We start from the raw sequence: 52,842 nt of genomic DNA, 5'->3' as shown, positions 1-52,842 counted from the left end.
CAACTCTTCATTGGGGCATTTCAAACATTTATCAAATATAAATTTTTAGTTTAAATTATTGATTTTACATTTAAAACCCAATCAATTGTTGTCTCTACCCAAAATGATTAAAACGCCAATTGTTTCATTAAAAAGTTATAATACGGGGAGATTTTGGTGGGGAAAGCCAAAAGGGTGACGAATTTGTTCTCGCTCTACTATCGCATTTCTTAGCAAGAGAGGTGCGTAAGATTTTAGAATTTTTTCATCTACTTTGTTACTGCCATGTGTGTCAATTTATGTGATTCAGAGCTTCAATTATATTCTTTGGCAATTGGTCTAATTTTATATGTTTTCGATAATTGCAAGTTTCCGATGGAAGGAGATTGGAATGTTTTGATGACTATGCCATTTTCTACATCAATACTCGGTAAGGATGAGGCGTACTTGCTTTATTGTCTATAATTGTGTTGTACTCATTGTGTGTACCTGAGAGATATTACATGTTGTTTATTATCAAAGATTAGATAAGCCCATGGCCTAATCATTTTCAGCGGGAGATTCGGCTCTCACAAAACCGAGAAAGGGTAAAGACAACCAATTGTTTGAACTTATGGGAATTAAATGATTTGTGCTTCAAAAATTGGTATGTTGGATTACAAACTTTTATTGGTTTGTGCTTAATTTTACATGACTTTTTCAATTACTTGCTATGAAATGGAGTATCTTGATATTGCAATTGTTTTTTTATAGAGCTAAATTGGTGATGGAGGTTAGCTCAAATTTTAAAAACTATGCGCTTTTGGAGATCACAAACAAAGAGGCAAAGATAATTCACATATAATAGATGTAATTTTGTATGGTATTGGTATTATGCATGCATATAAGAGAGGATGATATGGCTTTCAATTGTATTCTTTTTCTCTGTTTACTCTTTTTTTTGTCATGATATTTAATTTCAATAGTTCTTCATTGGTTTAGTCGTGTTTATTAAATGTTCAAACTCTTAACAACTTTTTTTTGTCATGAGTCTATTTAGTAAAAGAATAGGATGATCCCGTCACTCTGCCGTCTTGGAGTGCGGAATTCAATCTTCTGCCACAACCCCATATATAGAAGAGGCTAATCCATCGCCGGGAAGCTTGATTCATCTGTCAGCGCCTCAATGGTGCCCATAATCCATAATCCATTGTATGAATCCCAAGGCTCAGTTATGAGCTAAAGAGCTACCTCAAACAATGACAACAAATACATACGACAACAATACCGATTTTTTAGCTACAACTACAATAGGATAAAAGACCGATCCTAACTCAGTTGCTATGCTAATGGTGCCAACAATAAGACTCGAAGGTTTAGACAAAGGGCGGTAGGGATTTTGTTGTGATCTACATTCGATGGGGGACACGTGTGTGGTTGGGATCGTGTTAACACACCTATAGAGACATTTGAAGGGTCTCCTAAATAACATTTAAAGTATTTTAGCACACTAAATATATCTTTGAAAAGTTTTTCAAATATATTAAATTTGATTTTGAAATATATTAAATCCCAAGATGTAAGCATGTGGAAATAGCTTGGAATACGCTGGAATGTTAAACCTAATTTAGCAATTTTGGAACCGTGGTGTGCAATGTTTACTTTAAGACTCTTGGGCTTAAAAATAGTTAATGATTATTGGACTTTATGGCATCTTCCAAGTCTATATAACAATTTTTGGTGAGCTTTATTGTGATTTAGTACGCTTGACCAAGTAGTTAATGATAGACAAAACAATTGGAAGCAGTGGCTTGGTACATATCTTCACATGGAGATTATGTCAATTATGATGGCAAGATGTCCGGATCAAGTTGTTCTTGTTATTACAAGGTTTTTTCCTATCAATTTTCTGAAATTTTCATTGTTGTTAGATTTATTTTTCCTCAGTTTCATTTTGTAGAAAGCTTCTCGAAGATTATCCTTAATTAGAAATTCTATGCATTCAATCTCCAGTTCACGCAATTGCCAGCGTAGACAAGAACTTGAAGTGTGAGTTATCAGTTATCATAGAAGAAGGGCCTCACAACAAGTTACAGTGTGTGGTTTGAAACAAGTCAATGCATCACAAACCAGTATCAAGGCAAGTGAGTCTTGTATACCCTGCTTTATTAAAGGGTTTCTTTGCTTTTTTATTTCTAACTGTTTCACAAGTTCTACCATTGAAATTCGATACCATGTTCGCTCTGACATCTTAGAAGTTCATAAGAAAGAGCACCTCATAAATTGTACCAATGAAAATTAAGTTTAAGGTTCATGACCTATCATTTTTAATCGTGTTTCCCTACATTCACTTTTCATTAATGTAAGATGTGTATCTTTTAAGTTTTTTAATCTCTTTCTCTAATCCCTTTTCCATCTTTGTCTTACATTGTCTATTGAGTTTAAATTTTTTCTTTTGCGGGCAAATTGAGATCAATCATAGTTCAAGAATTTCAGTTACACACTCTTTCTCCTTTTTCATTCTAAACACCTTATCTATTTGGCAATGATCTCTGACAAGGTGATAGATTGATGTTTCCGTTGCACATTACTTAAAATACGTGATTTCATTTAAAATAGGGTTAGTTAGACTTACCCCCCATTAATAGTTGCAATTAGTGTTACCCCTCCATTTTCAAAAATATTAGTGATACCCCCCCCAATTGCAAGATCCAACGGCTACGAGATGATTTTTTTTTCAGATGAAGAAATATGACCGTTGGATCTTACAAATGGATCTTATTTTTGAAAATGGGGGTAAGTCTATCTAACCCTTTAAAATATATTTCATGGTAACAAGTGGATTGAACAATAGAGATGGGAAAAACTAGGGACATCTTTAAAGTTGGGTGCAATTGAAGTAGTTTTGGAAATACAAATTAGTTTATGTGTATGATATTCTTTGTTTGCATCTTGATTTGAACAACATCAGATTTCAACTTTCACCACACAAATTATGAATTGATCTAAACAAAACTTTCAAAACTATATTTAATATGATTTTATAAATACATGGTTATCTCTGCAGGTTGCATTGCACTTTTTAATAAATGGAGTGCTCTTCGTGTCCTCTACAATGGTCAAGGTCAGTTGGAGCAGGTATATAAGGAAACAATACATACACTTGGAGTTGTATGGCTCTACTAATTATATGGCATAGTGCTCACATGTATTGGATGGTGTTAGATATGCAATTGAGAAGGACTGTTTAAGTTATGGTTGGAATCTGATTGAAGAGCGGTTGTGATGGCTTCTGACACGACTCTAATAACTTTGCTTGGGGTATACAAGACAGACTTAATCTTCTAACCTAGAGAATAGCTATCAATTTGCTCAAGTTGCAAGAGATAGTTACTCTGGATATGAAAAAGAAACTTTTGTACAAGGACCTCATTTTATAAGCAAATGAAAAGTTCTTGAGTTTTGTTGTAACAGATTGATCTAGCTTGACTGCCTAGGAGGCTTTGCCAATGTAATGTGTTGAATCTTTTCTATTTATTTACTTTTATAATCTCTTAATTTAGTTTCATTATTTAAATTGGATTGGCTCTTTATCGATTTTCTAAAGTTGGCCTCAAATGGTTCGCTCATGATTGTGTTCATAAGTTGTTTTGTTTGTCATTTCCAAATAATATATGCCATACCAATGTTTGCAAATCATGCAATTTCTTTCATGAATGTAAATTCCCACATAGGCCACACATTTGAAAATACCAGGGTGTACCAAGATTAATGCGACAAATAACATAATAAACACTTCATAACAAACCGTGCTGTAGGCACGAGTAATACCTAGTCTATTATAATAAAACAAAATGGGAGGACAAAGGTTGCGATTTCGTAGGGATCTGAGTTAGGTGTGCGTGGAAACACTTCATAACAAACCGTGCTGTAGGCAAGAGTAATACCTAGTCTATTATAATAAAACAAAATGGGAGGACAAAGAGTGGTTGCGATTTCATGGGGATCTGAATTAGGTGTGCGTGGGGATTTGTGTGGATCTCTTTAGAGCTTTAATCATTGATTTAATCCACATTTATGCCTATTCCATACTAAATATACCAAATTAATAAATATTTATGGACCTGGGCTTAGGCTGCGAAACGCCCAAACTTTCTAAATGAAATTGCACCGTCTCTGCTCGCCTCTCTCCTCCTTGATTTCCATACTAAATATACCAATTTAATAAATATTTATTGATATGGGTTGGGCTGCGAAACGCCCCAAATTTGGTATGCGAAATTGCACCGTCTCTGCTCGCCTCTCTCCTCCTTCATTCCCACCTTCCAAGTTCTCAAAGAAATGGAAGGAATTAATTTCACAACGACTAATTTCACTATCTCAAAAAAATGATTATCCTCAACGACTAAATTCACAAATACCGTAACTCCTCTCTTCATTTGGCCTTCCCAAATAACCAACTTTGACTGCCATTAGAGCAACCATTAAAACAACAATGATTTTTCCCTCACGTTGCTCATCTAATAGTCTTCTACAACACTCAACTCTCAGTATAAAACTTGGATCGCTCTCTCTCTCACAACTCGCTAAACTCTCGCTCCAAATTCAGAATTGTTCAAAGAGGTGCTTTTACATGATTAAATTACTTTTAATCTCTATTACTAATCTCTATTTCTTTACATCACGATCCATCTTTTCTAACTATTTATTTAACAATTCATGTTCTCTGTTTGTTTCTCGCTCCAGATTTCCAGCCTCGGCTTACCGAAATCTTACTGTCAGGATTCCAAAAGGTGCTTTTACATGATTAAATCTGTTTTCCCTTCAATTAGTTTTCCATTGCAAAACCTTACGTAATTTACGATTGCATGCTATATTTCTTTACTTCAGTTCATAACATGCTCAGTCAGGATTTCTCACGCCACTCAGAAGCTTTATATGCATTCAGCGTTTAGTTTAGCCGTTTAGTGATATTGGAATATTGGTGTTGCACCTGCTGCCCTGATCTTTCTGTGCGTCTCAGCCATTAAGGTATTTTAAGTATTTCTTTGAATTTGCACAAGAGTTAATTAGGAAATAGTCCTAGAGCATGGTCTTCAAACTAAATGGGTCGAAGTTGATCCAATACGTACTGAGCATGTTTTAAGACATAGCTGCTTATAAAGCAAATGCCATTTTTGTTGCTAAAGAAACACGTAAAAAGCTATTAGTTTATATTTAACCGAGTATTAAATTGGTTTCTCTAATTTATGTTAAAAAAAATCTCTATAATTGATGACCCTCCTACTATTCATGATTCTACCACTAGCAAGTAAAGTAGCATCTTTCTTGAAAGTGGAGTAGTGTATACTTCGACAACAACATGTTAAAATACCTTATCGAAGTAGCTAAGTTTTCCATCTTTTCTAACTGTTCATTTCCCAATTCATGTTCTCTGTTTGTTTGTTCTACTTTAGATTGGTTCCTTATAGGACGAGCTTTGTTTCACGAGCTCTTACATAAAAGTTGTGAATAGGCCACAAAACATGCTATGCTACGCCTTCCAACCGTTATGTTATTAGAAGTAGCGCAACAAATTTAGTACAAGCGCCTCCAAATCTTTATAATGATGCAGGTTACTATACTTAAAGACCTTTCAAAGTGACTGTGTTCATGTACTTCCTCATCATATAATTTTTTGTACTTATACTTTTTTACTAATATACTTTTTCTTGAAATTACATCCTCCTCTATCTTTTTAGTTCATGTTCGTCCTATTAGAGTAAAAGTCAAGTCAACAAAAGTGCAAGTTTATTCGTTGTAGTTGGGTGTCTTATGCTTACTCAGTTTCCCGAATTGTTGTGAGGTTTTATTGCACCTTGGTTCATTACAGTGTTTTGGTCCTGGATGTAGGTTAGAGACCACGTCTTTTTCTTATTTTTCCCATGAATATAGGATTGTGAATATCACAAAAGACAATGCTTACTAACTGTTCATCGTGTAATATTTAAATTATATATACATTTCCTATGCTTTCAAATGATATTGAGTTGTAAATTGCAATTTGTTTAGAAATCAAGTTGTTAAGGCAAGGTCAGATTAGGTTGAGATTTTGTTAGAGGGTAGACAAGTGTTTGGTGGGTATTGAAACACCATTGGGGAGTCGAGCACATTAAAACCAACATTATCGTGGTTTTCCATTTTTTCACTTTGTGACTCTTGGGCTTAATTAATGTTTTAAATTTATGTTGTGACTCTTGTAAGTGCACGCCATGTTTAGTTAGTTTCTTTGTAATGTTTATGGTGTATGTATTTCATTTATGCTTGATCAGTTTGCCGAATAGTTACGAGTTTTTATTGTGCCTTATGCTAATCATTTATGAAACCGAGATGGGTCTTTTTCCTGTTGATTTTAAGGCATTTTGACATGTTTCCCATTTTACCGGTTTAACATACTTAATTTTCCAAATAATAGCTTCGGAGAAAATGTTGAATCAGCAATGCACTGATCTCGACAAACTTCACACTCGAACGGACCGGTGGAAGATTAGGGTTCAAGTCACATGGATGTGAAAACCCATTAATTCGAAGAAGAATTGTGCCATTAGCTTTGAATTTGTAATGCTCGAGTCTAAGGTAATGATTACCCGTTAGATTTGGGTGAAAAAAAAAAAGAATTTTTCAGGACACATTATGCTTTTTCAAATGTTAAATGATATTTCTTTTAATAAGCATGTTGTATATACATTTTCCTAAGTTTGTTTTTCTCTTCTCATTATAACTATTTGAATGCTACCTATTGTTACAGCTGATTGTTCTTATTCTGTACCGGCCTTTGGTGTTTATTTTTCCATATCAATCCTACCCCGTTGAATCGCTATAATTTTTTTAATTTTATGCGTGTCCATTAGAATCATTCGTTCCATTTTTTTTTTCTCTCTCTCTCTCTCTATCTTTTTTTTTTTTTATCTGATTCCTTTCTATGTCATCATCGATTGAACTAACATGGGAGGTTGTCGCCCTTGGTTTAGGAGTGTTGGACATATATATGATTTGTGCAGAATTGGGTTGTTGTCGAATATAGTATTCATTGTGTTGTTCAATATATCAGTATTGTTTTGTTATGAACTGACCTTTGAAATTTATCATATTACAAAGAGATTAATAAAGGTTTAAACGAAAAAAATATAATCACCATTCTATATGTTAATGCACTACAAAAAAACAGTCAATAAGCGATGACCCTTATATGTCGTTTTAGGACAAAAACGTATGCTTTAATCCATTGTTAGGGCCGTCGTTTTGTTGTCATTTTTGAAAAACGATGGCCCGAGGCACTTGTTTATCCAATAATACAACGACGGCTTTTAACACTTGTACAATAATATATTATGGCTTCATAACTCTTAACAATGAAATAAAGGGAACCAAGTGCCTACACTAAGGACTTTCATTAACAAATAAGCATATGCCATGATCCACATCATTAATTCATACGTCTCATATACTGTGAAAGGGTCCTAACTAATCTATGAATAAAAAGAAATTATAATCAAAACCTTATATATCACATACTCATTATCATGGTGAAATTAACACAAAATCATACCAAACCACTACAATACACAAGTGCTAATAGATGCATTCCATTCACAAATAATATTTAGAAATCAACATATATTAAATCAATCACTACAGTAAAGAGTGAAATTCTATGTCTAGAAGAGAAGGGTAGTGCAAGTAGAGCACTTGCCTCAAAAGCAAAAACAAAAGACAACGATTGAAGAAGGTAATATTAATGTTAGAATCAAACTATAATCCCCTCCATAACTTGCTTAACACGAACCCTTGCCGATCAATCTAATCCTTTGTTCCTACTTTTTATTTTTATTTTTATTCTTTTAATGAGAAAAGATTGATGAGAAGCCGCTCCCATATTGAGAGAGAAGAGAAAAGGGTTTCTCTCGGTTTCTAAAAGAGTTGTGTACGGACTCAAATCCTTATTTGATATAAAACAAAATTACTAAGGGGACTATCCTATAGTCCTAACTCCTAACCCCATATAACAAACAAACACTAGTTTTGAAATATAAAAAATCAGGGTTGTTACATTCTTCCCCCTTAAAAAGGAATTTCGTCCCCGAAATTCAAAGTAACTCAGTACTGGAAAAGATAGTAGTGTCTAATAAAATTTCAACAAACAAAAGTTACTAACATCAATGCAATCTTAAGGGAAACATTGACTTGACAAATAAACATGTTACATGTACAAATCCCAAGGCTATTAGTTTGCCTTTCCAAGAAATACATCAATAACAATATATATCCAACTTCTAACCACACAAAAAAAATCTAAAGTTTTGAGAAAAGGATTTGTTTGGCAAATTTCATTTATACACGCTCATAATGAGTCCAAACACGCTCCGAAGAGTCAAAGTACACACAAAAGGGTGAATTACACTCCAAAGGAGTCAAAATATGCTCAACAAAGCTCAACACACTCCTTAGAGTCAAAATACAAGCTCATGAAGAGTCACAAATGGCTTTATAAAGCCTCGAATTTCCGAACGGTACCCAGGACAAAAACATTTTTTTTTTTTAAAATAACTACTAGATAGTTTAATGTTCTCCATAGCTTTATTATATATCACTCCTTAGTGCCCAACAACAAATGAAGGATTTAATCAACAAAGTCTAACACGCATTCCCTATTTCTCATGGTCTATGATTGACAACTTATCAAGTGTTAATGAACAATATGCATGGAAAACAAATAGTTTCATACACACTACAAGAATCATTTATTCACATTCATTAATTTAGAGGGTCCATACATTAACTATACTCAAACGATGCAAGATATATGACAAGTTTATGACTGAATGTTTAAAAGACCACATTAAACTCCCACTGGCAACACCCAATTCATATACAAACTTCATATATATATAAAGGATAACCTACATAGGTGCATAAGTGTTTTGATGGCAATCTTGCACACAACGATTAATAAGTTGATGATTTGATTATCACATATCAATGTACTATATACACATAGGATAACAGGAAGATTGCATAATAAAATGTACTACAAAATCTTTACCAATTAGCTAGAAAACTCTCATCATTCTGTCAAACGTGCAACTATTATATTAACAAATAATGCTTAAAATTCATGCATGATTTCTCTACCTTAATTATTCAAACAACACAGTCCATAAAACAATTTTAAAGTTTATAAATTATATACCATAATATTTTATGGACATGAGTAGGGTTTGATCTCAACCAAGTGTAGGAACCGTTATTTCAGAATGCAAATTTCTACAAACAGCGAAAACCCACGCGCAGCGGAATTAATGGGTTCTCACGATTTTGGATAGAAAACATACCTTTGAATCGGCTGTGATAATCTCTGAGAATCCAATATCTATGAATCCGAATCAACAATCAACCCCTTGATCTTCTGTTGTATTCCTTTAGAATAGATTGGACGTTGTATGGGCAACGATCTACCAACCCCCTTCTTTCTCATAAAGATAGATCCAATTGTATTCCTTTAGAATAAATTGGATCTATCTTTCCTTGCCTCTCTTTTCAATCCAGTGAATAGTAATTTCGGCCAAGAGAAAAAAGATTCTATTTATAGGCTACAACAGGGACCATGAGGAGAAATTAGGGTTGGGCCTCCTAACGGGCTTGGGCTTTCCATGTTTGCCCAGAACACACGGCCCAAGTCCGTCAACAAATGGCTTATTCTACTAAAGGCCATTGTTACACTACCGCCCTAATCCCAAATTACGTGTCAGTGTTTATGGGCTCCATATTATATGCTCGTTGATCTCCCCGTGTTTAAGATATCGAATGTCCGTTGATTAAGTCAAGTTACTGACAACTACATTAATCAACTTCTTATATCCTTGAGTAGTACCACTCAACCTCATTGTCATGTCGGAATAAATCCACCTGCAGGGTTTACATGACAATCTTTTTGAGCTCCTCAAGGGGACATCATCAACCCAACTTTCTGCGGGTCACAGATTCCTTCTATAATCAACAACACACCTTACATACAATGTTATTACCCAATCTATCGAGTTTGTTGATTCACAAATGAATCTCACTCATTGATGATTTAAAGCAATGTACAATGCACGTAAGTGCCCGTTATTATATCAGGATTAAGAGGACAAACATCCATAATAACAGAGGCGTTTGTTCTCTTATATAATCAGTATAAAGAGAAACAACCTCACTTGGTCCTGTTCAATACACACAAAGTGTACTAGTGTAATCCTATAATCAAGATAGACTAATACCAGATTATACTACAACCGTACCAATGGTTTTTCCAAATCCATCTAGGTTGTGAACAATTACTTATATTTTATAAGGTACTGATGATATGATCTTCTGTGTGTTCACACCATATCATCTACAACATAAAGTATTAGACACATACATATAACTAATAACATATATAATATGCATAACATTTGCCCATATGATTCTCATTCAAAATATAAAGAATTAGAGTTAATACAAAAGTAATGTTTTTAGTATATAACCCTATCACCAAGCACATTTTGCATACCCGAGTAATTTATCAATTAGACCATGATAATGTCAATTCCTTCTCAATTAGACCATAAATTGCTACTCGGCGTATTTTGTTAGCAACTAGTGGGGTAATGTCAACAACCTTTTGCACTGAGTTGCTGACAATGTTTGAATTGGGAACACATTGACATTATCATGGTTGAATAAGGAATTTACCCTTTTGCATTAAACTTTACAAAATATTGTAGCAAACGTTAACATTATAGTCGTGGCCTATGCCAAAACTACGATGCTAGTAGTAGTATCATGCATGTCAAAACAATAACAAGTTACCAAGATCATTTTTCCAACCACATTTCATGAGGAATTTGACATGAAAAAACGACTAAAAAAGGTATCAAACTTTACACCTTTTGACAGTTTGGGGACCAAACTGTTTGCTTTTTGCAATTTAGGAACTTCTGTCAAATTTCTCTAACATTGTTTCTAATTTGTATATATATATATATTGAAAAATAAAAAACATGCTAACGTGTACAACTATAACTCACACAAGGTGAATGCAATAGCAGCAACCTAAAAAAATTTTCAATTAACTTCAATTCACAAATCTGGGTAATGCACACAACTCATCCAACTGCTACATTACAACTCTGCCATAATGCTTCACTACCTCCCTTCAGTCCCTCATTCTTTGGTCCCCTACAACCGTGTTTTGTCCAAGAACCGCCTTCAGGCAAGTTGATAAAATGTTAATCATTCACCTCCATCTTTCTCCATTCTTACTCTTTGTGTCTCTGTAAATCTCATAGCAGTCACCTTCAATGCAGGTAATTAACACCAACAACTACAACAATTTTCTCTTCCTTGCCTTTCATAAACCTTGCTCGGAAACAATCTCTTCAGTATAACAACATTGAAATTACTGCCAGTTTTTCTAACCAAAAAGTTGTATAGCTTGACAAGAGGTTTGAGGTAAATATCAATATATCATAAGATTTGGGTGCAGTTCGTTTTGTTTTCTTGCTCTTTCTTCCAGCCTATCAAATCAATATCCATGGTGTGGAGCTTTTGATATTCTTTTGGAAGTTAAATACCTTGCACTGCTACATTAAAGTGGATTCATTCACAAAGGTATAACAACAGAGACGGAGAGAGAAATTTCCAGCAAAAAAAAAAGAGGGAGATAGACAAGTCTCGCAAACCCGCTGCTCCATTCAACAAGATGAAGGTTCCAACTTCTATCTTGTACACTTCAGCATTTTTTTTTTTTTTCAAAAAAAAAAAAAAAAAAAAATACAAATTAGAAACAGTGTTAGAGAAATTTGACAGAAGTTCCTAAATTGCAAAAAGCAAACAATTTGGTCCCCAAACTGTCAAGAAAAAAAGTTTGGTCCCCAAACTGTCAAAAGGTTTAAAGTTTGATACCCTTTTTAGTCGTTTTTCGAATTTGCGACATATATGAAAAGAAAACTAAAATTATTCATGATATCTACATACTCCAGGGACTTCACTATCATCATACCACACCTATAAATTTACCTCATAGACAAGGATTAACTTTTTTTTTGCATGCAAGTAGGGATATTTTATTACTTATAAAAAAGAATGTTACATAGAGTGAGAAGGAGTATAGCTATAGAGAGACTAAGTTAATGCATCCAGCCTAGCTAAATCGGTAATAAGGCCTATATGGGATTTCGATGGCCTTGATGTAACTCGGTATGGTCGAGCTCCAAAGAGTCTCGCCCTGGATCAGAGAAGATCCTCTCTTTGCAACAGCATCGACGCCAAAGTTGGCCTCACGGAAGGTATGGGACAGGCGCCAGTGCACAAGCTTTTGTGTTACTCTAACCCAACGAGCTTTAAGAAACCAGGGCATGTTGCCTCCACTGAACGCCTTAATCGCTATGGTTGAATCGCTCTCAATCCATAAGTGTAACCATCCCTTGCTAGCTAATTGCTACTTCCGCTGCTAAGACAATTGCAAAACACTCCGCGTCAAAATTGGTGGTGACCCCAAACCGTAGGCTTGAACGCCTAGTACTTGGGCCTCATAGTTCTGAAAGACAATGCCCGCCACCAATCCCTGGATTCCTGATGGAGGAGCCATCGGTGTTCACTTTCATAGTACCCGATTCTGGAGGAATCCAACTTACCTCTTGTATGCGGCTTGGACGCGGTCTCCCCTTAATTTTGAAGGCATGCAGCACGGCTAAGTCATCTGGAGTGTTGAACATGTAGTCTGAAGCTACCTTACCCGAGGCCGAAACTCCCTTTATGACTTCATTTTTGATGTGCGACTTGCTTAGCTTCCTGTCCTCGAAGTATATGCGATTCCTCGTCTTCCAAATCTGAGACATTAGGTGGGCAGCTGCAGTATTCCATAACTCTTTCCTGATTGGGCTAAGAGTTCAGGGGGCAGCAAAGATACCTTGAATACTATGGCTGGCTTAGACAAGGATTAACTTGCGATTATAAGAAATAGTGACAAAAACGTGTTATACACTTCTAGTAATTACCAAAGATGACAATATTTGTATTCATCCAAGGTACTACTACTTTACGCCATGACTGACTCGGCTTACTTGTGTTTCTAACAACATAATAACACGAAAGGGAGATCTTAAAATGGAGTAGTTCTTGGGACCAATATAATACAAACTCTTGAGTAGGAGTTTGATCAGCTCCCAAATGTACATTTTATTATCCTTATATTACTGCATTACAGCCCGTCTTACGCTTAACGAAAAGATAACTCATAGCTTTTATTGCCTTTTTCAGGTTATGGAGTATTTGAAACCACTTATCATAAAAGCTACGTCTTATCACCAAAAGGAGCCTTAATCACGCTTATTATGAAGACCAGAAGCTGCTATGGAAAAGTGCTGAAAAAATCAAAATCAACGGTCAAAGTCAAAGTCAAAGTCAAAGTCAAGGTTAAAAGTCAAACTCAACTTAGAAGACCAGAGATGGAGGCCCTTATCTCAAAATATGATATTCTCCTACAACCTACCTTGGTCAAGAAGAAATCAAAAAGCAAAAGTGGAGTGTGAGGTGTCTCATTTGTAATGGAGAAGGGCAAATCTGTAAAAGGCAAAAGTAGGGGTATTTAATCCAAAAGTTAGGGAGAGAGAAAACATCCATTGTCTTAGGATCCAAACCATTTGGTTTATTTAATTTTTTGTCTAGTTTTTCAATTCAAGTATTTACTTTTTTTGTTCTTCATTTCCTTTTAATTAAAACTTGTTATTTTACTTGTTCTTATTTCAATCTTCAATCAATCTTTCTTTCAATATTTTCATGTCATTTCAATACCAATAATTAAAGCTTTAATATTTTCATTAGCTTAAAAGCAATCTAATATATACCAAGAGTCTACCTTTCTTCTTTACAACTCCCACACTCAAACTCTAAACAATTTAGGATGAACCTCACTTCTAAACAAACTCTTTTGAAGTAACTACCACTGATTACAAACTTCAAATGGCACTGCCGTCATGGATTGAAGGAGCAAGAGTGCTTGGTTGAGAATCTAAGAAGGAAGCATCATTCTCATCTTTCCATTTTTATTTTTATTTTTCAATTTTTCCTCATTTTATTTTGTTGCTTTTTAGTACTGATCTACTTTCTTGTAAATCAGGGTGCGGGACCAACAAGTTGGAGAGGAGCTGAAGATACAGCCGAAAGACGATCCAACTTCACCAGAGCCGGTGGGTAACCGCCCAGTCACCTCCACACACATGGGTCCAGTTTTTTGGTAGCTCAGTTGGTTTTTTATGAATAGTTGCACTCCAAACCCAGATTTTGTAATAGAGTAGGAGAAGTCAGTGGAACTTGTTTGTAATAGTTAGAGATAAAAAGAAAACCAAAAAAATTAGGAAAAATTGGTTTTTGATTGATTCCTTATGATAAACATGAGTTAAACTTGATTTAAGTTATATACTTACCAAGGGATTATAGTTTTAATTGCCTTGGGAAGTTCAAGTGTGTGAGGCAAGTTGTGGATCATAGCTCACACACTATAAATCAACTTGGTAATCAATACTCTAAGTCCATTTGACTCTAATTAATCTAGCTTATCAATCTAAAACTAGTTAATCTAATAGATTAGTATAATATTAGTTTAGTTTTAAGTTTGGGCCCTTGAAGGCATAGTTGTATAAATTATCAAAAACCCAATTTGTGGGCTTTTTAAGTGGGCTTTTATTGTAACTTAAAACAGTATAAAGCTCGAAAGGTTAGGCCTGATTCTCAGATCACGCGCCAACTGATGTCGCCTTCTCCTCATAAGCAACGTGTAAGCATGGCTTAAGAGGTAAATTCAAAATCTCCTCAAAGCCCAAGTAAGAGGATACCTTGTGTGTTCAAGCATGCTTACGTAATTGTTTGAAATTTACTTTTCGCACTGTAATTTACATTTGCGCATAAGGCTGAACCCGAGCCACATAACAACTATTGGGAAGTCATTCCCCAATGTAGGTAAATTGGACGTTGCTTGATTCTTGAATGCCCTAGACTAAAAAAAATTAATTAAAATCAATCAGCTAGGCCCAAAGTAGTCACACTCCTCCAGAAAAAGACAAAAATATAGCCACGAGGATTTAGAGTAATCAGTTACCAGATTCCGGTGGACCAACTACCTTCCTCACTCCCCTCCCCCAGATTCATCGCAAGTGAGATTCTTGGTAGTACACCACTTGGTGAAGTGACTGCCTACTCTTCTGAGACGTGTAGTAGAGCCATCCTAGTCTCATGCCTAATTGTTCCTCTGAATAGAGCATAATAAATTATAGACCAAAGCAAATATTTTCAAAAAAAAAAAAAAAAAAAGAATTTCTACTGTTTGTGCATCATCATTGATTGAGCATTCATGTCTTATCAATATGCATTGCAACCATCATGGAATTACAATGCAAACCCAGAACCTTGTTCTTTTTGCGGTAGTCCTTATCACTGGTTATCCCATTGTCCATCATATACTGAATTGGAGTCTACTATGAGAAATCCTTACGATTACGAACTTTAATTTTCAAACTTCCCTAGTACCCCATACACTCAAGAGTTTTCTAATCATGCCGACAATTCATGGAGTTCCATCACAAATAGTCAACCACCATTCCAATATCCATATGGTCAGTCAGAGTGCGGTTTCACCCAAAACCCATTACCATTTACATCACCATCCATATCAAATTCATATTCCACTACACCATCCATCACATACCAACTCTACCAAGAAATGGCAAAGCAAACAATACTAACTTATCAAATAGCAACTACCTTATGTTTTCTCCAATCCGATTCAAATGATGCCACATCTGAGACTAATATTCTTCCCACTAGTCCAGAACCCAACCAACAAGAGAAACAAGGTGTTATTATAACAAAGCCCATTGCTAAAGCCCATCTTGATATTAATGACCAATTAAAACTCCATCACCATCCACCTGACTATCGTGTGAATTTCAGATCTTAAGATGATGACTATTTACTTGAAATCATAGTTTCTCTCACATACCTTAATGCATCACCCATAAATGAGAAAACTCCGGCAGAAGAAACTCGAGAGCATGTATTGGACTCGATACACTTGGAAAATAGCATTGAGAAAATTTATGAATATTTAGATAGAGAGGACAAAGAAAATGATGTACTTGGAAAAGAGGGAATACAATCTATGGTGGAAAGTGGATTTCAATTTAGTTTGGCCGTTAAAGACTTATTGATAGAACAAATTTGTGACATTCTTACTATTGCAGATATGAACCATAATCTTGTGGAAACACCAGAACTAGATGAAGAATTCTCTGAGTCCTCGAAATGATGTGAAGAACCACCACCTAACCATCACCATCCCAATTTAACACCTCTTGCAATCCAACCTCCATTAATAAAAAATCCACCAATTTATGAGGACAGCACCACGAAACCAATTCAAAGAAACCTCAAATTCGCACTTAAGCCAATTGCCTTTGAGATCATTTATAATTTTCTAAACCTTCCTAGTAAAGAGACTTTGCCCAATGCACAAACGCAAGAGTCCATCATTTCAGTAGTTGAGAAACCTGGTAAGTCATATTCCCCATCAATTGAGCCTCATGAAGGACATATACTACCAACCTATCACTTTTTTGGACAGTTCAACTATGACGGGTTATTACATAAGTTCCATGATGGGTTACATAAATATCCTCTTATCATTCTGCATCTTACACTCCAAATGCATCATTTCATTCTATTTGGGGGTATATGCTTTCATATATTTTTCTATAAAGATCCCCAGCTGTTTAAACTATTAGTATATAGTTAACAACATTTCATCCATCTCATATACATAGTATTGGGGAATCTGACTTAAAACGACATCACATATAGTATTGAATATCTTACTATAAAATATTCATATTATGTTTTCTCGATGCATTCCATGGGAGTGCATCATTAAGGTAACCGAACCCTCCTCTTGGAGTGTGTGGTTGTAAGTGCCGGAACCTTAGTCTACGTATATCTCACATTTTCTTTGTAAAACACTTTTTTACTCGTCGTTTGAGTAAGTGTGAACCTGTGGAGCGAGTATACAATTTTCTTTATTTTACATTTCTTCATCAAAATAGTTGTTTTTCTCCGTTCTCATTATAAAAGATTTTTGATACATTAATAGTTATGTGATTTTTCAAAAATGGGCAATGGATTCCATATAGACCAACCCTTAGAAGTCGCAAATCTCCATTCTTCTAAGGGCGGTTTGAGGATCAGTTATGTGTTACTAAGAGTCGCTCATATCACCATGCACTTTCTATCTCAGCTAAAACCAGATAAATATCAATTGTCCCCTACTCACCAACATATCATTATGTCAACCATCAAATATATTCAGACAAGGACAAAGTACCTACAACAATCAAAATAGAGCATATTGGTTCCCATCCCATTTTAACCAGAACTACCAAAATCCACCAAAGTGACCTAATTCCACCACCCACTTGTGTCAAATTAGCTAAACCCTTCCATCATGTCTTGTGCAGTAAACACCCCCACCCCCCCACATAACTGAAGCCACTAGGATTGGGTTCAATATAGAGTCAACACAAAAGTTGACTAAGATCAACTATTATGGTTTGTTTTCAAAAACAAGCATTAAAAATCATGACTTTTGAGTACGAGTATCTTAAAACATCTCTACATAGTTTTCAAAATATGAAGATATAAAAATGAAAATTATACGCTCCGAAGTAACCAAAATAATACCGGATCAATGTATAATTTTATTTTCTTGTCAAAACCTCTATATGGTTAGAGATACTTTTAGATTGAGAAAAACATCTACTCAAAAAAAAAAAAAATACACATACACTTCATATGTGTTTGTATAGATAGTTGTTCACATACTTTACGTTTCACACTTTTTATTTCTTCAATCGTAGTGTAATCATAATCATGCATGCATGTTAAATTTCATGAATTTTCATATACGTTTTCAAAAATACAAAAACCCAAAAAGATTTTATAGTAGAATAAATATCTCTAGTATAATAAATCATGTATTTCTCATTCTATATCAAACAACCCATATCCCAAACTTATTTGGGGGTAGCAAATAAGTACCAAAAACTGTGTTTTAAACCCCGTATAGACATTAAATCTGGGTCAATTATGTGTTTAATAAATGTAAATTAATTAAATTTTCATGTTTTCACAGGTTTCAACAGACAACGATAAAATACACATAGAACCTGTGTTTTAACATGAAATACAGTCGAATAAAGCTTGGACTTGAAATCTTCAGTATCAGCTCATTTAAAGCTCCAAACTGCTAACAAAGCTCATGGACATAGATAACCATGGAACAAGTTGAAGAATCCAAACTTGAGTCCCTAAGCCAGCTAAAGAAGAGATTTTGGTCAAACTGACCTAAATCAGCCCGAAAGTCAGGAGAAAACTTCAAACGGCGATATCTTTCGTCTCCTAAGTCCTAACTCTGATTCAAGCATTCGACCATCTAAAATGATCATCGCAGAAAACTCTACGCAATGGTATCTAGCTTCCAAAAAATGGTCGTACGATTTGGAGTATGAAGATAAAGCCAAAGCCTGTTACTATTTAGTCCAAGCCCATTACTATTCTAGAGATTATTCTTAGAATATTCCCTAGAGAATATTCCTAGAATATTCCCTGTGATATTATATTTTATTTGTAACCGTTAGATTTAGATTAGATGGATTGAATCTAAACCATCAGAAAAACTATAAATAGAAGGTTCTAGTTTTAATTTTTCTCATGGAATGGTTAACATTCCATCAGTAGGAGTAGAGTAGTTTGCTGCTGTTCTAGTGTAATGAAGAATTTAATTTCTAGTTTGTTTTCAGTTTTATTTTCTGTTAATTAGAATAACACCTTAGTTATGTGATCTCGGAGCAGAAACTTTGCTCGAGTGAGGATTATCTCTGTTAGGGAGGGTGTTTCGATAATTATAAACGATTATGAACCGAGTAAGTTCTCCCATAAATGGGGTTCTGAATCGATTCCACGCGTTAATAACGCTCGTTCAGAGATGAAGAGTCGATATTAGGGATCAAAAATCGAGACTAACTCTTTTAACGGAGATAGGATTCGCTCAAACGGATTTTCTATCTCCGAAATCAAAGTCTATTTTAGTTTATTTTCATCATTTTCTCACCTAAATCCACTTTCACAAATTCACGTGATCGAATTAGTTTTTGTTTATAAATAAACTTTTGCAATTTTATTGAAATGCGAATGAAATAACAAACCCGACAGCTGTGTTACAGACTGATTAATGGCGCCGCTGCGTTTTCTATAAAATTTGCAAAATAAATTAATTTGGTCATAACACTCCAATAATCATTTCTATTCCCTCCACAAATTTTCATTTTCCTCTAAACAATATTTCAAAAAAAAAAAAAAAAAAAAAAAAATCACCATTTTGTGGTTATGGGCCTAATTGGCCTTTATAAAAAAAAAAAAAAAAAAAAAAAAAAAAAAAAAAAAAAAAAAAAAAAAAAAAAAACAAATCGCACCCATCTCTTTCTTCTTCTTTTTCTTGCTTCTCTTCCATTTTCTTTCTTCTCCATTCTCTCTTCTTCTCAGCGCCTCTCTCTCTCTCTCTTTTCTTTTCTTTTCGGTTTCTTCTCTTTCTTTTTTCTTTTCTCTAAGTTTTTGTTGCAGGTGAACTGTCGAAGATTGTTGCCTGAGACGACGATGGCGTTGAGTTCAAGTGATGGTGGCTTGAGGTCAATTGAAGAAGACGTTTCTGTTTTGGTGGTGATGGGATGATGAAGGAGGTGATCGGTGGTGCTGTTTTGAGAAAGTGTTGTGGTGGTGCTGTGAAGAGGTTTTGATGGTGGCAGGTTTTGGTGGTGCTATTCCGTGGTGATTGTTGGGAGAGCATGAGGGGGTGACTGACGGTGGTGCGGTGAAGGTTGATGCTAGTGGTGCCGGTTGTGCTGCCTGCTGAAGGGGGAGATATCTGTTGCTGGATTGCGACAGTGGTGTCTGTCGTGCCTGATCGATGGTGAAGTCATGAGCAGAGAGTGTGCTCTCTGTTGACGGCGTTGGCGTTGCTGTAAAAGTGTGGTGATGGTGGAGAAGAAACTGACTGATGGTGGTGGTGAACTTGCCGACCTATAGCACGCAGTTTTCCTATGCTTGGAAGCAGCTTGCCTCTGAGGTGTATCTTGCTGAACTGCTGCAGGCCTTGTGATTTGAGTTACTGGTGGCTTGAAGTCAGTTCAAGTGCTGTTTGTGCAGAGGTGTAGCGCGTGGTGGCTGCTAGTGCAGCTTGCTGCATGTGTCGATGATGTTTTGTTGTGATGGTGATGTTCTGGGAAGGTAATGTTCTGTGGTGGGGTGTGCTGTTGCAACAGTGCTCTTGCAGCTGTTGCTCCCAAGTGCTGGAGTCGGTGGAGAATTTTGTTAGTGGAGAATTGGTGAATGTTGAATGCATTATGCAAGTGGAAATGAGTGATGAATGCACTAAGTGAGTGTTTAAAAAAAATGTGAAAAAAAAAAAAAAAAAAAAATTAATTGTGTTGTATAATTTTAGTTTTTTATTTTTGTAAATATATTTGTGTAATCAAGCCCTCGAAGGCCCAAACTCTATAACTTATTGGCATTCTGCCTCATTTCGGCCTGGTTTGTGGGCTTCTATATGTTTGTAATAATTTTCTGAATAATAGGTGAGCGGCATTGACCCCGAACTGTCAATAGGTCAACGACCACTCAAGTCATCTTCGACCCAAGTGCGTGTAAGCACAATTTGAGAAGGTACGTTTCTTTTATCTCTCCCTTGAATCTCATGTCAAAGGATTATATGCAATCTCTAAACATTTTTAGGCTATTTCAACAAAAATCAATCTTAACCTATTTTGGATATGATATGACAGCATGTTTTGAATCAACGAGCATGATTAGAATTCATTTTTATGATTGCTTAATAATTTTGCAAAAATGATGAACTTTGAAAACATGTTTTATATCGGTATCTAAAACATACTTTTAGGGAATCTACTATATGCAAAAATTTCCTACCATAACGATATATCAAAATGTAGACCAACCTAAGAGTAACAAACCTTTACCCTTGCATACAAGAGATAAATCAATCATTTTTGTCGTTGAGACCAATCTTTTAACTTAACATCTTTAAAATGCTAATTGTCCTATTTTACCCATCTGAGCTTCATGAAGAACAACTTCTGATGCATTTTCATTTTCTATCTCAACACGAGTGTGTAAAAATACCATTTTTTTGGGGGTACTCGCTAAATCCCCAACTCTTTCAACTATTATCTTATAGTTGATCGAGAAACATGACACCCCAGTTTCATCTTGTTTGGGGGTGTGCATCGTCTAGGGGAATTTGACATAAAAAGACCTCCCGTACCTAGTCTTAAGAATCTGACTTAAAAAGGCCCAACATAAAGTCTTGAGAGTCTAACTTTAAATGACTCATTTTTCGTTGCATTCAAGTAATGCCACAATAAGGTAACCGCGCCTTCTATTTGGAGGGATAGTTGTCAGCATCGGTTCCTTCGTCCAAATAACTCGTGTATTCCAATTTAGTACCTGATGGGTGGTAAGGTATTGTTTATCAATGACGCAGTTTATTTGTTCAACATATTAGCAAATAATCTGTATTTGCTAAATCATTCCACCATCTGGGTGCGAATGCCAAGGGTTTATACAAACATTTATGCTTGATGAATCTCAATAATGAGATACATCCATACCAGTCTTGAGTATCTGACTATAAAAGACTCTTTTCTTCAGTGCTTTTCTGTACATTCTTTTCTCATGGAAATGCACCATTACAGTAACCGGGACCTCAATATGGAGTGTGTGGTTGTAAGCGCCGGACCTTTAGTCCACATACCTCGCGTATTTCAATCAAAAACCTTATTTGGTGCTTGGTAAGGTTTTGTTCATTAACGACGTGAGTTTCTTTCTTATTTTTCTAGCAAATAATCTGTATTTGCTAAATCATTCCAACATCTGGGTGCGAATGCCAAGGGTTTTTACAAACCTTTATGCTTGAATAAAGTCTTAGGAATCTGACTATAAACGACCTAAATTTTTATGTCTATATATATGCGTGTATTTTGGTTGTTTTCTTTGATTGGTGTGCTATTTTTAATATTCTTGAGTTTCAGTCGAATTTTTGCTCACATTTCTCAGGTAATTTCTTTCCTTATTCTCTTGATACCTTGAGGACAAAGTATCCATCTGTTTTGGGGAGAGAAACATTTTGCAAAATTTAGGCACTTTTAGGTTATTTATTTTTCTTTCTTTCTAAAAAATTAAAATAAATAAAATAAAAATTAGTTAGTCCTATTTAGTAATAAAGGTCTTGTTTTCTTTTATGTGATGAAAATTGTTTAGAAATCTCACATTAGCATTAGAATTATGATTGGTTCTTAGAAACTTGTGTTAATACATACGCAATAGGTTTTACATCTTTTCATGAATTTTCATACAATGAGTGTCAATGACTGTATATAGCAGTAAATTTATGAGACCCACGGTTAGAATACTTAAATTCCAAATCCAGTGAGAATCTAGCCAAAAAGCCTCAACATAAGTGTATCTGAGTAATGGCCCAAGGATGAAGCGATTCCGAGTAGAAAGAAATCACACGTCCACTTGCTTGATCACTATACCATATCCTAGGCGAGAATTTAGGCATTCTTTGGACCGATATAGCCAAATAAAAAATATACAAACCCAAAAAAATGTATTTCCCCTAGTTTTCCCTGTTGAGCCTTTATATTAGCCATTTCATCTTTCAACCATTATTTCTTTACCCATATCCATATCTGATGAGTTTGAGAAATATGATGAAGAACATAAAAGAGAAGAGAAAGACCTATACAAATACGAAAATTCGTTCTATTAGTTGGCGCCGATTGATGAATCCAAATAGCTGTGTCAAAACCAAGAAAAAGTAAATTTCATGAAAGAAAAAAAAAAATCAAAGTTATAAACTCCAAAAATAAAATCAAATGGAGTAGAAGCCAAAAAGGGCAAAGTATGGAACAGTTTTGAAACTAAAGAACACTAGGGTTTTCTCCAGTAATTATATATTTGAAGACCATATTTTCTCTAACTCATTCTTTTGTTATCCATTACATTCCTTCTAAACCATTTCCTAAGAACCGTAATACCTAATAAAAGTCTTCTAGCTCAATTAGGATATGTTAGTGGGATAGTAAGTGGTAGACGTGATTGATCGACCTCGACTTCCTTGGACGTCATTGAGAATGTAAGGAAATGTGTACTCACTGTACACTGGAGTAAGCAAAACCTGAGTGGTAAAAATTATGAGAGAATTTGTGTTTCGACACATACCTGTGAGAACCTACTTAAGGACGCTCTCCTCAGGATCCAGAAACGCCCTACTTGTACATTGCATTGTAAAGTTCACTGCATGCATATTCATATGTAGATGTTTTGATTATTGTAAATTTATTAACTTAGGTTTCAAAGGAATTAATCTTTGTTCCCCGCTAATGAGATGTATAGATATCTGAGATCAACTAAGGGAATAAGCCCTTCTTACTGAGTCGTTGTAGTATAGATGAAGTTTGTGGGTATCTTCTCTGGAAAACTCTCACGAGGCTATAACTCGTCTACTAGGGAATTCCTAGTGGTTTAAAGCCTTGTTTCATACGGTCAATGTAATCGCACTCTGAGAAACGAGAATTAGCTTAGGACTACACATTTTTGCCACTTATCTGTTTTAGTGTCTCTTCTTTGTTTGAGGACAAGCAAAGTGCTATTTGGGGGTTGGTTGATAAGTACCCAAAACCCTGTGTTTTAAACCCCGTAGAGACATTAAATTTGGGTCAATTATGTGTTTAATAAATGTAATTAATTATATTTTCATGTTTTCACAGGTTTCAACAGACAACGATAAAATACATACAGAACCTATGTTTTACCATGAAATACAGCCGAATAAAACTTGGACTTGAAATCTTTAGTATCAGCTCATTTAAAGCTCCAAACTGCCAGCAAAGCTCATGGACTTAAAGAACCATAAAACAAGTTGAAGAATCCAAACTTGAGTCCCTAAGCCAGCTAAAGAAGAGATTTTGGTCAAACTAACCTAAATCAGCCCGAAAGTCAGAAGAAAACTTCAAACGGTGATATCTTTCGTCTCCTAAGTCCTAACTCTAATTCAAGCATTTGATCAGCTAAAATGATTAGTGCAGAAAAATCTACGCAATAGTATCTAGCTTCCAAAAAATGGTCGTACGGTTTGGAATATGGAGATAAAGCCAAAGCCTGTTACTATTTAGTCCAAGCCCATTACTATTCTAGAGAATATTTCAAGAATATTCCTTAGAGAATATTCCATGGGATATTATTTTATTTGTAACAGTTAGATTTAGATTAGATGGATTGAATCTAGACCGTCAGAAAAACTATAAATAGAAGGTTCTAGTTTTAATTTTTCTCATGGAATGGTTAGCATTCCATCAGTAGGAGTAGAGTAGTTTACTGCTGTTCTAGTGTAATAAAGAATTTAATTTATAGTTTGTTTTCAGTTTTATTTTCTTTTAATTAGAATAACACCTTAGTTCTGTGATCTCGGAGTAGAAACTCTACCCGAGTGAGGATTATCTCTGTTAGGGAGGGTGTTTTGATAATTATAACGATTAGGAACTGAGTAAGTTCTCCCATAAATGGGGTTCTAAATCGATTCCATGCGCTAATAACGCTCGTTCATAGATGAAGAGTCGTTATTAGGGATAAAAAATCAAGACTAACTTTTTTAACGGAGATAGGATTTGCTCAAACGGATTTTCTATCTCCGAAATCAAAGTCCATTTTAGTTTATTTTCATCATTTTCTCACATAAATCCACTTTAACAAATTTACGTGATCGAATTAGTTTTTTTATAAATAAAATTTTGCAATTTTATTGAAATGCGAACGAAATAACAAACCCGACCACTGTGTTACTGATCATATCAGTAGCGTATTTTCATCATGAAGAACAGAATACAAGTGTATTGCCTTTTTGCTCATGTTTCTATGGTAATCTCTTTTCTTATCTCTTCATACTTTGATGACAAAGCATAGTTTTATTTGGGGGTGGTATAGTAACATTTTGTAAAAACTATGCATTTTCTATATAGTAGATATATTAGTATATTTCTTCATTTACGCTATGGTACTGCTATTTTACGCCATGACTGACTCGGCTTACTTGTGTTTCTAACAACCTAATAACACTATAGGGAGATCTTGAAATGGAGTAGTGCTTGGAACCAATACAATACAAACTTTTGAGTAGGAGTTTGATCAGTTCCAAAATGTACGTTTTATTATCCTTATATTACTGCATTACAACCTATCTTACGTTTAACGAAAAGACAACTCATAGCTTTTATTGCCTTTTTAAGGTTATGGAGTATTTCATACCACTTATCATAAAAGTTGCGTCTTAGCACCAAAAGAAAACCAGAAACTGCTATGGAAAAGTGCTGGAAAAGTCAAAGTCATCAGTCAAGGTCAAAAGTCAAAGCCCTTAACTTGGAAGACCAAAGATGGAGGCCTGATAAAACGTAAGTTTAGAGGCACGTTTTATTTGGTTTTCAGTTTCTTATTTTCTTAAGTCCGAGGTCCACAGTCCAAAGTCCGAGGTCCACAGTCCAAGTCCAAAGTCCAAAGTCCAACGTCCGTATTGTCGTACGTTTTAGTCAAGTTACCTTACTCACGTGGGATTGGTAGGATAGGTCGAGTAAGGGATCGTCCAAACCTTAGGGCACGGATAGGTTCACAACTGGAGTTACAACTTTAGGTGAGTAGGATTTTTAGGTTTCTTTTAGTTGGTTTTAATTAAAATAACGGTAATGCAAATAATATAAATTACTACAACGATTATATGTAGGTAAATAAAAGTAGAGAAACAGGGAGAGAGTTAATCATGCTCATGCAAGAATCATTTTTCAACAGTTTTATTACTAAATCACTACATCTCTAGTTCGCCTCGTTTCGAGAGACGGCGCCGAGTATTGATCCCTAGTGCATGCCCACATCTCTAGGTCGCATTTCACTAGCATAAGGAGTTTCGATAATACCTCATCTCTCGTATATTATTTCGCCCGCACAGTTTCACATCACCGGACCGAATTGGAGAGTCGCCCGACACTGGTAGAGAGTCGCAGACATTTTGTCGCTACGACCGCCCCGGAGCATCGGCACTCCAACTTTGTGTGACAGTCTCGGCCATTTTGGGACCGGATGTTAATTCTATGTCTAATTCCTAAGTAGTGATTCTAGAATATTAACGAAGTCAATCCGATTTTTACATCGAAGCAAAGATAACCCTCCCCAGCGGGGATTAGCTCATCATCATAGAAGGAATAATAAAACTTGTTGTATACATTAAGTAAATAAATGCAGGACAGAAATTAAACAAGGAAAGAAATAACTGTTATTAAGGGTAAAACACTTACTGTATTAAGTTCAATAAAACAAATAACTAAGGTAAGTCTCAAGAAATTTAAACGTAGCTAAAGCAATAAATTTGCTGAAGCCTTCTAATGAAGGCGAAGCCTTCATATTTATAGGCATCATAGGATGACCATCCGTGACCGATTTAATTTGCTTTTGGCCTTATGCTAATTGAATGGTTCGAAACTTTGAGAATCAAAGTTTTGTTTTAATTGTTTTAACTTTTCGGCCATTTTTTTTGTTTTCGGTTTAGGCCTTGTAGCTCATTTCAATTCAAACCACCGGTTTGAATTGATATATCTTCTCTCTTGCCGGTGGTATCAATTTGAAACCATCATTTGCCACCCGCCTATGCCGACTCATCATGTCTTCGGGCCCGCATAATGTGTCCACTTAGTGTGTCCAGCATACGCCGCAAAATCATGCGTTTTACGACTTTTTTGTCCTTACCGCGAGTTAGTTCGTCGCCTCGTCGCTATGGCAGCTTCACTAGGCCACGTCGGCACCTAGATTTATCCGATTTGAGCTTGGAAGTTTCCTCCTTTTTATATATGTGCCCGCTCAAGACCGGTTCTCGTTCTTTTGGAAACTTCGCTTCTAGTCGCTTTGTTTGGGCTTTACGGGATTGAGCCGGAATTCCAATATTCCTCAGTATTCTTGTACTTGGCGTAACCACTAGCCAACGCCGGCACCTAGATTTATCCGATTTGAGCATCGAAGTTTCCCCTTCTTCTTCATATGTGGGCCCGCTCAAGACCGGTTCTCGTTTTTTTGGAAACTTCGCTTTACGGGTCGAGTGGGAAACTCCAAATATTCCCGTATTCCCGTGACTTTGATGCACGCTTTTATCGCTATCTTCATTTTAATTATGGAAACCCCTAAAAAGTACGAAAATATAATTATTACATGATTATTAAACACATAATTGACCAAAATGCTATGTCTCTCGAGGTTTAATATTACAGTTTTGGGTGCTTATCACACCACCCCAAAAAAGACTTTGCTTGTCCTCAAGCAAAGAAGAGACATTAAAACGATAAGTGATCAAAAATGTGTTGTCCTAAGCTAAATCTCATTTCAGAGAGTGCGCGGTTGCATTGACCATATGCAACAAGGCCTTGAACCACTAGGAATTCCCTAGTGGACGAAGTTATAGCCTCGAGAGTTTTCCGTGAAGATACTCACAAACTTCATTTATACTACAACGACTCAAGAACAAATGCTTGTTTCCTTAATTAATCTCGGATATCTAGACATCTCACTAGCAAGGGAAACAAGGATTTTATTCTTTCAAATTCAAGTTAATATACATACAATAATCAAACATCTACGCATGAGCATGCATGCAATGATCTAATAATTAAATGTACGAGCAGGGTCGCTTTCGATCCTTTGGATACGCGTTCTTAAGTAGGTTCTCCGTACGTGTATGTCGAAACACAATTTCTCTCTTATATTTCCACTCAAGCTTTGCTATCTCCGGTGTCGCAGTGGGCACACGCTTCCTCACATACTCAATGACAAATCGAGGAGGAGCCGAGGTCCTAGAAGTCACAACTACTACTTATTATCACACTATCCTATTCCTAATTGAGCTAGAGGTCTTTATTAGGTGTTATGGGGCTTAGGTGGTAGTGTAAAAGAAACCGAAATGGAAAATTCAAAAAAATGATAAGTATGAGAGAATAAGGTCTTCTAGATATTTATACTAGAAATCCTTTTTTCTTTCCCTTCGCCCAACTTGGTTTCCATACTTGGATTTTTCAAGCTTTTGTATTCCCTTTGATTTGATCTTTGGGGAAATTCTAACCTTGATATTTCTTTTGACTTTTGGAAACATATTTCTATTTTTATTTTTATTTTTCTTTCTTCCTCAAAACAAACCGATTTTGATTTGTGACAAGGTTTTCTCTTCATTTTTCTCAAGACTTCATCCTATTTCTCATACTCATCATCTAGGTAGGCTTATTTATTTGTGGTTACTAGATGGGTAATGATTTTATTGGTGAAGTAGAAAGGATTAATGAGAGGTTCAATGGGGCAACTAGCGGTAAAAAAATTTTACAAAACGAATTTTTGGCTATATCGATCCAAAGAAGGCCTAAATTCTCGCCTAGGATTTGGTAGTGATCAAGTAAGTAGACGTGTGAACTTCTATTCGAAGAACTACTCCTCCGTGTCATTACTCATATATCACACATTTTGGTGCTTTTGGTTAGATTCTTACGGATATGGAAACTAAGTTGTCTAACCGTGGGTCCCGAAACTTCTCACTGTGTACATTTAATAATAGTCGCATGAATGCTCATGAAAAGATGTAAAAACTATTGCATACGATTAAATTAAGTTTCTAAGAACAAGTCCTAATTCGATGCTAGGGTGAGATTTCTAAATATTTTTCATCATAGAAAGAGAAACGAGAATTTGTCACTAAATACGCTTTATTTAGATACTATATACAACTATGCATGCCTAATTTTGCAAAGGTTCTCACCACCCCAAACAATCGGACACCGTGTCCCTCAAAGTGTTTAAGAGGAAGAAAGAGTATACCGGAGGCTTTGAGCAAAAATAAAGTGACATCTTCCACGTAAATTTATTGTAACACACTATATATTATACATCATAAAAGTAGAAACAATCGTTAGAGTAGCAGCACAATGTTAGGTCACTTATTTATTTCACATCAAAACATAAAACTAATATGTACATGCATCAACTCACATTGCCCCACCTTGGGGGGATAGTCTTTCCTTGCCTCGTCCCCTCGTAGAAATGCCATTCCTTCGCGATCCCGCCAATCTATCATAGCTTTCCGGACTTCACTCCACTTCCTTTTCTTTGCATTGTCTAGATGAGCTATCATTTTATCATCATTAGGGAAAAGAACGAACTTTCTTGAGATACCTTTTGCATATGTCCATGTCCAAAATCGCAGCAAGGAACGAATTATCTTGTTTGTTGGACACATAGAGTCCACCTTTACCCGCCTTGAAATGTGGCTGCAAACTCGGGAAGTACGCCCTCACTATCCCGCATACTTTAATCGCGGCGGTGATATAGTCTTGCCGAAAAGACCGAGCCTTCTTAAGATTCTCAATTATTAGTTCAGAATGTCGGAGGTGGTACGTTCTTTGGGCCAATGCATGGAATGTCTTACACGCTTCCTTTGATGTCAGAGAAAAATGCCAATCTCCCATGATGTTCGAAGAATAAATAACATAGCGGTTCCAACATTCATGGTCATACCGCTAGTGGAATAGTGAATTCTCGCCATCGGCCTTCAAAGACGTTCTTTGACGGGCAAGGCCATCGCCATAGCGGGCAAAAAAAATCCTCCCTAGAGTAGTCATTAAGGTCATTCTCTATCATGTATTGGATGGGGAGGTCCGGCTGAAGAGGAGGAAGGTCTAGAGCCATAGCCACCGCTTGGCTCATAAAAGCGTGTCGGGTGTTTCCAATACGTAGTGTAAACCCATTCAAAGGGAAACCCTGGACAGGTGGTAGATCTGCCATGTTGTTATAAAAATAAACTGCCAAACCTGGGGAGTATGTCTGCTCCGGGTGTAGAATGAGAGAGTTCCACCCAACTTGAGTGATGTAGTCTCAGAAAAGATGTCCATATGCCGGAGAATTCAACAATGAATGGAAGGATTGTTCTGGAATCATCTTTGGAGCTTCCATTGTGTGAAAAAAATTTGACCTGTTTAGACAAGGATAAACAAATATTAGGCATGATGAGAATAATTACGTAGAAATAATTTACCATATGAAAATTAAAAACTAAAAAGAAAATGATAAATAATATAAAATTTGCAAAATTTAAATGGTTTCATTGGCCCAAGTAACGGCGAGGATCCTGTTGTGGAAGGGATCCGTTTATAAGATTTTCTATGCCGTCAATCCGTGCAACAGCCTGTTGCAACATTTTGCTTTCTGTTTGGTAAATCTTGGCGTGGTTCTCCATTATGAGAGTGTGATTTGCCAAGAACCGGTTGTGGTCAGGCAAAAATTGTGCTTGTTCCTCTTCGCTTATTGTCCGCAGGTCCCGAAATTCAAGAAGGTCGGGTGATAATAATGTTACGACGTTTGAACAATGTCATCGAGTCCTTGTTGAATTAAGAAGCCCTTCCATTGGATTAAATACGTTGCATAATGCATTTTCAGTAAAAATGTTATCGGGTGGAACAATCGTCGTTTGGTCCTGTGCCGACATGGTTCTTTGCAACGCCGGGTTCCAAATCCGTTCCTACATACCGAAAGTGAATGGTAAGAATGTTAGCTGCTCAAGAGGTGTATGAGGAGAACTGCTAGAAAAACCCCAATTTATCATGATAAGTGTTACAATGGTTGGTAAAGGAGCCGCCTTTTTTCCTAGCACGTCGCGATCGCATTCCGCAGAAATTTAATAATGCAAAATTCATTGCGGTTAGTCCGCAAGACCCGTGAGTAAATGGAGGAGCGGTTTGGTTATTTCGAAGTCTTAGATGTGCCTATGACATTATGAGCTACCCATTGGATCACAGATAATTGGTTCTTTTGTAAAGATCGCCGATAAACAATACGGTTTTTCCCGGTTGTATTAGCCGTGAAGGATAGTTGCAAACATCGATGCGGATATTATCGAAAGGTGAATCCCGAAGGTGTACTCCTTGGTTTGTAATAGGAATTTGAAGTACCTCAGAGATGATTTCCATAGTCAATTCACGCCAGATCCGTTAGCAACGGACAAAGAATTGTCCGTTTGGAAATAACCGCTTTTATAAAATAACAAGACTAATTCTCTGGAATAAAATGTTTGCTTATGGTGTAAAAAGAGGTACCAACCTCGGCGTAATATTTCCGTGTCAAAGAAAGGATGAAAAAGACCATTTTGGAAATTTTCCATAAAATTTTGCTCGGCAACGAAAATTCGAAAGTGAGGGCCATTGAAGATGGAGTGGTGAAAAATTATTTTGGAAACAGGGAAGTTAAATTTTTGAGGTGTCTATCCTTGGTATAAATAGGCACCCATCCGAAAATGTAAAAGATACGTATCGAGGTGTCACAGGGTAGTTAGACCACGTGTATCTTCTAAGATATGCGTAAAAGTGGATGAAGTGTGGATGAGAAGAATGGGGCATATGACAAGGAGTGCCCCCATTTTTAAACAAGGAAAGACGTAAGTAGAAAGACAATGAAACGTAAATATATTATCACAATAGGATGTAAGAACGTACAATGGTATGGAAATACAATATAATGGTACGATGACTTACTACAAACCTAAATATTAGATAGAACTATATGCCACATTAACAACATAACTATAATAAAACAACCGAGCATGAAAACTTGAGTAGCATATTCAAGCCGTGTTCTTTGCTCAAACTTTTCTAGTGCATCCATTAACCTTGAGCTTGGAGTGATCCAAAACGGTTTTTAGAATGAGAAGTGTAGAGGAAGAATATAAGTGAATATGGAGGAAGAGTTGAACTTATTTATAGAAAGAAAATTGCCGCTTTCGGCCGCTTTTCGACCGTTTTCTAGATGTGGTCATGACCGTTTTCTGACCGTTTTTTAGATGTGGTTCATGACCGTTTTCTGACCGTTTTTATAGATGCGTCTTCATTATCAATTTCTGAACGTGTTAGTTACGTTAAAATTTGTTGTTTAAGTATGACATATGACATATGAAATATATTTATATATATGTATATAATTTATTACTACTAATATATGTTCCTACCTATATACTATAATATTAGATATGGCTAATATATAAAAATATTTTAGGAACTATCTCTATTAAGCTAGAAAGTACAAACACGGAAATAAAATGTCTAATATAAATATTATACAAGACCGGAAAAAGATAAAACTAGCTACTGATGATCCTCTGGTGCTGTAGCGGAGTCCTCGGGGGCTGCAGAAGAAGAAGCAGGAGTCCTGCGACGTCGTGCAGTACGAGCTCCCGTGGAGGCTAACTGCTCCTGGATATCACCAAGAGTATCCATCACCTCGAGGCCCGAATCGATGGCCGCTCGCCATGAACATTCGGAAACTGGTTCTCGCGAAAAGCATACCGGCTGAAAATGTAGTCATGGAGGCTCATCTCCTGGCCGGAATTCACCCATCTCGTTCCTGTCATCGACTTCGTGGCGAGTGGTCATATCATCCTTAACTTCGCCCAAGGTGCGCCCTCATCGATACCGGCGAGTGTACATGTCTCTGGAGACCAATCGCTCACGCGTAGGGCCTCTATGGGTTGGGTGATCTTACTCATGGCAGTCTCATCAAAGTATGGTGGGTGAGAGGATCCTACGCTAAGCGTGCTTTCGGCTGCCCTAGGTCTTTGTGGGTTCCCAAGGGTCTTGTATGCATTTCTTAAACACCAGCATATTCTCATATTGTGGTATAGGGAGTAGTGGATTTGGTGGTCATTATCTAAGAAAGATTTGACCTTGATGTTGTGTATTTTTTACACGGACGATATTGAGATGTTAGGAGATATTATATTCCTAATACGTTATAATAAAAATGTATGCGATACGTTGAAGCATTGTGACATGATATAATATGCTGGGATAGTTATATTAATGCAATATCTTGGAGAAATGTATATACACTCCATTATTTTATATGTGAGATGCTAATATAGTATTGGTGAATATTTGCCCACGGGAGTGTGGTGTAGTGCAATAATATATTGGCACGTGAATGAATAAAAGTGACTATGAGATATAATTGAGATGTTTCTAGATATTATGGCTTAGTGCAATAAGGTAATTGACCTCCGACGTGATATAGTAGAAATGTTTACGAGTCATTAACGATGACACCGAATAAATTACATAACGAAAATCCTAGAACCCGACTACCACAACTCATGTGATTGGCCCTTCCGGGCTTAATCGACCCGAATGGCCCGCCCCTTCGGGCGCGTTCGCTTGTTAAAATGGAATGGCGCCCTCCCGGCGCGAATAATAGTGGCTTGATTATTCCGTCGATTAAAATAGAACGATGATGCGCAATATTTTATGCCGAATAGTGGCGTGCTTTACATAGATTTGGCTTCCGTGTGAGGATTTACCGGTGTCGCGGCATCCCGCTTTCGGTGGTTACGCACGGAGTGGCTCATTATGTAAGAGAGGCATGTGGATGTACATGTTCGGTTTGGTTGCGATCAGGTAGGTAGTGGAAACTAGGTAAGACATAGATACGACGCGGATTTTAGGGACACGCGAAAGAAAAAACTTGAATTAATATAATTATGGTAATATATTTGTTCTTGATGTAGTTTGTAGATAGATGATTATATATGGTTTTGCGTAGGGTGGGTCAAACTAATTACAAGGCGAGGCGACGCACCCTGTAATTGAGCATGGAATGAGGTAAGTATATAATATGCTTGATCGGGTTATAGTTTAGTTAGAACTTGGGCACCTCGAGGGAGGAACTACATGCCTTATTTATTATGCGTATAGTTTGTTGGGTGGTTAGTGTGAAGTTAAGGCGCCTCAGTGGATGAACTACCTGCCTTTATTATTGTGCTTAAAGATGTTGTACTAGTGGTTGGAAGTTAAGGCGCCTCGGTAGAGGAACTAACTGCATTATGGATCAGGTATATATATGTATAAGTATATTAAGTATTTTTTAGGGCTACTCACACCAAAGATTGTTTATAATGTTGACCCGATTTGCATGTTTGCTTATCGGTGTGTTCATTCAATGAACATAGTTGATAAGTTTTGATGAGTTTAGTGTTGAAGAAGGTTGGTCTTTGCTTGTGGTTTGCATTAGCGTTATATATCCGGACACGCTTTTGTTTTTCCTCGAGGTGATATAGCTTTTTACCTAGACAATGTTTTTGTATTCTCATTTGTATATTTTAATTAAAGAGTTATTGAAAAGAGATTTGTAACCTAATCTTACTTGGGAATTTTGTAATGAAGAGGACTTATGTATAATTGAAATTTTTATTGGGTTTTAATTATCCGCATATTTTAAAACTGTTTATGGGTTTTGGAAGTGGAGAGTCGCCACACTTTCTGAGATCGAAGAGTGGGGACAAATAATGTTTTTTCAATTCAGCCGAAATCGGTGTGACAGTTTGGTATCAGAGCATTTGGTTAGCTTAGGCTTAGGTGAGTCTAGGTGATTCTCGGATCGTGGTTTATGGGTAGTGTTTAAGAAGTTTTATTTTCAAAACTATTTCCGCTAGTTGTTTTATTTGTTTTACAAAGAAAATGAAAGAGATATAAAAATAAAGAGAGTCAATATTTTTCTTGATTTGATTGTATGTGTAATGTGTATATTTATATTAGTTACTCTTGTGGAGTGCATATGAAATGCTTTTATTTTTCCTTATCATATGAGGAGTGGTTATATGTGTAATATCTTAATTATTAATGGATTTGATCAAAATGATGTGTACTGCTATAATATGATTTATTGTTTGTGTTCATTTTCACGTGGAGTATGGATTAAGTGTGATAACATGTCTGTGAACTTTGTGTTGGAGTGTTATGTTATTATTCAAGAAGTAATAAGATATTTTAATATATATTGAATGAGTTGTATTAACTGATGGTTTTGTGACGTACTGAGTAAGGAACTAATTGCCTCAGTGTTGGAGGAACTATCTCGCCTCACTCGTACACTTTAATGGATGAATAGTATTTTAAAGTATAAGAGATTAATCTGTTAGAGGTGATTAGTTAGAAATAGATTGAATATAATAATAAAATATACGTGTATTCTTTTTTGAGATGTGTATACCTGTGTATACACGTGTATTCTTTTTGAGACGTATATACTTGCGTATACACGTGTATTCTTTTTGAGATGTGTATACTGGCGTATACACGTGTATTCTTTTTGAGAGGTGTATACTTGCGTATACACATTTTTATATTATTGTATATCGGTGAACTATTACCGTGCGTATATGATTGATTAATATCGTTAAATTAGTTTCACATGATTTTTGCATATTCGAGTATTTATTCTGAATTGTTTTGCTTCAGTCTATATGATTTCGATAGAGGAATATGAAAAATTATTTTTTTGAATACGTGCTATATTTGATCCAGTTGCAAGCATGAATTATGATTCAAGGGTGGTTTTAAAATTTAATTTTTCTGAGAGCATGACTAAAGTAAATATAAAGTTTTATTGTAGTATCAATGACAGGAGTGATTTTTGTTTTAAGTGTATTAGGACACTAATTTTCTTTTATGCATGATATGAAAGACTCCATAATGTTTTATGTCGGGATGAACTTTTTCCATATTATTGATTAGTTACGCAGAATATTTTTTTCGTAGAGTCTGCTACGTGTCAAGAAACTGCATGCTAATAAGATATGATATATTTGTCTTGTGTTTAAGTGACAGTAATAATTTGTTTTAATATAGACAGTTAAATTGTAATAGGTTTTGTAATGGCATGAGGACATATATTCTGAAAATTATTTAATAATAATTAATACCAATGTTATCTTGCTTAAGTTTAATCAACGTGCATTCTTATATAGATTCTAAGTTAATAACCAACGTTTTTGTTCGTATATAGCTTTACTTCCGAATCTCGGGATGAGATTCTTTTGAGATGTGTATAGCTGTAACGCCCGTATTTTTATATTTATTAATTAATTAAATTATTTATTTTCAAAATTAAATCGGATTGGACTCGGGATACGTGGCCCTGGTTTTGGGCGAAGTCGGTGTTAGGCTTGGGTTTGGACCCAAGTATATAAAACACATTTTTCTAGAAAATAGGATTCTGGAGAATAGAATAATGAAAATGGAGGCTGAGATGAAATTTGGATTTGAGGGTGGAGGTGGACGGTTGGGACCTCTGGAGGATTCTGGTCGGGTTTTAATTCGGTGAGTAGCTATTTTGCTAGTTCACCGGTTATAGTTTTCCTATATCGGTATATAGAGTTCCGCTTTTTCACCGCTCATTCTTTGGTTTTATTCTACGTCGATTTGTCGTGTTAGTTAAAAACTTAAAACTCTAAAATTTGTTTTAAACCGTCGAATCTCTATTGATTTGGGTAAATCATAAGCTTCAAAGAGCATCAATGGCCCCGCCTATGGCTGTTTTGAACTCGCTTTTATGTTGTGGGTTTGTATGGTTGGAGGTTAGTGGGGATGGAATACCGTGGTCGAGATGGAGATTTGAGGTCTTTAAGAAACTTGGTTGGGCGCCAATGGCTTGGGCCGGTTAGCTTTGGGTTGGGTTTTGTTTGGATTTTTCGTTGTTGTGAACTGATTTGTTTGTGTTATGGGTTGGTGGTTGTAGGATTGAGTAGTCTTTGCGATGGTGGGCTGTCGAGTGAAGGTTGGGGTTGGGAAGCCGTTAATGGCGTTATTGTATTCTTGGAAGATCACGATTTTGCATCTATTTTCATTATTTTGAACTATTTTTGGTTAGTGTTGTTTGGGGTTTGATGTATGGGTGGTGTTTGAGTGAGAGTGAGGTGGGGAGCTTGAACCAAGCTTTAATGGAGATCGAAAATCTTAGATCTAGGTTGAGAAGAGTTTGGATTTACTAACATTGGGGGTTTTCGTTTTCATTAAAGAGGTGGGTTTTTTTTCAAATCGAGTAAAACCGATTGGTTGAAATGGGGGTTGTAAGTGGAGGTTTGTGGTGGCGGGTTTGGTGGTGGTGGAGGAGAAGTGAGGAAGAAGAAGCTAGCATTGGCGGCTTGGGCTTGGGCTTGGGCCGGTTTTGGTGTTGGGCAGGTCTAATTTCTCTTGAGGCTTGGGCCTTGGGCCTTAGCAAGGTTAAGTTGGTTTGGGCCAAATTCTATTAGTGGCTTGGCCGAAATTTGATGGAGGAACTCCGAAATTTCAGATTTTAATTTTGTGGGCGAAATCTAATTTAAGTGGTTGGGCCTTTTCTTTTGTTTTGAAATTTTTGGACCGAACCACTTAACTGCTTTTGGGCCCGCTTCTAATTTTGCATGGACACCCCATTGGACTTAAACTAGATCTACATGGGCCTTTCACTGTTTAGACTTCAGGGTAATAAGGTTTGGGCTTGGCCAGTTGGGTCCGAATCATGACCTTAGCCACGAGCCCATGAGCCATACACCTTTGACCTTAGCCATGACCCATGGCTATGACCATGAACCTGTTGAACACGAAAACGACAGTTTGACTTTGACCAGGACAGTTTGACTTTGACCATGACCTGTTGACTTTGACCAGGACCGTTTGACTTTGACCAGGACATGTTGACTTTGACTAGGACAGTTTGACTTTGACCTTTGACCATGGACGGTTGACTTTCACCTTTGACTTTGACGATGACAGTTTGACTTTGACCATGACATGTTGAGTTTGACCTTGACCATGAGGTGTTGACCTTTGACCGTTGACCGTTGACTTTGACTGTTGACCGTTGACTCTGACCGTTGGCTGTGAATGTGGACTTTTCTAGTTTTTCACATATTTGATTATATGGATAAATATAGTAATAAAATATTGTTGAGATTGTATAACTTGGTTGGTCATTATCTAATTTAGATTTGACGTGAGTAGTGTGTAAAAAGCATATATATATTGGGCTTTGATTGTGGGATTGATTTGTTTATTAGGTACACGTTTTATGTGTATATTATATGGACACATATAGTAATAAAATGTTGTGGAAGTCGGTATAATTTGGTGGTCATTATCTAAGAAAGATTTGACCTTGATGTTGTGTATTTTGACACGCGATCGATATTGAGATGTTAGGAGATATTATATTCCTAATAACGTTATAATAAAATGTATCATATCACGTTGAAGCATTGTGACATGATATAATATCTTTGGGATAGTTATATTAATGCAATATCTTGAGAAATGTATATACACTCCATTATTTTATATGTGAGATGCTAATATAGTATTGGTGAATATTCACTACCGGGGAGTGTGGTGTAGGCAATAATATATGGCAACGTGAATGAACGAAAGTGACTATGAGATATAATTGAGATGTTTCTAGATATTATGGCTTAGTGCAATAAGGTAATTGACCGCGACGTGATATAGTAGAAATGTTTATGAGTCATTAACGTATGACACTGAATAAATTACATAACGAAAATCCTAGAACGACTACCATAACTCATGTGATTGGCCTTCCGGGCGCTTAGCTTAATCTGAATGGCCTTCGGCGCCCTTCCTCCGGCGTTCGCTAAAATTTGAATGGCCTACTGGCTGACCCTCCTAGCGTAGACCGAATAGTGGCTTGATTATTCCGTTAAGCAAAATAGAAGCGATGATCATAATATTTTATGCCGAATAGTGGCGGTGCTTACATAGATTTGGCTTCCGTGTGAGGATTTACGGGTGTCGCGGCATCCCTTTCGAGGTGGATTCACATAGGCGGAGTGGCTCATTATGTAAGAGAGGCATGTGGATGTACATGTCCGGCGTTGGGTTCGCGATTGGGTAGCCCGGGGAAACTAGGTAAGACATAGATCTGACGTGATTTTAGGGACACGCAAAGAAAACTTGAATTAATATAATTATGGTAATATATTTATTAACGATGTAGCTGTAGATAGATGATTATATATGGTTTTTGAAGAAGGGTGGGTCAAACTAATTACTTGAAGAGACGACTCTGTAATTGAGCATGGAATGAGGGTAAGTATATAATATGCTTGAACGGTTTATAGTTTAGTTAGAACTTAAAGCCTCGAGGGAGGAACTACATGCCTTATTTATTATCGCATTATAGTTTGTTGGGTGGTTAGTGTGTGAAGTTAAAGGCCTCCGGTGGAGGAACTACCCTTTATTATTGTGCTTAAAGATGTTGTACTAGTGGTTGGAAGTTAAAAGCCTCGGTAGAGGAACTAAGCGCATTATGGATGTGTATATATATGTATAAGTATATTCGTATTTTAGGGCTTACTCACACCAAAGATTGTTTATAAATGACCCGATTTGCATGTTTGCTTATCGGGTGTGTTCATTCAATGAACATAGTTGATAAGTTTTGACAGGTTTAGTGTTGAAGAAGGTTGGCTCTTTGCTTGTGGTTTGCATTAGCGTTATATATCTCCGGATCACGCTTTGTTTTTCCCTTGAGGTGATATAGCTTTTCGGTCTAGACAATGTTTTTGTATTCTCATTTGTATATTTTAATTAAAGAGTTATTGAAAAGAGATTTGTAACCTAATCTTACTTGGGAATTTTTGTAATGAAGAGGACTTATGTATAATTGAAATTTTTATTGGTTTTTAATTATCAGCATATTTTAAACTGTTTATGGGTTTTTGGAAGTGGAGAGTGCGTCACACCTCGGAGATCGAAGAGTCGGGGACAAATAATGTTTTTCCGAATTCTGTCGAAATTCAGGGTGTGACAATATTCCCTTTTCGCTAAGATCTCCAAATTTCCCTGAGAGGGAGATGAATGTGGAGATGAGGCGTTGGGGACGAATTGATGAACTACCTGCTACCAACAAGCACTCTGTTAAAGATGTTGATATCGCGCTTAGAGTTCTGGAAGCTGTACGTCTTCTTGTTGACAAGGCTGAAGCCAACATAGCTAGGACCTTGGACCTGTCCTTTTGCCGATCTGCTATTCACCTTGCCAAGGTAAGACTTTCTTCTCTATTCAGTGTTCGATTTCTTTCATTATATTTCTTACATATCCTATATTTTTCTCCAGTTAGTGAATAGCTTTTTGGCTATGAAAGACCTCATATTTGTGGCCTCCCCTGATTAATCCACTGACGCCATGGCTACCGGTGAGCTGATCTGGGCAAAAGAGGCCGCTAAGAAAAGAACTGCGGAGCTGCAGATCCAGGTTGACCAGCTCTTGGCGAAAGAGAAAAAATCTAATACTGGCTTTAGGAACATGAGCGACACTATCTCCAACCTTTGGAGCTCTCTAGAGAAAGCCCAAAAGGAGCTACTGATGCTGCCATTTGGAAAGTGGAGTTCTTGGAACTGCGCACCCACTTCACTACTCTGCAAGCAAAACATGGCCAAGTCCAAGGGGAACTTAATCGTAGGAACATTGAGATAAGGACACTTGGGCAAGCCATTGCCCATGCAAATGAGGTCATGTCAGGCTATGAGAGGGCTCTAAAAGAGAAACATCTTCGCTCTGATAAGAAGACTAGAGACCTCTTGACAGAGACCTCTGAGTTCTATTCTCAAGTGGTGAAGGAGGTGAGGAAGAGGTCAGCTGAAAATGCCGTTCGCTTTGCTCTGAGAGTACTTGATGTTTCTCAAGAGTCGTTCGAGGCTGCTAGGTAAGTTAAGTTTGAGGAGGCTGTTTGAGCTCTTGGATGGATATCTCGGTTGGATGCTCGGGAAAGTGACCAACCCTTTCATCTTGTTTCCTGATCTAGACACCAATATCTCAGCTATCCAGGAAGAACTTATGCCTGATGCTTCCTCATTCTCTGAAGAAGACACCGATGATGACATGCCTCCTATTCAACTTCCTTTTTTGCCAGTTCCAGTTTCAGGTGAGTGTTCTGTTCAGCCTTCAACCGTTCTAGTTAATCAAACCACACACTCTGTTCCTAAGAGTGAAGCATGAGTTCCTGATGTTAGTGCAACAACAAGCACTGATGGTGAACCAAAGTTTGACTCTGCCCCTGCTTCATAAGCTCTTAAGTTGATGATTCACAAAAAAAAAAAATTTAAGCAATTGTTCTATGTGTCTGTAATATTGAGCTATGTAGCTCACATACAATTTACTTTACTGAGCTCTGTAGCTCTTCTATTTTATGCATGTTACTTACTTACTGAGCTCTACAACTCTTCTATTTTATGTATGTCTTCGAAGTATTTTATGTTATATTACATATATTACTGTGCATACTCTACCCCTGTTGCCCCCAAAGTTCATTTGGAACAACAATAGTGACCCCAGTAGGCTAAACAGATTAAGATGAGGCATAACCATAATATGATCAGGATGTCATGGGAGCCATTTCAACTTAACTGTAAATGAGAGTTCGATCGCATAGAGGCCGGCATATGCCTTTGCAAAAGCAACTTGGTGCCATGAGCACAACATTGTGTTTAATAACGATAGGTCCAATTTATTTTTAAAAAATAAAAAGGGTATCGCCTGAACAGCAGTGGAGGAGTTTTCCTCAGCACCATCATCGCTGATATAGTTCGCCACCAATGATGGTGTGCTAGGATCTAGATCCCACCCAGATCTTCCTAGCATCCCTGGCGTTTGATGTTTTTGAGAGCCAGGCCGACATCTGATTCGGGCTCGCAAGAACACTATCTCTTGTTCCAAGTCAAACCGGCATACAGTTTACTGAACATTTAGCGTGGCTACATTCCCTAAAGGCTTTAACCCATCGAGTATATTTGCAGTTTAAAAGAACTGGCATACAATTTCAGCTGCATGGGGCTGAAAAGAAACTGACAGTTTGACTTTCTCTTACTCAGTATCACTGGTTCCAAAGCAAATTAGGATACAATATTCTTGAACAGATAGTGAGCAAATAATTCCATAAAGGCTTAGTCCACTGAGGATAATAAAGAACGTGCAAGGAATATATTTGATTGCAAGGTAAAGAACTTTATTGATGGTAAAATATGCATAACAAAGCATGAAATAACAATTTCTTCGATAGTACTTGTGAAGGTCTTTCATCCGTTCCATAGTTTGACAAGAATGTCACCTTCAACAATGCGTAGGTAGTAAAAACCAGTTCAACCAACCTTGTCGATGATGTATGGTCCTTCCTAGTTAGGTCCAAGTTTGTCGTTGGGCTCTGGGATCTCGCGGAGAACCAGATCGCCCGATTTTTGAAAGATTGAATCCGGACTCTCTTGTTGTATGATCTCTTAAAAGTCTGTTGGTTAGCAGCTAAGTGAAGTGCGACACCTTCTCGCTTTTCATCTAGGAGATCCATTTCTCTACATAATAGCTCCTCGTTGTCCAGAGTGTGCACAACATCTGACTTTTGAGTGGGAGCTACCAGTTTTGGAGGTATGACAACCTTGATTGATGAGGGTCGGTGAAAATAGAGACTCACCAGTTGACCGCCTGGGTGTAGTTCAGTACGCCCATAGGACCTTAGGCAGTTCTTATACCTATAAACCTTTCGCGTCATCTAATTTACGCTTCATATTATCCAAGATGACCCTGTTAGAGGCTTTAGCCTAGCCATTGCCTTGTGGATACCTTGGAGTTGAGAACAGATGGGTGATGTGAAACTCCTCACGATTCACAATCGATCCTCAAATGACTAGCGCCCATTATTATCTAAAATGATAACTTTGGGTATGCCAAACCTGCAGACAATATTGTTCCAAATGAACTTTCTGACATCCTATTTTCGAATAAAGACAAGGGGAACTGCTTCTACCCATTTGGTGATATAATCCATTGTGACCAACAAGAATTTGACATTACCAGGAGCGGGTGGTAGGGGTCCTACAATGTCAGTTCCCCACTGTGCAAATGGCCATGGGTTGGCCAAAGGGTGCAGTTCTGTTACTGGTGCATAGATAATTGGAGCGAATCGTTGACACTTTTCGCACTTGTGGGAAAAAACTTGCACATCCTTTTGCATTGAAGGCCAAAAGTATCCTTGCCTTAGGATCTTGAGAGCTAGAGTTCTGCCCCCAGCATGGTTGCCACAAATACCTTCATGAACATCTCGTATAACCTGTTTAGTGAGATCTGGGGAGAGATATCTGAGATGAGGTCCCATAAAGGACTTCTTGTACAGATTGTCTCCTACGAGGGTGAATCTTTGTATCTTTGCAAGTAGATGCCCTACTATACTCTTATCTTTAGGGAGTGTCCCTTCTTTGAGATAGGACTTATATAGATCCATCCAAGTTGGAGTAATGGCTGGAACAACAAAAACTGTTGTAACTTGGACCTAAATGCTAGATTTCTCTTGGAACTCGATAGGGATTGAACGAGACTTGCTGTTGCCCAATATTGAGGCAACATATTCCAAAACATCTGCATGTCTATTGGCTGACCGAGGCAACTAATAGAACTGAATGTTCTCAAACTTGCTTTGAAGGCCCCTTACCAGTTCTAGGTATTTTTCCATTCGCTTATCCCTGGCCTCGTATCCACCATCAACTTGAAAAATAACCAGCTGTGAGTCACTAAAAATTGTGAGGTGTGTCAGGCCCAAATCAAGAGTCATTGTGAAGCCAGCAAGAGTGGCTTCATATTCTGCCTCGTTGTTGGAAGCATTCCAACCTAACCGGATGGATTTCTCCAATTGCATATTGTCAGGAGTGACTAACACAACTCAATTCTGCCGCGTTTGTCATTGAAGATCTATCCACAAACAATTGCCACCCGGGCTTGGCTCCCAAGGATCTAGATGGTTTTCGTAGATTCAGTGGATCGCGCGCCACCTAAATTGGGGGTAGTTAAGTCGTACCCTGTGTAGGTCATTGGAAAATCACCCAAGAATTCTGCTAGTGCCTGACCCTTCTCTGAGATTCTGCGGATGTAAATTATATCATATTCTGACAGTTGCACAGACCATTTTGCTAGCCTCCCTGACCTGTTCGGTCTTTCTAGAACTGACTGCAATTGGTACTCTGTAATTACTCTGATAGTGTGGGATTGGAAGTATGGTCGCAACTTCTCTACTACAAAAACAAGTGCTAGAGCGACTCTTTCGAGTTTTGGGTACCTTGTTTCTGCTGGAAGAAACGTGCGGCTCAAGAAATGGACAACCTTTTCAACCTTCTTTTTATCCACGCGTATTAGTACAGAACTGATACCATAGTCAGACGAACAAAGATAAAGAGAAGACTTCTCCCTCAACTGGCTTGGAAAGGATTGGTGGTGCCCCCAGGTATGTTTTGAGTTGATTAAATGCTTTTTGGTATTCTTTCGTCCATGCAAATGAGGTATTCTTTCACATTAACTAAAAGAGAGGTTTGCACTTATCTGAACTTTTGGAGATGAACCTGTTCAGAGCTGCTAACCTGCCCGTAACTTTTTGAACGTCTTTCATATTTTTAGGTGAGGGCATATCTAGGAGTGCCCGGATTTGATCTGGGTTTGCCTCGATTCCTTTTTTAGTAACTAGATACCCCAAAAACTTCCCTGATGAGACAACAAAAGCACACTTTGTAGGGTTGAGCTTCATACGATACTCCCTGAGGATGTCGAATGCACGCAGCAGTGGGAGAGATGATCTCCTCGTCTTAGGCTTTTGATCAAAAGATTGTCTACATACACCTCCACAATGTCACCTATCAATCCTTTGAACATCTTATTTACCAATCGTTGGTATGTAGCCCCTGCATTTTTACGTCGAGGAATATCATGACTTGATAGTAGTACAAAGCCATCCTCGGTTGTGAAACTAGCATGCTTGTGATCCTCTTCATGCAAAGGGGATCCGGTTTGTAACTGCAACGACCCATCTGTGAAAGACAATAGTTCATGTCCCGTTGCATCCACCAATTTATCAATTTGTAGTAGAGGGTAGTCATCCCAGCCGGACATGGACGGCTCAGATCCGTGAAGTTGATGCAGATTCTCCATGACCCATTTTTCTTTCTTACTGGGACAATATTAGAAATCCAAGTGGGAAAATTGATTTCTCTGAAAATTTTAGTTGCCTTCAGCTTTTCCACTTTGGCTTTTACAGCTTTGGATCTGTCAGCACCTATTTTCCTTGGTTTCTGTTTGACTACTACTGCATCACTGCAGACATTGAGTCGGTGGGCGTGCCACATGGGGATCAATTCCTGGCATTTCTTCAAACGACCAAGCAAACACGTCCTTGTGCTCTCAGAGGAACTGTATCAGAACCATGTACTCTTCAAAACTCAACATGGTACCGATGAAAATGGTTTTTAGCGAGCTTCCTCCCCTAATATCTACTTCCTCCAATGGCTCTAGTGAGGGGGGGTCCTCCTTCTCTCTCGGGACTAGGTCCGGGAGAAGGGAATCTAACTGTAATTGCTATTTGGCGGATTGCCCCACCTCCATTGATTCAAAAAGGTGTGGGGACTGCTTTGTTGCCAAAGCATAGCACGTCTTGGCAGCCACTTGATCTCCTCTGATTGTTTCAATTTTCCCATTATGTGGGAATTTTAGACATTAGTGATAGGTGCTAGGAATGGCTGAGAGTCTGTGTAGCCAGGTCCTGCCTAAAATCATGTGATATGGTGTGTTAGCTTTTACCACAACAAAATTTATGATAAGAGTTATCGGACCAGTGGCTACAGGTAACTGGATCTCTTCAATTGTGAGAGCTTTGTCCCTACTGAATCCATACAGGTTGGAACAGGTGGCAACCATCTCCGCATCTGGGATCTGCAACTTCTTGAATGCATCATAGTAGAGTACATCTGATGAACTACCTGGGTCCACCAATATGCGATGCAAATTATAATCTCCAAAAAGGAGTGTGAGAACCAGCGCATCCTCATGTGGACTTTGGATGTTAAGGCAATCAGCTTCAGTGAAAAAGAATAAGTGGATCTTTCTAGGGTACCGCATTGACCTAAGCTCCTGTAGTTAGCTCGATGTTCATGATCCTCATCTACTTGGCGATGCACATTTGATATCGTGCACCCTTGTTAGTGACATGTCCACTTCGTTTACTTGCTTTACCAGAAATCATATTTATCTGGAGTCGGTCGTTGAGCGTTCCAGTACCTGGGGGGTCCTGAACTAACGTGCTAATCTCCTCAGGCTGTACTGTATTTTCCTGTTCGTGACCCACAAATTGCTTCAAATACCCTTTTTTAATCAGATCATGTAGTTCATTTTTCAGGGTCATGCAGGCTCTGGTGCTGTGACCCTTACTCTTATGGAACTTACAGTAGGTTATTTGGTCCCTGCCCCCTGGCTTAAGCGGAGCTGGCCATTTGAGGTAATTCTGATTTTTGATCGAGTCCAGAACCTCATCTGGCATTTTGTTCAAAGGGGCAAAGTTTTTGTCCATTGAGGGAAGAGCTTCTTCAGCTCCTTCCACACGTGGCTTCTTCTGTTGTTTTCCATCTGCACTACTGGCTACATTTTGGTATTGCCCTCTGGGCATTCGGCCCTTTGATGAGGATTCGGCCCTTTGGCGACCACGATTACGGTCTCTCTTTGATTTTTAAGGGGAAGAATTTCCATTCCTTCTTGAAGAACTCCAGGAATTGTCCTACTACTTTTCTTCGCTTCTTGACATCTGTTCAGGACATCTTCTTGCCACCCCACATGAGTTTCAACCCTGTCAAGGAGTTCCTCTAAATTATGGGGTGGTTTCCTGGAGAGAGATCCGAATAAGGCATTGTTTTCATCCAACCCTTGTTTAAAAGCTATTATAGCAGTCTGTTCATCACAAGACTCTATTTGGATTGAAATTTTCATGAACCGTTACATGTAGGATCTCAATGCCTCTCCATCATTTTTCTTGATGTTGAACAGTGCATCAATCCGTTTAGGCTGATGCTTGTTGCATGAGTATCTGTCTATGAAGGTCCTAAATAGTTCTTCTGAGGACCTGATCTGATGCTCAGGTAATCTGTGATACCACTGGAGCGTAGATCCAGACAAGGAGGCTTTGAATTCCTGACACATGACATGGTCATATCTCTCATATTGTCCCATAGTGGCATGATACTTGAATACATGATCCACTGAATCTAACTTGCCACTAAAGACACTTAACTTCGGATGTCTGTAACCACGGGGATATGGTTTCCTCATCACCCGTGATGCGAAAGGAGATCTGTCTGCCCCCATTATGGTGGATTGAACAAGGGAGTCTTGCATTTTTCTCCCCTTGCCTATCATCCGATGCATCTGACGGATCAGGTCATTCTTCTTAGTTTCCCATGCAGCTTCTTTGGTAGAATGCTTCTTAGTCTGAGCTCTTTTTCTGTGTCGAGGGTCGACATCGCGATCTTGGTTGGTTGACTCTGGTTCGGATGCTGTATCCGAGTCCTCATCTGAGTTGCTGTATTCCGACTCAGATGTCTCACGTCGAACTGGATCCTCATGCCTTGGGTTATTTGCATGACCATCTTCTGGAAGGTCATCATCATCGAGATCGATGAGTGGCTCTTTCCCTGTGTCAGATTGATACAAATGCCTCAGCAGATGTACTTCTCGTTCAAGATTGCTCTTTTTGCTATTCCAGAGCATGTACTGCCTGGCTTGCCTGAACAGACTCTAGCATGGGTTGGTGAGGACAACATTCTCACCATCTTGACGCTCTTCTTGAGCATTATTCATGGGGTCTGCACCGGGAATTACTGGTGCATCGGTGCTGGTCATGGGTCTTTGGAGGGGGTTGTTCACGTCGTGGTGACCAACGTTGTCCCCCCTTTCAGGTGTCTCATGCTCTTCTTCTCTCACAGCGACGCTGCGTGTGATAGTGTCACCCTTTGTTTTCTTTGCTCCTGCCATCACAACAGTAAAAGTTTTTAGGCTAAATCAATCGTCTGAAACGAATATTTACCTATTTTCGTCCCCACAAACGGCGCCACTAGATGTATGGGATTTTTCGAGTTTTCCATGATCTTCCTCTGTGCTTTGTGATCTTAGAACCTTTAAATGAATGGAGAAGAGATGAGATGATTGTGAGTTTAGGGTTGAACCGTCTGATGGCTGCCTATGTATCTCCTTGTTTATTATGGAGAATCAAACCCTATTTTGAGTAGTTCCTAATAGCGAAATCCCTATGGTTTATATAGGAAGAGCTTTGAGAGTCCTAGGGTTAGGGCTGTCTTCATCGCTTGTGAGTTCCCTTCCATCTTTGGACTCTATCTTCATATTAGGAATTCCCTTTTTATAGAAGTCTGAATCTATACCATATCTTTATGAGAGGTAACTTTCCTTGCTGATCATAATGTCCCATTGTGTATGGGAAAATTATATCTAAAAGGTAACTCCTAAGATATGTCTTAACGATTCCTTCCTTTTCATCAAAGATCGCCATCTTCAGTTTCCTTCTATTCAAGAACTATCCACATCAGTTCCTAATGACTGGGGTAACTGTTATGTTGGAAGGCAGTCAGTCATGTGCCTGGCACATGTTCACTAAACACTCGTGCTACTCACGAGATTACTTACTCACAGAACTGATCCGATGGTCCTCGTCTCATTCTGGACATCTATAGTCTTAGGTTATTTTCCATGCACGTGTTATCTATTCAGTGATGGGAAATCCCCCCTACAACAAGTGTAAAGCCCAAACTAAATAACACATTTACAATAGCTATCCTGCATATTCTAATGAGAAATAGGTATCCACAAAAGAATTTAGAGTTCAAGCAATAGATTACTAATGAATTTCTCAAGTCACACCCCAAATCAAACATAATTCTGTGTTAAGTAACGATGCTCACATTGTTGTCTTCCCCAGTAGCCATGTGCACCTAGTTATAAATGTGCTCTTCATATGACCAAAAGGGTAGTTGGACACTTTTAAACTACCGATATGGAACTTGGTTTGGCTTTAATTGCCGATACCAATCTTTAACCTACAAAATACATTCTTGTGTGCGTGCTAGGGACAGGATACATGTAACTCTAATTTTTACGTACTGCTAGCTCATCACTGCTAACTTCTAATCTTCCTTCAAACATGAAAACTATAATTTCATGAGGAAGCGTACAGTGACAAATGACATGCATATGGCATCAAACGCTGTAGTTGGGAACCAGAACATCCATGTGAACATTAATCATTTGGCACAAGGAAATGCAAGATGAGAAACCCCCTCAGCAAGGACCACACATATATCCTACAGGCAAGGTACAAAGCTGCATATCCTGATGTATAAATGTAGCCTACATTTCCTCCTAGAACTTCAGCCATGGATATAGACTCAATACTATCACAAACAAGGAGCAATGCGTAAGTCAAAATGGATTGACAATACGCACCAATCCAGTTCGCAATACCAAACTAGGGCATCGTAGCCCTTGTATACTTTGTGTCAGAAGCCAAAGCTTACTACTGTCAAGATGGAAGCCTATTATAATTATTGTTATGTGTTGAAGTATGTAGAGTCGGTCTCCACACATTCTATAAGTGTGAGACCGTATCTTATTTAAGTAGTTGCTATTTCGGTGAAGTCTATCACCCCAGTATAAATATATGAATTGTAGGTTAGAGTAAAATATACTTTAAACCCTACCTTCTTCTTGTGCCTCCATCCTTTCTTCTTCTTCTCCACTACATCTCTGTAATCTAACCAGCTAACCACTATATATATCTCCTAGCATAATTGAACATGGTATCATGAGCCGACTCTGTTTAGAGAATGCTAGGAGAGAGATCTGCAGTTTCAAGGTTCCAGTTTTAGTATTAGTTGATGTCTTAGTATTGTTTAAACTACGCAATCTCGGTATTGATAAAGAGAGATGCGTCACATTTTTCAAAGGGAAGGCTGGTATCGCCATCTCTCTCAATCTCTTTGTACAAGCACGCCCGCGCTTAGTTCAAGAGTCTTCGAAGCGCACACGCGCTCGTAGTACTATATCTCGCAGTTGTTTATCTTTCCAACAAGTGAGTTTTTCTTCTCTTTACAATAAATGATGTTGTTCCAAAATCTGATGAATTCGGTAATACGTCTGTTTTCTCTGTTGGTATGACCTCTGTCAAATTGGAGGGTGTTGCCAATTACCTTCAATGGGCAGAGGCAGTTTATCTTACTGGAAAAGGTAAGGAAAACCATCTGACAGATCCCCCAGATGATAAAGGAAAAACAACCTGGACGAAAGATGACGCCTTGGTTAAGAATTTTCTGTGGAATACTATAGAGAAGGATGTTTGTAATAATGTGCGGTTTTTCAAAACATCTAAAGAGATTTGGGAGTATCTACAAGAATCATACTCTTAATCTCAGAATAATTCTCGCATCTTTCAGTTATATGAGAACATCTTTGATCTCACTCAAGGCGGTATGTCTATCTCTGAGTGTTATAATTCTCTTCGTAGCAAGTGGGAAGAACTGAATATTTATCACCCACTTACTACAGACATAAATCAGTTGAAGAAACAAAGAAAGGAATTTTGAGTCTCAAAATTCCTATTTGGGCTACGTCCCGAGTTTGCTAATGTGAAGCCCAAGTTCAAGTTGAATCTATGCTCCCTACTCTGTCTGAAACCTATTCTCGTCTTTCTCATATTACTACACCTCCTCCAAGGCACAATGACAGGACGGCTTTATTGATCCCTCCAAGTAGCAATAACAACCCTTCCTCTAGTCGTGGTAATGGAGGTAGAGGGGGTAGAGCCGGTCGTGGACGTGGAGGTGGTCGTAACCAAGGGAGTGGTCATGGTCGTGGTATTGGCGGTTTTGATCCTTGTGATCACTATGGGTGCACAAATCATAGTTCTAATTTTTGTTGGGATATAACAGGATGCCCGTCTTTGCACAAAGCCAACAATGCTACAATAGTTGATCAGAAAGTGACCGATTTTCAACAAGTTCAAGAAAACCTTGCAGCCCTAATGAAGTGGATCCAAGTTATTCCAGTCAGTTCATCAAGTTCATCCAACCAACCCACTGCAACCCTAGCCAATTTAGGTAAAACATGTCTTCATACAAGTGGTAACAACTCTTAGGTCATTGACTCAGGAGCTTCTGCTCATATGATAGGTCCCAGTTGTTTTCTAATCTTGAGTATGCTCACACACTATCATATGTCACATTAGGAAATGGGGCTAAGGCTAGTATTCTTGGTAGGGGTATTATTCAATTAACTCGTAATATATCACTTGTCGCTGTCTTGCTTATTCAAAATTTCCCCTTTAATCTATTGTCTGTTCATCGTCTAATCCAATCTTTTCACTGTAATGTCATGTTTTCTTCCACTCATGTTGTGTTTCAGGATCTACAGACAAAGACACTAGTTGGTGGGGGGGGGGGGGGGGGTATGAGCACGGGGGTATATATTACTTTCAAGATGGTTATGGGCACTCTCACCAGAAGCAGGCTCTCACAGTCTCAGTCTCTCCTGTTCATTGGCATAGACGTCTTGGTCATCTTTCTTTGGCTAGTTTGTGAAGTTTAGTTCCCAGTATTTCTTCTAGTATTCAGTCTTTAAGTTGTGAGGTTTGTGAGTTAGCTAAACATCGTCGTGCTACTTACAAAAATAGGTTAAATAAGTGTTCTAGTGCTCCTTTTCAATTAGTTCATTCAGATGTCTAGGGTCCTTGTAGAACCACTGGCCTTTTTGGAGCCAATTATTTTATTACATTTATATATGATTTCTCTCGTGTTTGTTGGGTATATATTATGGAAAATCATTCTCAAGTATTCTCTGTTTTTCAAAAATTCTATGCTGAGATTACTAATCGGTATTCTGCACACATGCATATTTTTCGAACTGATAATGCCAAAGACTATACCTCTGCAATATTCAAGTGTTTTTTACATGACCATGGCATTACACATCAAACCTCATGTGTGGATACACCTCAAACCTCTGCAATATTCTTGAAGTCGCCCGATGCTTAATGTTTCAAACAAATCTCCCAAAGTTTTATTGGGGCAGAGGCAGTCCTTACTGCCACATACTTGATTAATCGTATGCCCTCTTCAGTGTTAGGTGGAAAAACACCACACTCTATTCTTTTTCCTGGTCAACCTTCTATCCATCTTCCACCTCATATTTTTGGTTGTCTGCTTTGTTCATAATCTTCAACCGAGTCGTAATAAGTTGGACTCTCTCGTACTATTAAGTGTGTTTTCCTTGAGTATTCAATTACCACGAGAAAGGGTACAAGTGTTATAGTCCTCATTTGCGCCAAATCATTTGTATGTCTTTGATGCTTTTTGAAGATGTCCCGTTTTACTCTTGAGGGGAAGATGTCCTCTCGAACCTTTTGAGGATTGTGTTACGCCATCGATGTTGTTGAAATATGATCTTCTTGCGACTATTGGTGTTAATGAGGGAGCTAATAATCAAGCTACTACTACTGATGTTGGAGCTCAAGAAGACGGAGCACGTGCGTGCCCTACCAATGGCCTTATAGAAGCGTGCGCGCGCCCCCTTGGTGTTCGACTTCCAGTAGATGGAGGGCATGCGTGCCCAACAGATGACCTTACAGAAGCACGTGTGCCCCCTCGACTTCCAGTATATGGAAGGCGTGCGCGCCCTACAGATGGCCTTACAAAAGCGAGCGTGCACCCCTTACCTACAGCTGCTATTTGAGAGTTTGAGGCCGAAAGTTCAACTGCTGATTCCGTCTGACCTCGATGTTCCTATTGCCCTACGAAAACATGAACGTCCACCTGCCAGTATGCTTCTTCCTAGTAAGTATGCCCAGTATTCTATTTCTCAGTATGTTTCCACTGCTCATTTACCACCATCTGTCAAGTGTTTTGTTACAACCTTGTTGTCTTTCTCTATCCCTTCTGACTACAGGGACGCTCTATCCCAT

At 37.7% G+C, this 52,842-nt stretch overlaps 1 long non-coding RNA gene across 1 annotated transcript; it reads left to right on the top strand.

Moving 5' to 3' along the window:
- Positions 1-18,796: 18,796 nt before the first annotated feature.
- LOC147524012 (uncharacterized) lies at positions 18,797-24,949 on the top strand. Its single transcript, XR_015218314.1, has 2 exons — positions 18,797-20,784; positions 23,913-24,949. It is a non-coding gene; the product is annotated as an uncharacterized LOC147524012 (long non-coding RNA).
- Positions 24,950-52,842: the final 27,893 nt, after the last annotated feature.

The sequence above is a fragment of the Coptis chinensis genome, chromosome 1 (genome assembly GCF_015680905.1).
Source record: "Coptis chinensis isolate HL-2020 chromosome 1, ASM1568090v1, whole genome shotgun sequence".
NCBI classification, from domain to species: domain Eukaryota; kingdom Viridiplantae; phylum Streptophyta; class Magnoliopsida; order Ranunculales; family Ranunculaceae; genus Coptis; species Coptis chinensis.
Note: the sequence above shows the minus strand (reverse complement) of the source record. Positions and strands in the feature narration are given on the sequence as shown.